The 72,089-nt window shown below is 44.8% G+C and overlaps 2 protein-coding genes across 2 annotated transcripts; both read left to right on the forward strand.

Moving 5' to 3' along the window:
* The first annotated feature begins 8,544 nt into the window (after positions 1-8,544).
* LOC144821859 (uncharacterized) lies at positions 8,545-13,920 on the forward strand. Its single transcript, XM_078679011.1, has 2 exons — positions 8,545-9,022; positions 12,585-13,920. Exons 1-2 carry the CDS (start codon positions 8,752-8,754, stop codon positions 13,232-13,234), a joined length of 921 nt encoding a protein of 306 aa, XP_078535137.1. The 5' UTR covers positions 8,545-8,751; the 3' UTR covers positions 13,235-13,920.
* A 578-nt stretch (positions 13,921-14,498) lies between these two features.
* SPON2 (spondin 2) lies at positions 14,499-56,406 on the forward strand. The gene is made up of 6 exons (XM_078678651.1): positions 14,499-14,593; positions 15,426-15,652; positions 16,698-16,921; positions 45,772-45,963; positions 50,453-50,627; positions 56,008-56,406. Exons 2-6 carry the CDS (start codon positions 15,430-15,432, stop codon positions 56,184-56,186), a joined length of 993 nt encoding a protein of 330 aa, XP_078534777.1. The 5' UTR covers positions 14,499-14,593; positions 15,426-15,429; the 3' UTR covers positions 56,187-56,406.
* The last annotated feature ends 15,683 nt before the right edge of the window (positions 56,407-72,089 follow it).

Genomic DNA, 72,089 nt, shown 5'->3' on the forward strand with positions numbered 1-72,089 from the left:
TTAATACGATGTCCCAGAACCCTGGTACTTTCCTGTGGACATACTTTACAGTCACACAGTCATTTGATTGCAGCACTATTACTCCGGCCATCCGCTACCCTGGGTGCCGGGTATGCTCATAGATCAGCAGTCAGTGCTGAGATTGGTCATTGAGTATGTCTGCCCCCCACATTGTGAGGCATGCGCCCCCCCCCCTTTTCTATATGTTTTATGTACAACAATTGTTTGTCTCTTGTATTGTGATCCCAACCACCTATTGTCCTGGAATCTTTTTCCACAGGTTTTTCTTCCAGACCGGGAAGAAGATAACTTTTTGAAAAGAAACATAAGTTTGTGTTTCCATCTATCATTGATCGAGGGCAGGGCGCACCTTAGCGTGTGCGCACCACCCAGGTCTTTTTTCACTGGTCCTGACGAAAACCCACAATCGTATGATGGTTGAAACATGTAGACCTATATTTTAAATTGTAATTAATATATTACACTACACGTCTTGAACACCGGAGTCTACCTAATTAGGCATAGGTGTCACATTTCTTTTACAGGGTGTCCAGTCACTCAGGAATAAAGTCTTGTAGTGAGTAGAATTGGCCCCTTTTTAAACCACTTACCACTTTTTTATCACTGCACATATAAAAGAAAAAATACCCGCTCCACTGTAATCAGGAGTCGCAGCACACCCTGTTGGCACTCGGCCTTCGGGGTGGGACCCCGATGATGAAGCATGTCACCAACCAGGTTGGTGAGTGAGGGGTCTTCTTAAAGGACATGCTTTGTCCTGCGCAAAGGTTGGGCACAAGCTCTTTACGAAGCCTTAAGCCTTAGGCACAGAGAAGTTCTCTGTCACGCCTGCAGGGGGTACTCCTCTCTTTGTTGTGTAAAAATCCTTAACAGGGGACCGGGAGTTCCCACCTAACATTTCTGTAAAACACCCTACTCTCTCTTATTGTTTGCAATATATAATGTGTATCTCTTGACATTGCTGGTCCAATGAGTCCAACGACGGGCTATTTGTTGAAATCTTGGAAGATATCCAGCTAATAATAGAAACTCAAGCTTATCTCCCTTTTATAATCATGTGTGACCTTAACGGAAAACTATCTAATACAGAAATACTGAAATGGGCAAGCTGGTATAAGGAGGAAGCTCTTGAAATTTCAGTGCCTTTGTTCCCGACCAAAAGCAAGGCTGACAAAAGGGGGAAAATATTATTACAATCACTACCTCTACTAAATGGAACTATCCTAAACGGAAATGTGGAAGGTGACATCCCCGCGTCTTATACGAGACATGGAATGAACTCCATATCAATTTTGGATTATATGATCTGCAGCTTGGATATGTACGGGTCTGTCTTTCAGCTTCAGATTTACTTTGTCCAAGGAAGCGACCATGCCATCCAGGCCCTACACACCCAATGGACAACGACCATATGCCCAACCAGCCACATCATGTTTAAATCCAGTACAGTTACGGTAAAGACAAACCAAAGGCAGATATACTGGAATTCTGCTACTCTCAATAAAGTCGCCATTCTACTAAATACAAAGCAGCTCCTTCAAGCAATCTATTCCCCCAACCTAATAACAAATTTTGAGACGATAATCGAGACATTAAAACAAATGCTCCAACACAAAGTGCAACAAGCTGCACCAGCTAGACTCAAAAATAAAATTAGTAGGCCATCAACAAGTGCAAAAAGGTTAAATAAATTAATAAGATCGCAGTTCCGCGATCCATATATATCTAGACAAGCAGAAATTAATAAATTAAAGAACCAACGTAAGAGGGAGAAACAACGGCAAAAAAATATAACACAAGATAAAAATTGGGTCGACCTGCGAAGAGCAGCAAAACAGTACAATCAACGTACTTACTGGTCACTAACCGCCAAAGAAACAGGCACAAAAAAAGCCTTGCAAGCCACCCCAGTCCCTCCTAAAGATTGGGAGATATATTTGACCAACTTGTATAAATTAAACATTAACCATGAAAGGCCTATAACTCCCACAAACAACTGCGAAGGAATTACCTTATCCATTGGAACTGTGTCCCCCTTTTCTGTAGAAATGCATATAAGGAAGGCAAGAACAACAGGAGCCACCGGCCCAGACCAAATACCTATTAAGGTCCTTCAGACTGACCCAAAGGGTTGGAGTAAGATGCTATCTCCCCTCTTCAATTTCATCCTAAACACAGGGAATTTGCCGAAATCCTGGAAGGGTAGTATCGTCATACCGATACATAAAAAGGGACCGAGACAACAGCCTGGCAACTACCGTCAGATAGCACTACTGGATGCTACGGGAAAGATCTTTGCTGCAGAGGTACTTGATCAACTAAAAAAATGGGCTTTTACGCAGGGACTGATCCCGCTCTACCAAGCAGGCTTTAGGCCAAAACACTCAGTCTTAGACAATATCGCGATGTTACAAACTATCCTTGATAAATATGTGGTAGTTAAATCCCAGCCTGTGTACGCAGCATTCATTGACTTTACCACAGCATTTGACCGAGTGGATAGAGAGACCCTATGGAAAAAACTAAAGAAATTAGGAATCCCTGAGCAGTTGTTACGAATCATAATGGCACTGCATACAGACACCTGGTGCCAAGTACAAATGGGGAGAGAAAAGGGCCTGACTAACCCGATCCCAACTCCTAATGGACTCAAGCAAGGGTGCCTCCTTGCCCCGTTGTTGTTTTCCTTATATCTCTGTGATTTGCCTCAGCATCTACAGCAAGAACTAAACTTTCCACCAAAGGTTGCTGCCCAAAAAGTTCACACCTTACTTTATGCGGACGATATTATAGTGATGGACCTAACCCCCTTTGGGCTACAAAACAATCTGGATGCCCTGTTTAAGTACACTAAGGAAAACTTTCTATTACCTAATTTAGCCAAAACAAAAATAGTTTCTTTCTCAGGCAAGAAAAAAAGTAGTAAATATTGTTGGAGACTCGGGGACGAAAAAATTGAAGAAGTTGAGGAGTATACCTATCTGGGAAGGATCTTCACTAAGTCACTAAAAAATAACCCCCAGTTCTTAAACTTGTCAAGAAAATCTGAGGTGCACGCAGGAGCTCTGCTAAGGTTATATGCTGCCTCGGGAAATAGACATTTTTCCTCCCTGCTTAAAGTCTACAGTGTGAAGATCCCTGCAGTTTTATCGTTTGCCCTGGAATACATACCTATAAAACAGTGGACATTTCTGGACCTAAAAGAAGGAAAAATATTGAGGAAAATGATAAAAGTAGCGCAGTGTATCCCGGTACAAGCACTGCGACTTGAACTATCGCTTACGAGCTCTTACTCTCGAGGTATCGCAAACATCATTAGGTGGGCATACAACCTGCTCCATGCAAAGGAAGGTACACTTCGCTCCCTGCTTAAAACAGAGACTTTTGAGAACGATTCTACGAAGCACGTATTTTACAAAAACATGTCTTTCGCCTTCAAACTGGCGAACATTAGTACTGATCTGATGCTGACTTGGACACCGCCTCAACTGAAACTCTTCTTAAAATGCTATACCCCAAGACTAAGTTTTGAACTTGACTCGACGCATTGCGCCAAATTAATTTCCTATAAAAACTCTGCTGAATCAATAGTATTTAAGAAAACCCAGAACTATATAGATTTTAATCTCAATCACGGCGCTAGGAGATTATTAATCCTACTTCGGTTGGGTATTCTACCCACCCAAACTTTAACATCAAAATGGCATCTAAGTGAGTCACCAATATGTAGCCTATGTAACGGCGGAGAGCAGGACTTAGAGCATCTACTGTTCATGTGCCCCAATCCAAAAGTAGTAGCGGCGAGAGCAAAACATCTGTCTCCTATATATCTCAGATGCCGTATTACCACTGTCAAGGAACTGATTATTGTTTGCAAAACTCCCCCTAATGAACTAGTTTGTTACAAATTTTATACATTTTTAAAACCTTTTTTATCTTTGTATTAACATGAGAACTTTTAAAAGCTGTAAGAATTGAATTTTATACACTTTTGTGGTCCTCAGTGGAGTACCAAACCAAATAAAATAAACTAGTAATGAGTTTGGGCCATAATCCTGTGTATGCCAAAGTTCATATTGATCATTTATCTCAGTGGCCTGTTGTTAGAATAGTTCCATATATGACCTCTAAAGTTGTTATTCGATTTTTAAATTATTTATTTGAAAGAGCAGGGTTTTTCTGAATCTCTTCAAACCAACAATGGGGTATAATTAACATCCACTGAGATGAAAGTTTCTCTGACAGTCATGGCATTGTTCATAAACGCTCATCTGTTTATTATCCCCAGAGCAATGGAATTGTGGAGAGATGGATCACGGTGTTCTAGGAAGGATTACAATTAGCTGTTTCTAAAGGAAAAAATTCCAATCAGGCTTCAAAGAGGTTCTTTGGAGTTACAGAAATACTCCCAGATGTAATGGGGATGTATCTCCTTTTGAAAAAAATGAGGGGAAGGAATAGTGTGTGTGTAACATGAGTCAAGTATGGAAGAGAGATTTATTGTGTAAGGAAAACAACAGGTGTGGATCCGATCAACATGGTAGAGATGTGATTTCTCCTGTAAAGATAAATGATTGGGTACATGTGAAGAAAGGTAGAGTTGTGAAGTCTGGTGAGTCCCGGTTTTCCCTTCCTTTGAAAGTGGTCAGAGTGGGTCACCAAGTTGTAGAACTTTCTGACAGAAACGTTTGGAATCTGTCCAAGGTGGTGAAAGATCCTCAGTGGTTGTGGCCTGCTGATAAGACTCCTGATTCCACAGTTTGGCAATCTCCTAAACTCTCGTGCAATGGAACAAATTGGCGCAAATTTGTTCCTCAACAATCAAATGTTCCAGATAGGTGTTGGGTGCAAAGACGTCAACATCCTCTATAGTGTAAAGATTATCATATGGATAAATGAAATTTCACTGTTCCTTATTATTGATGATATGTTATTCTTATATTTGCTACATGGATTTCACTGTTCCTTATTATTGATGATATGTTATTCTTGTGTTGGTTACACAGATTTCTTTCTACATAATCCTTAGTTTAGTTTTTATATTCTGCTGGTAACCTTTTTGTTCTTGCTCTGTTAACGAAGGGGGATTTGTTGTGTCTCGCTGATCTCCTGAAATCTGGAATACGTCCCGTGTTCCACATTCCAGGGCAGACAGTTTGGCCCAGGCTTATTTGATGAAGCTGACCTGTTTATCTCCTGAAAGAATAAAATCACTTATCTACATTCCTGTGAACTGTAATCCTTCTGATACAACAACTTTACACAAATCTTTCTATTATTATCAGTTTCAGTAAGTAATTTCGCATAGTTTAATGTATGACCTCAAATTCCAAAGGAATTTAAGGCCATATCAACAAGGCCTGGCGTTAAAATTATCGCCGCTTTAGGTCCGTTTTTGGGCGAAAAGCGGTGATAATTTTATCGCCCTATCAGCATGGATACGCTAACGCATGAATCCATGCCTTTGCGCCCATTTTCTTTGCCCCTCACATCGCTAATGAGATGCGAGGTAGGCATTCCCGACTGAAATTCAGCTGAAATAATTGCGAACACAGCTTCTCCCTATCAACAAGGAAATCGCTAACCCGTCTAGCGACATAAAAAGTAGGGCTAACCGGGTATATCGTCGCTTTCTTACGCCTGCTAATTTCCCAACTTACCCGTATGTATCATGGGAGGCAGATCATAATGCTAAGTCCACATCTCCCTATCTACAATGTTTTCCCTAACGATTGTTTTTATCTCTGGTAATCCTGCGATATTACTGCTTATCGCCGCTATGATTTCTATCGCCTCGGCGAAGCACGTTGTTAATAGTGCGCTGACCGGGTGATAGAATCCGGCGATAGACGGTGTTAGAATTGTGCACGCTAAACACGGCCAGCGATAATTATCACTGCCGCTTGATGATATGCCCCTTATTTAGAAGATAAATCTTCGTACATAGCTACCCTCAACAAGGTGCTCACCGGGTATTTGGGACAAAGAAGCAGGTCCAAAGAGATTGCTGGAAAAAAAAAGTATCAAACTTCTGAGTCCAACCTTTTTGCCATAAACTGCATCAACACAAGGAACATCTGTACCAAGCAGCAAAGCTGCATCTTTATGTAGGAGACTTATGCAGTCTACACCACTAAGTTCATCTGACTGAAGGCAAGCAATAGAGGCCACCGTGACTTTCCAACATATGTGTTGGTTCAGTGAGGCCACCTGCTTAAGTTCTGTAGCTGCACCAGCTGGGTAAAAATTGTGAACGCCAGTCTGCCTGCTAGAGGAGGCCAAGTCCTAATAAGGAAGTTTAAAACTCCCAAACACCCAAAATCTGGGAAGAAATAGAATAAAGGGATTCCAAAATATACAGAACCTCCTGGGTGTCCAACATTCTCTTGTTCCTTCGGGTGGTGAATTAGCCCTGTGAATGTTCCATAATGTCAACATGCGAATGGCCCAGTTAAAATTTCCAACATGTTGGGTGGCTCTCCACAATGCTAATTTGGTATGTCCCTGTGTTTAATGTGCATCCTCTGAAATAGCGCCCATTACAGAAGCGCTTCATTCTCTAAGCCCGTGGAGCACTAATGGCTGCAATGCACCAGCAATAAGCGCTGTTGTTTATTCGCATATACCTTCTTCAGTGTTGCACTTATTTCTGTTTTTGTGGACTAGATCAACTGTTAACGTTTTGCCTTCGCTTTGCGTTGCTTAAATATGTACATCCAATAGTAGCCATTGATGTTCATCTTTAAGGGATTTCAAAAGTTTAAAAGAATGGTCACTATAATTTTTGTAATTCCACTACTGATTAAAATTATGCTAATTTCATTGCATAGGTGCTTTTATTTTTGCATTTTATATTTTCCTATTCCCTCCTGTTTTCTGCATATAATTTCAACTATTTTATTGTTATATCTTATTATTAAATGTTTTCAGTACATTATTATAATATGATATTATATTGTGAACCTGGTGTTTTGTTATTTCCTTTTTTCCTTCTTACTAAACATCACTTTATTTATTATTTTTTTTAAAGAAGGGTCACAGCATTTTTGGAACATCTTTTGCCTTAGGGTAGTGCTTGTTTGTGATGTGATTTTTTTAGTGGAGCAAAGATGAAAAGCAGCACCAGTCTTCAGTGCCAGGAAACCAAAGGCATCCATGCATGGCACTCTTCGAAGCAAAATCCTTCTCACCCACGCTGTGACTTTGGCTGCAATAAACCTTTTCTTTCCTGAACATATGTACTTCGTGTGTATTTATTTGTGCGACTGTGTGCCTGTGCTGTGTGTGTGTTTATGTTAACAGGGGGGACCCAGGGAGAGCCAGGCGCGAGCCGGTCTCTCCCTGGGCAGGTTCGCGCGAGGAACATCAACAGGTGGGGGGCTGATTAGCAGAGGGTTGAAAAGGGGAAGTCAGGCGGGGATTAGCAACTGCGTGGCGGGAGGCGTGTAGGGAGGTTGTTTTGCGGCGTGTATTTGTCGTACCTGGGTTTTCTCTGACCACATGGAGGACGTGGAGGAGGTCAGGAGGGCCGTGCGGTTCCTCTGCGATGCCGGGCGCGAGGACCTGCTGCGGCCGGGTGTCCCAGCGGAGGCGTGGGTCGGACTGGCCCGCCCACCTCGCAAGGCTTCCGAGGGCGTTTCCAGGGCCGTGGACGCTTGTTTAACCCCGGGCCCGGAGGAGGAGGAAGACGGCGAGGCGGCCACGCCTGCGGACGGGCACATGCTCGTTTTGCCGGTCGCTGCAGTGGAGCCCCCGCCGGGTGACCCGGGCGCCCCCCAGCAGGTATGTGCATTCCAGTTACTTGGTGCTGGTTCCCGCGGGGCGCCCGGGGGGAGGCGGGGGCGTTCTGCGGGCCGTCAAGCTCCGCGTTCAGGCGGCTTGGTCTCGGGGAAGACGGGGAGGCTGCAGGCGGGCCCTAAACCAAAGCGGGGGCGGAGCCTGGACTCCCTTGGGCACGCGCCGACCCCTCCCCCTGCCGGTATGCCTGTAGTCCCTGCCGTTACGGTGCCCAATTCTCCGGGGGGGGTTTCCCCACTCCTGTGGCTTAATGGCCAGTGTTTTATGCTCTCTCCTGCCATGCTGGGGCCTGGCCCTGCCCCCCCCCGCGATGTTGGCTCCCCGCACACGGGTGACGCCGGTGCTGGGCCACTCACTGCTGCATTGCCGGCTCCAACCCCTCCTGTGGTCCCCACTCCTGCCCCTGCTGTGGTTCCAGTGGGCACTGTCTCTAGATTGCTGCCCCCCCCGGCCACTGCGGCTGTGGCAGCCGGTTTGCCTGGCCCTCGGGCTGCCATCCCCACGCCCCCGGCTCCTGGTATGAGGGGTTTGTTCAACGAGGGGGCGCCCCAGTACCCGGGGCAAGCCTTGTTCCTGGTCCCCAGGGGGCGGCCAAGTGGCCACTTGGGGGGTCAATCGACTGGGTCGGGAGGTGTCCATGGTCTGGCGTCGGTGGGCCGTCCCTTGGGGGAAAATTGCGGTTCAGCTTTCAGGGACCATGTTGTCGCGCACCCTTCATCGTCTGGCTTGAGCGGCAGCAGTTTTCAATCTGCGCCTTCGGCTGGGCGGCTGTTGGCAGTTTCTACGGGCCCGGGAACTGTCCCCACGGCTGTTTCCAGTGGTGGGCTTTCAGGGGGGCTATCTGGAGCGGATACCTCTTCTACAGTTTTCTGTCCACAAAGCTTTCAGACCATTGATTGGCAGTTTTATGATGGGGGTATTGGTGATGGGGCTATGCCCAGTGGAAGTAATCAAGTTGAATTTTCTGATGCAGCTTTCGGTGGGAGTTTTCATGATGATGAGTTGGAAGAGGGGGAATTGAGGGACAAAGATGTTGGGCTTTTGGCAGCACGGGCCCAGGGGGGTGGGTTGGGGCAACCCACTGTTTCTCGTGTTTTGCAGGAGTCTAGAGCGGACCCTGCAGGTGTACGAGGGGCAGTGTGGTCTGGACCTTCTCAGCGGGATCGTGGGGCCGTCGCCCAGCAGTCGGAGCAGTTACCAAGAGGTAAGGATGGGTGGTGGTCAGTGTGGCAACCTAGGGAGAGTCTCCCGGTTAAGTGTACAAGATCTGTTGGTATGGGTGATGGGGTTGTGGTTGAGCGAGTCGCTCTGGCACCGAGGCTTGAGCGGCCCGTAATTTCAAATGTGCAACCTAGGGAGAGTCTCCCGGTTAAGAGTACAAGATCCTGTGGTACGGGTGATGGGGTTGTGGTTGAGCGAGTCGCTCTGGCACCGAGGCTTGAGCGGCCCGTAATTTCAAATGTTTCTACTGTGCAAGTTGCAAAAGAAGTTTCTATATCGGGGGATGGCGGGGTGGATGCCACTCGGGTAACGGAGGATAGTATCCTACCGAAAAAGTTGCCTTATTCTGGGGTGGGGATGCCCTTGGGGTCCCATTTATCTGAAAAAACAAAGAATCTGATCTGGTCTGGGGCTTTTGTAGATGTTTTTCGTCTTCTCCACAGGGATGTCCAGGCAAAAGAAGGGTCGAAAGAGGAGGAATTAGAATTGGCTCGGAGGCCTCGCGTTCCGAAGTCCATAGAGAATTGGACTTCGGCCTTTCTCATTTATGCCAGCGTTTATTGTCAACGTCATCCTGAGAAAGCGATAGACATGTTTAAATATGCAGATGTCATCCGCAAGGCTCACAGTTATTTTGGAGGCTTTGCTTGGTTGTCCTACGATGACGAATTTAGGGCGCGCATGGCCGCTTTTCCTGAGCGTTCGTGGGGTGCGGTTGACTCTGAGTTATGGTTGCAATGGATGGCATCGGCAAACCCTCCTGCTACGACCCACACAGCTAGCGGGCAACCTGTGTTTTATCGGCCCTTTTCAGCTCGCCCCGCTCAGTCTGGGGCGGGGGTTTGGGGCAGAGGTCAATCAGCCGCTTCTGGCACTTGCTGGCATTTTAACAGAGGTTCCTGTAACAGACCCGCTTGCAGGTATAAACATGAGTGTTCACAGTGTGGAGGGAAGCACGCCCTCACCCAGTGTTTTCCCGGCCAGAGATGGGGTGATCAGGGACGGGGTTCTGGGGGCAGGGGGCAGCACCATCAGTCTGTTTACAAGGGCCCCTACTCCTATTAGGCAGGAGGTTCTCGACCTCTGGCTGGTGGATTATCCGGATTTTGAGGCAGCTAAGATTTTGTCTTGGGGCTTCAAAATTGGGTTTCGGATTGGGTATCAGGGACCCAGGGTGGGCAGGTGGTCGGATAATTTGAAGTCTGCGAAGGAGAGTCCACATGTGGTGCGGAAGAAACTGGATGCAGAGCTTGCGGCTGGTAGGATTGCTGGTCCTTTTGTGCATTGTCCCCTGCCTGACTTGATTGTATCACCCCTGGGCGTGGTGCCCAAGAAGGCGGAAGGGGAGTTTCGTCTTATTCATCACCTGTCCTGGCCCGAGGGTTCCTCAATCAATGACTTTATTGATCCAGCTGACTCAACTGTCACTTATGCTTCGGTGGACGATGCCTTACGGCTCGTGCGCACGGCTGGTGTTGGGGCTTTGCTGGCGAAGAGCGACATTCAGTCGGCTTTCCGGCTATTGCCCATTCATCCTTGGGATTTCAGTCTGTTAGGAATGCATTTTGATGGTAGTTTCTACGTGGATCGGGTGTTGCCCATGGGCTGTTCAGTGTCATGCTCCCTGTTTGAAACCTTCAGTACCTTCCTGCAGTGGCGATTCACTTTTGTCAGTGGCCACGCGTTGGTCTGTCATTACCTTGATGATTTTCTTTTCATTGGGGAGGGTTGCTCTGGGCAGTGTCAGTCGGCTTTGAACATCTTTCAGGCTCTAGCGGAGGAATTGGGTGTCCCCTTGGCGCCGGACAAGACAGAGGGTCCCTGTACGTCCCTGACTTTTTTGGGGATCGAAATTGATACTCTGTCTATGGTGGCGAGACTGCCTGTGGCTAAAGTGAAGGAAATGTCTGCTTTCATACATCTGGTGTTGGGGGAGCGGAAAGTGGTTTTGAAAACTGTTCAGAAGTTGTTGGGTTATCTCAATTTTGCTTGCCGGGTTGTTCGGGCGGGCAGGACGTTCTGCAGACGTCTGGGTCTGTCCATGTCCGGAGCAAGCCTTCCCCATCATAGGGTGCGCATTACCACCGCTGTGCGTGCCGATTTGACTGTCTGGCTTCGTTTTCTGCAAGACTTTAATGGCGTGTCCTTGTTTTTTGCGGATGAGGACATGGTGTGGCAAGTACAGTTGTTCACTGATGCGTCAGGGGCTCACGGATTCGGAATATTTTGGGAAGGTCGATGGTGCGCGGCCGGCTGGCCGGCGCACTGGAAGGATCAGGGTCGCAGCATTGCGTTTCTGGAGCTCTTCCCGCTGCTGGTTGCTTTGCACCTATGGGGGGATGAGTTTCAGAATCGTTCCGTCTTGTTTCACGTGGACAATTTGGCTGTAGTACACCTTGTCAATCACCAAAAGGCTCGCGATTTGCGGGTTTTGCGGCTCCTGCGCGCATTCATGCTGCGGTGTCTGCAACTGAATATTGTCTTTAAAGCGCGGCATGTTCCTGGTACTTCTAATTGCATCGCTGACTCTTTGTCTCGCTTTCAGTGGTCCGAGTTCCGCAAGTTAGCTCCTGGGGCGGACCTGGCACCAACACCGATCCCACAGTACGTATGGGACCTGGGGGATTGAGGGTTCACCACTTGGTGGAAAATTCTGTGGCTGAATCCACCAGGCGGGGTTATGTGAAAGCCTGGTCTGAGTTTCTGCAGTTTTGCAAGGTTTCGATGGGGCCGTTCAGGGCTGGTTGGTCTGATGAACAATGCATCTTGCAGTTTGTTTTACATCTGGCGGACAAAGGCCTGGCGCCCACTACCATTTCGGGTAAATTGGCTGGGGTTTCTTTTTATGGACAGCTTTGGTGGGGGAGGGATCCGGTTGGGGGGGTGTTGGTTCGTAAATTGTTGAAAGGTTTGGCCAGGCTCCGGGCTGGGGGTCAGCAGCTCCGGCAGCCCGTGACGTTTGAATTGCTCCAGTTGATGTTGCCGGAACTGGAGGTGTGTTGTCATGATGCTTTTGAGTGTGCCAAATTTCGTTTGTGTTTTGTGTGGTTGTTCTTTGGGGCATTTCGGGCATCAGAGTTGCTGGGGTTGCGGGGCAGGGTAGGCATGACCAGCGGTGAGGTGGTGTTGGAAAGTGACAGAGTGCGACTTTGGCTGCGGGCATCCAAAACCGACCAGATGGGGAGGGGTAAGTGGGTGTTCCTTGGTAGGAGTGGGGTCTCTGCATGTTGCCCGGTTGGGGAATGGGAAGGGTTTGTGTCCTCTCCGCATTTTCTACAGGGGTCCATATTTTGTCATGCGGATGGTAGTCCCATAGTGGCATCTCAATTGTTGGCTGTATTACGTAAGGTCTTGTTGCGTTTGGGGAAGGACCCTGTTCAGTTTGGTACCCATTCCTTCAGAATTGGTGCGGCGACGGAGGCCGCCCGCCTGGGGTGGGACTGGTCCCAGATCCGACGCATTGGTCGTTGGCGTTCCAAGTGTTGTGAAAAGTATGTGAGGAAATAGTGCATTTTTGGCTGGTCTAACATTTCTTTCTCTCCTAGGTCCCTGGCTATCAGTCGCCGGATGCAAAAGAAGGGTGTGGATACTGGGGCACTCTTTTATTAAACGAGCAGCTTTAGCCGCTGCCAGCCAGCTTTGTGGGAGATCACTTGGCCTGAACAGTATGACACATGAAGTCTCATGGCATGGAACAGGGGGAATGCGCTGGGGTGGGCTTTTTCCCGCCTTGGCTGCTTTGGTTTCGCAGTGTTTGGGGGGCCCTCCGGATCTCCTGGTGCTACATTTGGGAGAGAATGACTTGGTTTCTCTCTCTGGGCTGACCTTGTTAAAATTAATGAAGCAGGACCTGGAAATCATCCGAACCACATGGGAGAGCACCATGCTCATATGGACTGAGTTTGTGCCCCGTTTGCACTGGCGTGGGGCACGGACCCATTCTGCCCTGGAAAAGGCTAGACGGAAAGTGAACAGGACAATGCGCCTTTTTTGTCAACATTGGGGGATATACAGTTTGAACCATTATCATTTACAAGTATCTGAACATCATTTATTTTGTGAGGACGGTGTGCATCTCTCAGCTTTGGGCCTCTCTTTTTACCTCCTTGAACTCAGGGACTTGATTAGCAAGGTTCTTCAAGTACAGTTGTGGTGTGCTCCTTCCTTTCCTTTAGGTGGGGCAGGAAAACGCTAAAGGTTTTCCTGGGTGGCGGGTTTTTGTTAGTGGGGGTGGGCAGCCTGGAGCGGGTTGGCCATCCTGAAGGGTAGCGTTGGGTAGGCTAGGGTTAGTAGGCAGGAGTTTGTTCGGGGTTTTGGGATTTAGGTTTCGTAGGCTCACTGTAGAGTTGAATTATGTAAATAATAAATAAATAATGAATATGTTTATGATATTGATGATGCACCTGTCCTAAAATAAAAGTGGCCTTTCTTGCTCCTAAAAGAAGGTGTGGACAATGTTTTCTTGCGCGAGGGGGGACCCAGGGAGAGCCAGGCGCGAGCCGGTCTCTCCCTGGGCAGGTTCGCGCGAGGAACATCAACAGGTGGGGGGCTGATTAGCAGAGGGTTGAAAAGGGGAAGTCAGGCGGGGATTAGCAACTGCGTGGCGGGAGGCGTGTAGGGAGGTTGTTTTGCCCCACCCACCCTCCCTCTTTTTTCTTTTTCTTTCTTTATTTCTGGGTTTGTTCTTTTGCGGTGCTCTAGGCACTGTTTTAGTTTAGGTAGGTTTGCCACTGTTAGGATGGGTGCCTTTGTTCTTTTGTAGGCGGGTTTTTGTTAGTGGGGGTGGGCAGCCTGGAGCGGGTTGGCCATCCTGAAGGGTAGCGTTGGGTAGGCTAGGGTTAGTAGGCAGGAGTTTGTTCGGGGTTTTGGGATTTAGGTTTCGTAGGCTCACTGTAGAGTTGAATTATGTAAATAATAAATAAATAATGAATATGTTTATGATATTGATGATGCACCTGTCCTAAAATAAAAGTGGCCTTTCTTGCTCCTAAAAGAAGGTGTGGACAATGTTTTCTTGCGCGATGTATATTTGGCTTTGCACATTATGTATAAGGGTTATATAAAAAAAATATATCTCGAGACGAAAAAAAGCACAAGAAAGACTGACTATTCTGCACTGTTATCCACCCAAGCGCATACCTCTATCCTGCTGGAGGCGACTGTCTCCAGAGCAGCCAGAGTAAGTTTATACAAAACATTATGAAATCATTAAAAGCAGAGAGCTGCTACGTCACCAGCATCTCTAAACTGCTTAGTGAGTTTAAGTAGATAATAATAACCCGGGGCAGTTGAAAAAAAAGTGCAGTCTGCTGAGCAGCAAAGATTTACTTTTATAGGCGCGTGGATAAAGTGCCATGCAGTGCCTTTGATATTTGTTCCAGGCTATGCATTCCGGTAAAGTGCAAGGTGCTGGGTTAAGACCATTGCTGGACAAGGGGGGCTCTCCTCGGGCATAAATAGCAAAGGCGGCCGGTGCTCTCCCTTGCAGTCCAGCCCAGCTGCCAGCAACAGCAGGTGCTCCTCCCTCCAAGACGGGACTCCAGCCACCACACCAGTGAGTATCCCAAACTGGGACCCTTGCTCCGTATCAGGTTTAGATCTAATAACTTACCAGCTGCCCAGAGTCGAGGAGCATGTAGCATGTAATATGCACTTCAGGGTGATAAATGCATGCATGTTCGAAGGAGATTGCCTCCAGAAAATATTGCCTGTCTTGGGTTGTGGATTGTACATGTTTTCAAGCGGTGAAATCTCATCTTCCAAGAAACAATTCCAGTCGAACATATTGGTGATGTTTTTTTCTTAGAAAAATGTATTTCAAACGTAAACTAATTTCAGCATGTAGTGTGGAAGCGAACAATGTAACATTAATTTTCTTAGCAGGCATGTTGAAATATAATCATTTCAATATGTGGTTCTTGGAAGAGCAGAGGCTGGCTACAAGGCATGTTCACTCGTAAAATGGAAAATATTGCAAAACTCTGAGCATTGTACAAAATCTTAAATTTAAAACTGAAAGATTCCACTGACATCACGAGTCTGTATGGAACTTTTAAAGAGTGCTGTCAACTCCTTGTGTCTACGTTCATATTTAGAACGTTCATATTTAGAAACACAAAAAGTATGAATGGAAGTCTTACTTAAAAATAGACTGCAGGTGTGAAAGAAAATGTGTAGCATACAGAGATGTCTGCATTTTAGCAGCGTAACCTTAGGAAAGCACAGCGATGTAAACATCTGCCTGTGCTCCGCGGTACAATCCCGCGGTTCTGCTCTGCATGTCAGGCAGAAATGATGGAATATTTGCAGGCTGGAGTCCACATCTGTTACACCCATCCTGGCTCGTGTGGCTAGCCGGTCACTGTTGTTCTCCTTTCCATGGGCAGGGAGATGGAAACCCTCACGCCCTGCTGCAGGTCCTGTAAAGTCTTCTGGGCTGTCCTCTCAGCAGCTGTGGCCTGTGCCAGCTGCCTGCCCCTGGGCGAGGACTTCCTATGCACCGCCGAAGAGGTGGCCCGGTACAGCATCGTCTTTACAGGGAAATGGAGCCAGGTGGCTTTCCCCAAACAGTATCCCCTGTTCAGACCCCCAGCTCAATGGTCATCTCTGCTCGGTAAGTGAGATGCTTATAAAGTCAATAATAAAAATTTTAAAAATTCATAATATATATATAGACTATAGTATTCAGCGTAAACCAGGTCTTTCATCCTGGATTAAATGCCATATCAGTAGAATTAAACGGAAACATTAAAATTTTTCACATATTGTATTGTATTGCTATTGCATTTGTATAGCGCTTACTACACCTGACGAGGCGTCAAAGCGCTTTTTTCGGCGAGTAGCGCGTTATTCCGCGACCCATAGAGGATTAGTGTTGAATTAGTATAGTGAAACATGCAAGTAAATTTTAAGTGGTGGATAGGTTAGTCTGTTATTTGGATCCAGAAGGATAGAAGAGGGAAAAAGGTTTGTATTTATATAGCGCTTGTTACCCCTGATGGGGTTTTGAAGCGCTTTTTTGGCAAGTAGCACACTACTCTGGAACCCATAAGGATTAGTGTTGAATTAGTATGGTGAAACATGAAAGTAATTTAAGTGGTGGATATGTTAGTCAGTTATTTGGATTAAGAAGGTTTGGGGAGGGGTAACAAAGGGAAAAAAGATTTACATTTATATAGCGCTATTAACCCTGATGAGGTGTTGAAACGCTATTGGCAAGTAGCATGCTACTCTGGAACCCATAAAGGATTAGTGGTGAGTTAGTATAGTGGAATATGGAATTTGAGACGTGAACATGTTAGTCTGTTATTTTGATTGAAAAGGATAGTGGAGGGATAGAAGAGTGAAGGACTTTTTTTAAATTTCCTTTTTTAGGTCATAGCAGTAGGAGGAGACTTTTGGATGAGTAAAAAGGGTTTTAAACTCTTTAAAAACAATATTGGTAGTGTTAGTATCATTGTAAACTGGTATATGAATGATAGAAGTTTAAACACATTTTACAATTTGTAATGCCTTATAATATTAACATCTGCCTTTTGGCAAAAATTATAATGGGTATTTCTGGAAATAGAATTTACTGCCCAACAAGGAGATTCAAATGAAAATGTCTGCCGATCTAATTTATTTTTTGTTTAAATTAACCCTCACCAATCCCACAGGCGCTACCCACAGCTCTGACTATCACATGTGGCAGAAGGGTGGATACGCCAGCAACGGAGTGCGGGATTTTTCTGAAAAGGGTGAGGCGTGGTCACTCATGAAGGAAATTGAAGCTGCTGGAGAAAAAATCCAAAGTGTGCATGGGATCTTCTCCGCGGACCCCATCTCTAGCGGGACAGGGCAGACCTCAGCGGAGCTGGAAGTTCATTCCAGGCACTCGCTGGTAAGTACACTGAGTATCAGTATGCACAAATGGACCGCAGAGTGAAATGTTCTGGAAAAGCTGGAGCGCGCAAAGTGATCAAGCGGGAGAACCACACACTGGAATTAATTCAAATCATTCTATATATGATGCTTTGTTTAGATAACCCTTTAAATATGTGCTATTGCCTAGCTTTCCATCCCCTAAGTAAAAGTCCTAGCTAAATCGCAGACCCACTGGGAAATGCTACACTGCATGGGTCTTCATAAGTGTTCTTTGGAACTCCTGCCTAAAGAAAATGGGGCCCTCTTCTTCATTGGAGGATGTATTCCTTGATTCCTCTAGACAAGCTTTGTATGTCACTTCCTTCTTGTGACTATGGCTACCCCCTGCCCCCTTCCTTCCTGTATCTCTGGTGGGCCTGTCTTTTGAAACCGGCTTTGACTTTTCATCTGTTCTGTGGGTTATTGTTTTTGTGGTAAGTGGTGAACAATGCTGATAAACTTTGAGAATTTGGCAACGCTAAATACCTTCAAATGAGGAACCAAGACACATCATTAACTAATCCCGAGCTGGTAGAAATCAAGGCACTATTTAACACAGCAGTTTAGATGAAGAGCGCAGTAATTAGAGTCTCCAATGGTGTTTTGCCCTGTGCGCACAATGTTCTTAAACACAATTATTGATACATCTGCTGTTGAAGCTAAACTGCTACACTGCACACGTCATGCTGAATTCAAAATGAATTTGGAAGGTGTTATATGTGCTAAACATGATAGAAGAATATATTAAAGTCTTAAGTAACAGCAAAGACCTGTCTTATGCAAAACAGAAATAAAACAAACTGTGATATTTCTGTGCATGGACTCATTAGGACAGGTTCAAAAAGTAAAAAGTGCACAATTCTACAGGTGCAAAATGCACTTGTAAATAGCCAAAAGTACTCAGGTACACTGCATTTAGATATATATAAAGTGGGTCTGGTGGCTCATGGACTAATGCATCCACTGCAGGGGCTTGTGTTCGACCTCATGATCACAGGTTCAAATCCCAATGGGTCCACTCAGCCTTTCATTCATTGAGGTCAATAAAATTAGTACTGTTGGGGAACACTAAAACATCTGTTATTCAGCGCCAAGATTCCTATGGGTGAACGTGTGCTTTACAAATACTTATGTTATATCAAGCAAAGGTTAAAGTGCCATTATCGTTGGCTCTGCAGTAGCCCCTAAAACACAGTTAAAGTGCCGTTATGATCAGCCGCGGGCAGTGGAGGGAGTTACAGTGGGGCAGGGAGGCGGGGAGGGGGAGGGGTAGAGTGGAGGGACCTAAAAACTGGCATATGGATAATTGCAGGTAAGTACAAAATGTAACTAATAAAACGAAATTCGTAGCGCGCACAGCATCGCATTTTGTGATGCAGTGCACGCTACGAAATTCGTTTTATTAATTAAATTGTGTACTTACCTGCAATGTGTTTGATATGATATGATATCAATAATAATCAGCATCTGCTTGATCTCCAGTGGGATCTTGAGATCCTGTGAAGCTGTCAGAATATTTTGGGTTGGGCAGGTGTGGGTGCGTGACAACTGGTTTTAAATAAATGGTGTGAATACTGAGGTCCTGCTTCCCTGTTGTGCAGAGCTCCTAACAGGACAATCTACATAGCCTGGTGGGCTCAGTGCCATCTCTAGTGGCCTTAAATAGTGGGCTTGCTTTCAATCTATAGGTTAGAGCAGTAGTAACAACCTCCCTCTTACAGCTTCTCTAAAGTCTGCCCACTTTTAGAATTGGAATAAAGCCGATTACTACTACAGGCCATTGTTCTGTCTTGATTACAATACTGGAGGGCTAGGTATCTGAACCTTACTATGTTGGCCTACTGGTTCAAATTACAGACTATAGATAATAGGATCATTTTAACTCTATAAAAGTATTTCCATGGTACAACAATGGCAGCAATTAGAATGGTTGACTATTCCTGACAGAACAATTTGAGAGTGTTGTTTGAGGACATTTAACATGACTCTTGCATCTAATTATTTGATGGAATTGATAAAATCCCGAACTTCTACTTGAAGGTTTTAGCTACTAGATATATCAGAGAAAAAATGGGTGGCAGATTGTTTAGGTTGCCCTTACCAAGCTGCGGAATGCCCTGGCAAAACACTTTTGAGATATCCCGATCTTTCTAAAATCAAGTTGTTTTAACCCCTTCACTGTGGGGGTAATTCCCCCACGGCGCAGGGGGGGGGCTGCGAGCGCCACGGTGCTCGTGACGCGAGCCCAGCTCATTATGAGTCACAATAGAGCTGTGCTCATGACGAGCTGAGCTCGTCACGACTCCACCAACTGATTAATTCGCCCGCACAGACGGGGAATCAATCGCGCGTGGGCGGACCGAGGCAGTTATGACGAGCCCAGCTCGTCATGAGCACAGCTCTACTGTGACTCATGACGAGCCTGAGTATGGAAGAGGTTAATTCCCATAGAAATCCTTTTTCACCTAGGGGACTATCAATCATACCGTAGATACTTCAACATTTGTTCGCATTTGACCATGTAAGTCTGGTAAACCATATATAGTAGCTGAGTGTATTTACTTGGTGGGTTGGTGTTTTGAAATGAGTCTTTATCCCTGATAATTTACATATTTAGAGTACATGAGTGGGGAGTTTTTGAAAGTATTTATTTTTGATTGGATATTGTGCGCTTTATGGTTTGGGGCATTTTAGTTTTGGGGTTTATTATTATTCTGGTTCTTTATTTTGGATGAAGTATTATGTTCTTATGAAAGAATGAATTGAAAGAGAACAACAGAAAGAAAGTTCTATTTAGTTACTTGTGCATGCACTTTGAAGAGAATTGGATTTGGCCTGTTTGCATTTTATAAATAATAAATTAAACTCTGCTTAACTGCGGTAGATTGCAATTTGAAATGCAACACCCACACTTATGTTACAGGTGTAGAAGTGGCACTTGGGGTGCACTCAGTGTTGGTCTATTGGAATATGGTATATGGAAGCATGACATGCATCACTGCTCTGGTTTATAATCTTCCCAGACATAATCATTTTCTAGAAATGAAGCTGTGCCAGCTGTTTCCTCTCCTCACACACTGAGTATGCCTGGCACCGAAGAATAAGGCTTTGTAGAGATGAGCTCTAGCTAATAATCTTCCTCAGTAAACATCAAAAAGGCTGACTGCATTTAAATATCTTAGCATACACTTTGTTAGGAAAGTCTCTGATGGCATATTAGCTAACCTTAGTCCTAAACCTTTCTAAATATGACAAACTAAATAAAAGGTCTCAAGGAGATTACAAGCATATTCACATGTCTCTCAAGCTCCACTGTCCGTAGGAAGTACACTCCAGATTGTAAGTGTAGTCTCAAACAGTTATCATGGGATGGAACAGGCCTCTTCTGCAGAACACAAATACATAAAGCTGAGAGGCAACACACCAATCCTGGAGTCAATTAAACATAAACTGTGTATAACAGTAAAGGGAATGCACAGTGTGCCGCAGCAAATACAGAGTGGGACATTAGTAGAGCCACCCGCATATTTCCCGTGCAGTAGACTTTCCATCTGGTCTTCTGAATTATAGTAGCCCATTTCTGAGTTAGAGTTAAACCTCAGACATTTAGGCCTATATTTACTCAAATTTAGCACCAGGTTTGTCTCACAATTTTTTTTGTCCTGGAAAATAGTACTAAAGTACTGCTAGTGCTACATTGTGGTACTTGTTTCTAGAGGGTCTACAATGTGAGGCACATTGACGTTCCACCGCAATCACCTATGCATTTTGATACAAATTCCTATCAACATAAAAAAATTACATCTCCTCAATGTAGGCATCATTTTTGTTTTCGTAGGACTTTTCTAAGTTTCCATGTGTGCTGTAGTGTTTTCTATGTGTGCTGTAGTGTACAGCCCACATACAAAGATAGAAAACTTTTTAATTGTCTAAGCAAAGTCATTTGTATAGGACGCGTATCCTTCCCGTACAAAACCCATGCTTGACATCACACACACACCCACCCTTGTACTATGTTACAAGGGTGTGTTTGACGCAAAACAGCATAAAATGAGCCAGAGCTAGGAGACATAACTACTACACCAAACCTTAGTAGACATGGGGCTGTTCTGCACTCTCCCTTTCAGGCAACACAGAATCATTGGTTGCTCTCCTGTGTTGCAGGAAAAGTTAGTAAATTAACCCCTTCATTTTTTCACACACCTGCCTACACATACACAAATATTTTTTGTGTGGTTTGTTTAAATTATTACCTGCCCACCCTCTTTCTGTTATGCCCACTGACCATTATAGAGTTATTTCCTTGACTGCATCTGGAAGACTTTTGCCTCTTGGTGGATATGGAAACGGATCTACTAAGAAATTCTAAACAAAATTAGTCATGGGTTTCTCCGACCACCTACAGTTGACAATGCTTAAAATTTGGTGCCAGCAACAAAAAATCGTAGAACATTGTTACAGTGCACAGTGAGAGGTGGATCGGATGAGCACTGGGTGTTCAGCCTCGTAGACATAAAAAATGTGCTGTAACCGGAAGCGCAGCGGACGAGCGCAGCGGGCGCGACGAATGCGCCTCGAAGGTGCGCATAAGGCAAGCTCGTCTGCGCTCGTCCGCGCCGAGGACGGGCCAACGGCCACCCCCCTGGCAATTCCAGACTCATGGCCTCCTACACTCACGGTGAGATTAACCTATTCCGCCGACGATTTACGACAACTGAGACACATAGCGGATCAACCGCATATACTCCCTCATTTAATACACTCCAACTATATCGTAGGCCCACTGTTATGTCCAACTTGCATCAAATGTTCCGGTAAACCTTCAATAAATAACACACCTTCTATACAAGCACCACTGATAAACGCTAGATCTCTCCCTAAACACAAAACAGAAATAGCTGACCTGATCGATGCATACAAACTTGACCTACTGTTTATTACCGAAACTTGGGGCGATGAGGCCTCAGGACCCGATTTTGCAGAAGCCACTCCCATCAGCTACAATGTTTGCAGACTTGACAGACCAATAAAAAGAGGTGGCGGCATTGCCATCATTTATAAAAACCACTTCAAACTCTCGACTAAACCACATATATGTTCAGAATATGAGTCCCTTACATTCACTTTAAGCTTATCAGCAAAATCATCCTTCAAGGGAATGCTGATCTATCGCCCTCCAGGCTCAAGAGCAAAGTTTTTAGCTAACATAGGTAATATAATGGAAGCAGTCGTTGATGGCCCTCATTTTACGCTACTAGGTGACTTTAATTTTCACCTTGAGATTGCAAATAACCACGACACCACGCAACTCATCTCAGACCTTGAAGCTGCTGGCCTAACACAAATCATTAATTCTCCGACTCACCAGGCTGGTCACACATTAGACGGAATATTTACAAACAGTCCTCTTGTAAACATCACCCAGATAATCCCTCTGATCTGGACAGACCATTCAGCTGTTTGCTTCACAGTGCAAACAACTGCTACTAAATCGAACTCTGTTGCACCAGCTCGCTCAACATACAGAGACTGGAAAAATATTGATATATCACAATTAGCAGAGATGATACAGGATAAATTTATCCCCACTGAGCATGACCCCACCAAAGCTTCTTCAAACTACCTAACCAACCTGGACATGGCCTGTAACAAACTAGCCCCACCTAAATCATCACACCGAAACAGAACAACTCCTTCAGCCCCATGGTTTACGGAGGCCCTACGCATGCAGAAACAATACTGCAGGAACCTCGAAAGACAATGGCGTCGCAATTACAGCCCGGCAGACAAATCCAACTACAAAAATGCACTCGCTATCTACAAAAGAGCGATAACTACTGAGAAAAGTCACTACTTTATTACTCAGATTAATCAGGCAAAAAACTCGTCAGGAGAACTATTCAGGGTAGTTAACACCTTATCCAACCCCCCGACGCCGCCCTTAGAAGCCTCTCAATCACTGACCGATGCCTTAGCCAGCTTCTTCGAGGAAAAAGTTAGCTCCATCTTCCAGACTTTTTCGCGATCTACCCCCCCACAATCTGCGAGTCCTCCCCATACTAGCACTTCACCAACATTATTATCTTTCAACCCCGTAGATAAAGATCATATTCAACGTCTAGTAGCCAGTACCAAATCCGGCTCCCCCCTCGACCCTTGTCCCCCGTCTATTCTTAACCGCATACCGGAAGCAATCTCCCCCTCATTATCCACCATTTGCAATGCCATGTTCATAACGGGAATATACCCTTCAGTCTGGAAAGAAGCGATCATAAAGCCATTGCTGAAAAAACCCACGCTAGACCCTCTTCTTCCAGCAAGCTATAGACCTATCGCTTGTCTCCCATTTCCAGCAAAGATTTTTGAAAAATCCATGAACCTGCAGCTGTCAAAATACATCAATGACAACAACTTGCTAGACGACACACAGTTCGGTTTTAGGCAGGGACACGGGACAGAGACGGCACTACTGAAAGCCGCGGACGAAATCAGAACAACCATGGACAAGGGAGGATCAGCTGTCTTGATACTACTAGATCTCTCCGCTGCATTTGACACGGTCGATCATATCACCTTGATCGACCGTGTCGCAGCCCTGGGAATAGGAGGAACAGCTAAAGATCTGATTGCTTCGTTCCTTGCCAATCGGCCACAGACTGTCAAAATGGGTAATTTCACCTCCCAGACCTTCTCTCTCCCCTGTGGCGTTCCACAAGGCTCCTCGCTAAGTCCGACGCTTTTTAATATCTATGTATCGGACTTGGCGAGGGTGATAAAATTCTACGGCATTGCACTGACCACATACGCCGATGACACGCAATTAGTGCTATCGGTGTACAATAACGGAGCTAGCGTTGCAGCCAATTTCCAGGAGGGTATGAAGGCAATAAGCTCCTGGATGTCATCAAACTGCCTCAAGCTCAACTCTGATAAAACAGAGGTGATGACATTCGGGAGCTTGAAACCAGCATGGTCCCCACAATGGTGGCCACCGGAGCTGGGATCCCCCCCCCAACCGGTGACAAAGGTTCGCAACCTGGGAGTCACCTTCGATAACAAACTGACTTTCCACCACCACGCCAATGCCGTCGTATCAACTGCATTCTATACACTCAAAAAAATCAAGAAACTTCTGCCATATCTACCACAGTCAGCCGGCAAAACACTTATCAGTACTCTGGTGTTTTCAAAAACGGACTATTGTAACTCTCTGCTCCTTAATGCGCAAGAAGGAGTCCTCAACAAATTCCAGACCGTTCAAAACGCGGCTGCAAGAGTCTTACTCTCTATCCCCAAATTCACATCAGTATCTCATCGCATCAAGGAGCTCCACTGGCTCCCAATCAGGAACCGAATAAAATTCAAGGCTCTTTGTATAGCCTACAAGACCCTTAATTACCCAGGGCCTAAGTTCCTAAAAATAGCTCTTCATCCATTGGAGCATAGCAGAACTCTTCGATCCTCTACAACCTGTATGCTGTCTGTCCCTCGGACAAAAAAAGCAACTTGGGGAGACAGGTGCTTCACTACAGCCACTGCTAAATTATGGAACACCCTCCCATTGCATATCAAAACTGCCCCCACCCTCATTAAATTCCGAAAGAGCCTTAAGACATGGCTTTTCTCCTCTGTCTAACTACCGTCAATGAGTAAGGAGTTTTCTGATCACCAGCGCCGAGACACCTGTATGGGTATTTGCGCGCTTTAAAAATAGCAAAAAATAAAATAAATAAATAAATAAATAAAATAAAGTACAGCACAGCTTGTAGAGTGTCAGGGTCACGAGGCCTTCTGTACATTGCCCATTCTTCTTTTTTAATTGAATCTTCTTGTTTATGGTACAGGGCCTTTTAGTAAATGCCCCTCACCTCCCTTACATGTGTTCCCACTATCCACCAATAGCACAACACCTCCTTGCATACAAAAACATGTAAATATATGTTTCATACACTTAAACATTCGGGCTATTAAGTAGACCAGGAAGGCGATCAGAAAAAATTCTGTTGAGATTGCAAGAAACTAATAGTTTCATATTTGAAACTGCTTTTTTATCCCCCGTGCGGTTGCTCACACACACACAGACAAACACACGTGAGATTGCATGAAACTAATAGTTTCCTATTTTAACACCTTAGGAGCTTGTAAATATACCTCCCCAGTGCTGCGCTGTCCATTATCCAGTGCTGATTTGGACGTCCAACGGTCGCACGCAGCACTGGGGAGGTAGTGCCCGTGACGACCGTTGGCCGACGGCAGCACTTAAAGGGTTAAACTACTTTTTCAACCATCGTGCACTCGCCCGCCCACACACACACTGTTTTCATAGGCTTTAAAACTATCCCTTGTTCTCCCATGCTACTCAATAGTCACCTTTCACTTGAATCCCATTATACTACTTCTGAATTATGAACAGAAATAGAATACATTTCTGGTAAACAATCGAAAGGAAAATAGGCGACATGTTTCCTGGACCACTAATGGTACAGTGAACAGCAACTGAGAATTCCCAAACTTTGAGATCGCCATAAAGCAAAATGGGCAACTTTAGCCCAACAGAAGCTCCCCAGAAGTTAAATGTGTGCAGTATCACAGTATACTGCGGGGTGTACACAGTGGTCCATCTGCAGATATCAACTATATGATGACTGTGAAGCAAGCTTTTTATGAGGTCCTTTTGAACTCTAGTGCTTTTTTGGGTGGTTAGGAAATAGTTTATTTGAGATAGCAACATCATAGTCTCACTCCTTTAAAATCATTTACTTTCCATAGTTTTGTGTGTCAATGGTCCCTTGTCCGTGCCTTCTGTTCTGGCACCCAACCTCCTGCAGACGATAAACGGTGTCATTTTAAGTGAGACAGACCTACCGGCTTTGTGAAAGGATCAAAACACCAACATAGCGGAAGCATGGTGACTATTGGCTTAATCAAGGGGCCAGCACATCAACATCAATATATAATGCAGACCCAATGGCTATGTCAAAAAGTCACCAATAATTATAATCAAATGTATATTTTTATAAATATCTTCTTTTCATCAAAACGAGGGAGGTAGAAAGCTGATCCAATCAGTTTCCAAAGTATATTTAGTAATCAGACGGGAAAGGATCACTTGCCCTGCACAACCTTAGGTTTCTTGCAGGAGCGGGGGGGGGGGTGTCCCAAATTAAAAGACCCTCATGCACGTGATGGGTAGGGTGGAGTTGGAGCGGTGTATCTTGATTCTCCGCTTTTTTATTCACGTGTGTGCATAATCATCGGGTCGATCAGGTTATGCAACCTCCACCAGGAGGTGTTGACCCAAGGTTGAAGCAGTAGTGAGCCAGTGATGAGGGATTATTAAAAAAGGCCCGGATAACCAGAAAAGGAATTTTAATGAGTCTGGGTTCGGGTCTTGTGAACTCTGGTATAGTGTATCATGGGATACTTATTAGGAGTAGTTGATGCACTCAGAGTATAGTTAAAAACATTGCGTGAATGGAAAAGGGAATTAGGTCGACATGTTTCTGCCTTCTAAGCGTTGGTAGGACTTACAGGCTTTCATCAGGACCGTTATGTGAAATAACGTGAGGGTAATGGGGTGTGATCAAAGTGCTCAGAATGGAGTGATAAGAAAAAGGTATATTGACCTGTCTCTTGTTTCAAATGAGGTCGCAATGTACCTGTAGGGGAAAAAATATATACACATACGTTTTCAACACACAGGGGAGAGGGTACAAGGGGAGACACCAAACAGAAAACTGTATCTCAAGTCTATCAATTGACAGACTATAGCAACAACTAAAAAATGGCAATACTTCATTCATGGCCGCTATCAATGGCAATGTCAACTCTCTCTTCAATTCTCCATACTCTGACAGAGGGTCAAGGCATGCTCAGAGGTGAATGTAACATGCAAATAGTTTCAGCGTTAATGCCTGTGCAATATATCAAATTGTGAAACGAACTATAGGTTATCAGAACCGTGTTGTGCTCGCTGAAAAAGTCATTGTGAGATCTTCCACACACTAAGTTTAACGTACAGTTCTACAATTATCCGATGTATCAAAGAAACATGTGTAATACCATGCCTAAACACACGTGTTCTTTACAAGGCGTGCTCTTGGTATCTAACATGCTTAATTCGGCATATTGGTATATTTACCTCGCGCATGTAAATAACGCGCTCCAGTCAGGTAAAGAGGCTTGCAGGGGACTAAACAAAGGGGAAAGATGTTATTAAACGCGGTTAGCTGCAATACTTGCGGTTGTTGGGCTGACTGGTTTCCAGTCGCGCTACCTATTTCGTCCTGCCCTGGCATCTTCTGCGAGCGCTCTGCCTTCTTTGACCCGGAAACAGAATCTTCTGTTTCCTGTCCAGTAATGACTCTAGGCGTCAAATCTGATTGGTTATTCCGCGTGTCGCCATGACGACCTGTAGTGATGCTCACGCTGTGCTCTAGGTTGTTCGAATTAGTTACATTCCTTAACGAGTCTGCTTGTGTTATTAAAATATGACTGGCCGAGTAAGATCGTGTGATTGCAACGAGGGCTCCGTTATAATGTATAAACGGGTTTTTGAAACCTTTATGCACAATATAATAATCACTGTTTGTGTCCCGAAATTGGGCAGAAGCAGAGACTTCAATTGTAAAGCCAGTAAAGAGGGAACAGTATTTGTAAAACCATCAATGGTGGAACAAGGAAGGAGGAGTAACTAGACCCAGTTTTGGGTAATGTTCATGTTGGTACGTGGATACCTTTGCTTACATGGGTTATCGACTGGTCTCCAAGGTTAGTTCTTATTTGGTACAGTTCAATGACATCAGGCACATTCTTTATTTTCTATTAAGACTGAGCCAGGGGATATTGTCATTCAGCTCACGGTCAGTTCCCAATCTATGTACCCACCTTTGCTCTTTTTCAAAGAGAATTTTCTCAGCATTCCTGTCTTTGTTGGATAAAGTTTCTAGGATGACCCAGTTGAGATCTTGAGTTGTGTGGCCCTTCTCAAGGAAATGGTTGGCCATTTTAGTGGTGCTCTTCTTGCATTTCACGTTGCTTTTGTGTTCGCAAAGTCTCTGCTTGGCTTTTCTACATGTCATGCCTATGTATCTTAGGTTACATGGGCAAGTGATCATGTATATCACGTGGGTGGTATTGCAGTTGGTATGATGGCGTATGGTCCATTTGAAATCCGGTAGTAATTGGAGTTCTTTTGTGGGTCTTGTCAAACTGCAAACCGAGCATGAACCACATGGGTAATGTCCTGTTACTTGGGGATTACCCCATGGGTCAACTGGTCCTCTTGTGGGTTTTGGTGGAGGTCTAGTATGGACAAGGATGTCTCTCAAATTTCTGCTCCTTTTGTTTGCAAACCTCGGCTTTGGCCATGAAAGGTTCCCTGATGTTAAGATGCGCCAGTTCTTATTGATGATTTTCTTGACACTGTTTGTCACTGGACTGTATGTGGTTACACAGGTGACTTCCTCCGAGGGTGATTTTGGTATGGTCTCAAGGAGCGCTTCCCTATTTTGATTTCTGGCATGTTTTTTGCATTTATTAATCACTCTTTGTGGATAATCTCGGGCTTCTAGTTTCTTGCACAAGTCATCAGCTTGTGACTTGTATTCAGTGATATTACTGCAGTTGCGTTTAAGCCTCAGAAATTGGCTGTATGGCAAGTTCTCCTTCAGAGGGCGGGGGTGAAAGCTCTTGAAAGAGACTAGGCTGTTTTTTGCAGTTGTCTTGAAGAACGTCCGGGTCTGGAGAGTTCCTTCTGCCGCATAAATTGTTACATCCAGAAAGTCTATGCTTTCCCGGTTCGTGCAGTAAGTGAATTTTAGACAGTCGTCTCTCTGGTTAAGCCAGGTGTAGAACTCACTTAGGCTGGTTTCATCCCCTAGCCAGATGACAAAAATGTCGTCTATATACCGTTTCCAGAACAGTATATGACGATGATAAGGGTTGTTGTTCTCCTTCAGGATGTGTAGGTCCTCAAAGGTACTAACGTATAGACCTGCCACGCTTGGGGCAAAGGTGCTGCCCATTGATGTCCCGTGGCACTGTAGGTATAGATTGTCTTTATATTGGAAAAAGTTTTCCATGAGTGCCAGCCGGCAACATTCCAGTACAAAATGTCTGGGAGTTTTATAATTCCAGGTCGAATTGAACAGTATGCTCTCAAGAGTATCCATTGTTTTATTCTGTGGGAGGCTAGTATATAAGCTCTCGACATCGAATCCGACCAAGAGCATGGTGTCAGGAGAGTATTCGACGTCTTGTAACTTGGTTAATAAGTCTCTTGTGTCTCGTAAATACGTCGGTGTCTTTTGCACCAGAGGTCTAAGGTATTGGTCGGCAAACTGCGACAAGGGTTCTAAAAGAGAACCTATACCGGACACGATCGGACGTCCAGGTGGTGGTACTCGTCCTTTGTGTGTTTTTGGTAACGAGTAGAAGTAGGGAGTGCGAGGTGTGTTGGTCCTGAGATACTCCCCTTCTTTTTTTCAGATCCAATCGTTGGTCTCTGCCTCTTCTATCATCATCGCGATGGTTCTCTGTAATCTCGGTGTTGGGTCTGTGGTCAGAACTTTGTAGAATTTGTCATCCTTGAGGAGATCCAAACATTGTTGGTCATAGCCCTCAGCTGTAAGGAGAACCACTCCTCCGCCTTTATCGGCCGGTTTTATGACTATGTTGTGATCTTCTTTGAGGGCATTTAAAGCTGCCTGTTCCGTTCTGGTGAGATTTTGGAAGGGTTTTGGAGGTTCATCTGCTAGTCCATCTATGGCTTTGAAGATGGCCTGCTCGAAAGTCTGTATTTCAATTGGAATTTGAGAATTCAGAGGGCAGAAAGATGACTTATTCCTCAAGGTAGTATCTCCTTCCCTGTTGGAAATTTGGTCTCCTTTGAAAAATGCTTTTAACTTCAGTTTGCGGCATAACTCTGCAACTTCACATTTGGTTTTAAATAGATCTAGCTTAGGAGTCGGGACATACCCAAGGCCTTTGTTGAGTACGAGTTCTTCATCCTTGGATAAAACCTTCTCAGTGAGATTCACGATGAGGGATTCGTGGTGTACCGGTTTTGGCTTTGGTTACACTCCTCGTCTGTACTTGCCTGGATTGGTCGGACCAAGTTACTCCTCTTCTCCGGGTTCTTTGGGGAGCTGGACCATTCCCTAAAAAAGGCATATTCTGTTGGAAATTCTGACCTGTCTGTATTGGTATCTGATGGTTCATTATTTGAGGACCTTGGAAGTATGGGTTCATCCACCCCTGGAAGTGAGGGTTGAAAGGTTGGAAAGGCATCCCTTGTGAATTCGTTTGAAAGAATGGGGGCCGCCACGAGTTGCGTCCTCGACGGTTTCCTCTCCTATTTTGAAAATATGTTTTATTTGGATTGTTGTGTTGGTCCGATCCTTGATCAGAACCTGCGCTTGATGCACCGCTGTGTGATTTTTATAAATATGCACACTGCAGTGTCAAATATAAGTGATTAATACAACATGTTTTCAATAAATGAAAACATAAAAAATAACCTTGAGTCTTTCTTTAAAAAAATTCAGGCCATAAGGTACAGCCATAGAACCAACCACAAGGGGTCCCTGCACACCAGCTGAATAACATACAGCTAAGAGTACTTAAAAAATAGATTTTATTACCAATACCAGGTTATAATATCTATTTAACCTTTGTCTTTCTTTCATTCATTTCTAAGGATTTGTAAAAAAATTCAGCCAACGCCTCCACTGCACACAGCCTTCTGCAATTCACAACTGAGGGTTGGCAGAGGCATACCCATTCCCGGTGGGCAACCCACTGTAGCCTGCCCACTGTGAGCAGCTTGCTATCACTGCCTCCTCCTGCTGTCCTCTGTGGTCATCTTGCTGCCCTGCCCCTCTTCCCATTGCCCTCCGTTTGTGTGTATGCTCCTGCCCCTTCTCGCCTGCCCTCTATGGTCTATTGTATTGCCCCCTCCCATGTCGGCCTGCCTTCAGTGGTAAACTTCCTACCCCTGCCCACCACCCCCTGCCCTCTGTTCTTGAAATGCATGCCATTGTCACCCCTCCTGCCCTCCATGTTCCATTGTGCGGATCCTGAAGGTCTGTTCGCTTTGGTTCAATTGCTGCCCCTCCCCCCTACTGCCTGCCATCCATTTCCAATCGCCATGCCCTTATCCCATTCCATAAGTCCTGAGTGCACAGCTTGCTGTTCCTGCTCCTGCCCCACTCCTCCCTGACAGTTGTTCTCAGTGTCCAGACCCCTGCCTCCTCTCTCCTGTTCCCATGGTCAGTTGTACTGCTACTGTAGTTCTTTCCTACATGGTCAACTTGCTGCTCCTACCCATGGGCTGGCACTTCCCCTCCCGCTTGCCCTCCGTGCTTACCTTTCTGCCCGAGCTAGGTCCTCCGTGTGATGTGTTGTTAAAGTCCATGTCACAGCCCTCTCATTACTGCCCTTCACGGTCCGTATACTGCCCCTGCCTGCTCCCCTTCATTATCTCTATGCATGCTCCCTCCCTCCTGCCCAACATGATGCCATGTGTTCTTCGAGTCCATGTCACTGCGCTCTCACTCCTGTCCTGCCCTCTTGCCTTCAGTCATTAGATTGTTGTCCCTACCGTCTTCCCCTGTCATTGGATGTCTGAGTCCCTGCTCCTGCCCCCTCACCCAGTCACGAGCAGTCCATTGTACTGTATACAAAAAGGGGGGAAGGGGAGTCCTGTTGTACAGGAAAAGGCGAAATCATCACTCACAGAGGGGAGTGGTAGGTCCAGCCACAGTGTTCGCCCAAAGTGACAGTAACAAAAAATGGTACCAGGCTGTTCCTAATAAAGGGGAGTGTTAGGTCCGTACAGTTGCTTGGATGTCGTAGGAGCCAAAAGGAAACCTACGGATGGGCATCCAATATGTTGGATGTAGTGGCCTCACACACCCGTGCAGGTGTTATGCTTCATCATCGGCAATGCTCCTCGTTGGGTCGACTAGGCTAGTTTGTGTAAGACCCAGTCATACACCAACTAGCCTAGTCTTGCACAAGGGTACATAACTTCCCTTCGAGTCTAGTCTAGATCTCTTTTAATTGGAGCAAGGGACCCCTAGAATAAACCTGATCTTTGCACCCTTAGCCCCATTTTAACCCACAACAACAGCTACACCTCCTTGGCCCCATACTCGCACTTCACCCTTACGGCAGTTGGATAGAAGATCTCCGCCAAAAAGCCCCTCTTTGAGGTGTTGCTCGTTGGGTATTGCACCGCCGACCCAAATCTGCTTGCTTTTAACAATGATGGATTAAACCCAGATATGCGACTGGGGTGAGTGTCTTAAAAGTTTCAGCACTTCATCCATCATCTCCTTGTGTTTGCTTTGTACGCCCCAAGTTGGCAGGTTATGCTCAGACGTGGGTCCCTTGCTAACTTTGCCACAGGATTCAAGGTAGCCTCGCTGATGAGGGGTGTTACCCCGAAACCGGTCCCAGGATGCTTGTTTCATATCCAGGGAAGGCCTGGCTGGGCAGTTCGGGCTGGGCTGTCCCCATTAGGAACAGGGTCAAAGCTGATTTGCATAGGGCTGTGTCTGAACTGGGATGGCGAAGTGAGGGAAAGAACAATGATGGATTATTCCCAGATCTGTGACTGGGGGTGAGTGTCTGAAAAGTTTCAGCGCTCCCTCCACCATCTTGTGTGTTCTTTAAGTCTGGTGTCATGTATGCTGCTGCCACACATTTGTCATTTAGCACATTCTAAACGAAAAGGCCTCCATCTTCCGTTCACAACTGGATCGGGCCAAAAATAGACCCAGAGAATTATTCAGCATTGTTAAAAACCAAACAGCTTCTACCCCCCCAAAGTTGCTGGCCTCAATCGAGAAATGTGAAGAAATTGCTAACTTCTTCTCTATAAAAATCAACAAAATAGATCAATCCTTCATCTGAACCTCCTCCCCCACAGTACCTTACCCCCTTTGAAATTTTCCCCAAAGATTTCCCCTTTTCTACTATTCCCCCTGACGCCTCTCTCCTCCCCCGCGTCATTTCCCCATCTGAACTCTACCCCACCTACCCCCTGCTAAAAAATAGTGCCTCCTGGCATAACTTCCACCCAGTTACCGAACGTGATGTTCTTAACATCATTACCAGACTTAAACCTTCCTCTCACACCAAAGACCTGCTCCCTGCTAACCTTGTCCATGGTTTAAAACATACCATTGCTCCCTATTGGACCACTATCATCAACCCTTCATTGGCTACAGGTGGTGTCCCTGTCTCCCTCCAACTTGGACAAATCACCCACATCCTCAAAAAACCTCAAGCAGATCCAAATGACCTTAACAATCTCCGTCCTATATCTAACCTCCAGCTTCTCTCTAAAGCCCTTGAAAAATGTGCCCTGCTTCAATTGGCACGTTGACACTTTTAATCGGTAAGACTCACTACAATCAGGCTTTAGAAAGGGCTGCAGAACTGAAACAGCCATGCTTAACGTAATTGACGACATTCATCAATCCCTGGACAAGGGCGAGTCCTCCCTTCTCATTTTCCTCAACCTCTCTGCTGCGTTTGATACTGTCAACCACTCTGCCCTACTTAGCACTCTCAAAGATCGTTTCGGCCTTAATGGCTCAGTCCTCAAATGGTTCTCCTCCTTCTTCCAACACAGAACTCAACAAATTAAAATTATCGATTGCCTCTCTAAACCTAGGCCTGTCTCCCTTTGTGTCTCCCAGGGAACTATACTCATGCCCTCTCTTTTCAACCTCTTCATGGAGCCTCTAACCCTCATTGTTAAGCATGTGGGAATCAATTACCACCTCTAAGCCGATGACACCCAAATCTACTGAAAGATTAAATCACGTTCTGGTGATATCTTACACCTCCATGACACCTTGATTAAGATTCAAACCTGGTTCCATCTCAGCCACCTCAAACTCAACCCTAAAAAAAAACAATATCATCCTCTTCTCGCCAATAAACAACCCGCTTCCCATCCAGGCATGGATTTCGTACCTTAAAGCTTTCAACTGTTTTTTCACCATTTCCAGCTTAGTTAAATCCCTCGGGATTAACATTGACCAGAACCTTAGTCTTATTTCTCACATAAAAAATGCAGCAAAGGGTGCTCTCTTAACGCTACATCACCTCACGAAAATCAAACCCATCATTCCTGCAGATGACTTTAAATCAGTTGTCCAATCACTGGTCCTATCAAGAATCGACTATGGTAACGCCATCCTCGTTGGAACACTAAAATCCACTTAGCCCCAATCAAATCTGTTCTTAACCTTGCTGCTAGGCTTATCACAGATTGCAAATGGTTCGATAACATATTCCCTGCCCTCAAATCCCTCAAATGGCTCCCCATTGAAGGCAGATCCACCAACAAAACCTCTTGCATCACGCATAAAGCCCTTCATCAAACCACCCCGCGGTACCTATCGGACAAAATCCACAAAGCTGGCAGCTCCAGAGAGTTGAGGAGCACCGACACACTCGCTCTCAATCCCTCTCTGTTAAATAAGAAATCCACACAATCTCGCTACTTCTCTGGAAATGTGCCGACCATCTGGAATTCCCTCCCTATAGAATTATGCTGCAACCCCTCCTACTACAGCTTCAAAAAAGCCCTGAAACTGCACCTTCTCAACAACTACTAGGGTCCTTAATCCCTACACCATCCAGCTTCTCACTGTTTTGGCTTCCCCTCGTCGATCTCCTTATTTCCTCTCCCCCCCCTTCTCATAACTACCCTATTTTACTACTTTCCCCTCCTATATCACTAAGTCCCCTTATAGTCTCAGCCCGCGTCTCACTGTTCAGGGCTCCCTTACCGATCACTTGACTTCCTCTCCCCCCCCTTCCTATAACTACCCCATTCAACTACCTTTCCCCTCTTATATAACAATAATCCCCTTAAAGCCCCAGCCTACACTTACCCAGTTCTTCTTCACCCTTCCCCTTTTAATGTCTCCCGCCATTCCTTATCCCCCCCCACACTTTAGCCTTCCCAACCACACTTACTGTTTTACTCATGACTCGCTGTATTCTAATTTAAATCTGGTTGTCATTAGCCCTGGTAATTCTTTCGGTCAGTTGTTATTGATCTAAGTTGTCTGCATATGCTACCTCATTATACGAAATGTTATTTCGCCATTCTTGCATTATTATCCATGGCTCGCAGTATCCTAATGCAAATCTTGATGTAACCATGTAAAGCGCTCTGATACCCTAGGGTCCAGCCAACGCTACATTAAACCTTATAAATAAATAAATAAATAGTTGGTCATCAGAACACTGTAGTAAAGATACAGTTGATCACCAGGGAGTTATATATTATCAGGCTGGTGTTGAAAGTATATATTGCAGTCTCCATGTCTGAAATCGATTAGGACAATATTGGAACACTCAAAACGTATCCTAATGATCCCTTCTACAGCACGAACCATAATTTCTATGACAAAACAAGCCCCCTAATTTTGCTAATTTCTGAAGGAAATGATTTAAGTTTTACAGCTTTGCAAAGCAAAGAGTGCTTCAGGAGATCAACACTTTTGTCATAAATAGGAAGGTTAGTGCTCTAATTGTTCTTTAGAGCACTGAAGGAGGCAGAAGTAGAACACTGGGAAATCGAGTGACAGGCTGATGGTGCTGCTGTTGGAAGTACATATATATTTACTCAGTATGTCGAACTATATTCTCACTTTGGCTGAGGAGGATAGTGTAAATTGACAGAAAGAAATCCTCTACATTTTGCCTTTATGAGAAATCCCGAGAGAAAACTGTTTTGTCTCAGACATGGTTCATAAAATCCCAGCAGACGATCAGCATTTCACAGAGGGCAAAATCATTGTAGAACACACCACAATTCCTAAAATTAGTATGGTATCACTACAAATGATTTACAGTGCGCCAAAATCAGTTATCCTCCTTTAATATGTGCTCCTTTTTGTGACCCTCAAAACAGGCATTTTCTGCAATGCATTTCAATGGGGACCATGTCCAGTGGCAATAATACTGTCCAAGCCAACCCAACCTGAAATAAATAAAAGCAACCCATGACACTTGTTTCGATCTAGAGCAGCTATTTAACATGCCGCGATACCTTGCTAATCCAATGCTTAAACATTCTGCCAGACAAAAAGACATTTGAGGTTAGCAGATTCAGAGTGTTGGAGGTGTTGTAGGGTCCTCCAAATTAAGTAGCTGCTCTCCACCTAACCCTGGGAACTACCCAGAGTTCCCTGCTTCTTTTCTTGCATAAGGTATGCAGCATTCTAAGCCTGAAGGTGTATTGATGTGACTTATAATGGATGCTCCCTTGTATCCAGACAAAGCTGTACCTCTCTAATGAGCTCTAACTAGAGCGAAACACATATGCCAGGGGGTTTTGTTTATCTATTCTAGGTTAGTTTGGATGGTATTTTACCAACCCAAAGCTGTAATACTGTCCCTGGAGTGGTAAAAGTCTTTTGTCACTCTGTAGCTCAGCATGGATGGCACTTAAAACCACTGCTAGAAAAATAAACATTTGCAGTGAACAGTTTCAGAGTGACAGTGGTGTTGCTGAGTGCTCCATATTAAGGAGCTGCTCTCCACCTAAACCTGGGAACTACCCAGAGTTCCCTGCTTCCTTTTTTGTACAACTCCGGTAATGGGCCTCTGTGTGGTGTGTAATGGAAGTTAATGGATGGGCTGCTCCGTGCCCATTGATGAAAAGAGGCCACCCTGTAGGATTTGGGGCTCCTGTGCTCGGAGGCTGTTGATTCTGGAGCCTAATCCACTCCTCGCTGCCAACCTATTAAGGACATACTACTGAGTGAAAATGCAGCAGTTTGAGGAAGGGATTCGGGGAGGGGGAGATTGCCTCTCTCTGATCTTGCCAGAATTCCAATTTTATTCGAAGGCGAACTGGAAAACCCTTTTGATCACTAAGCAAACAAAAAGCAATCATTTGACGGATTGGCTCAAGAAACCCACTAATATTGGATGCTTGCCCTAAACATGACTCTATGGATGTATAAACACCAGTGCAATGCATTATGAGTACTGTATTTTTCAATAGACTGTCACATGTTTTTTCAAGTTTTAAAAGCACCCACTAATGCACTGAGCACTTTTTGTCTCCACTTGTGATCAAGGCAGAGTGATGCCGAAATGCGTAAGGGAAAGGAGATTACAAAAGCGCTGCTTTGCCTGAGAACTAAAAGTTTCCAACTCCGGTACTGGGACCTCTGTGTGGTGTGTAATGGAAGTTAATGGCTAGGCTGCTCTGTGCCCATTGATGAAGAGGCCACCCTGTAGGATTTGGGCTCCTGGGCTCGGAGGCTGTTGTCTTAAATATATATATATATATATATATCAGAACAATACCATTTCAGGCATAGAGTGATGCATAAATTATGCAACAAAAAAAAGCAGAGAAGTCTGGGTAGTTCTCAAGTTTAGGTGGAAAGCAGCTCCTGTATAGAGCAACCTCAACACCAGCGACACTCTAAATTTTCTCACCTCAAATACTCGCATTTCTATCAAAGTCTTTAAGCATTGGATTATCCAGTGACATCCACGACGAGGTAGAAAGGACAGTCTTTTGTCATTTCTACATTAAGGTTTTAAGCATAGGACTAGCACAGTGCCATTAATGCCGAGCTGTAAAATGACAAAAGCCTTTTACCACTCCAGGCACAGCATTACAGCTTTGAATTGGTAAAATACCAATCAACCAATTCAACCTGAAATGAATAAAAGCATCCCCTGACCCTGACATTTTACAACTCTGCATGGACGGCACTGTGCCATTCCCTCGGAGCAACAACGTAGCAGGAACATGAAGGTTGGCCCACGCTGAGACCAGCGTTGTCCCAGGTGCTTGGATGCAGGGCCCAGACTGGCAGGCTGCACGGAGGCCGCATCGGGGCCTCAGAGGTGAGCGGGCCTGCTTTGAGAAGAGGCCGGTGGTGGACGGGAGTCTTCGATGCCCTGAGGTGGCAGAATCTGGATGGGGGGTCTCCCTAGGGGCCTGACCCAAATCAAAGTAGTGCGGCTGGCCCAAGAGCAGGGGAGAGGCTCTGGAGAAATACTGGGCATTCCAGGGATTCCAGAGTGTCGTGGGGTGGAGTTCTTTCCTGTGGCTGTCTGAGTTCCTGAGCCATCTGTGGGGCCTTGCCTGGGAGAATAATGGACCACAACAGAAGAGGAGAGATCTGCTCAGATATGGAAGGCCTGGGCAGCAGTGGTGAGCTCTGGGAAGCCATCCAGTGGACTTATTTTAGATGTGGACAACGTTTTTTGCCATGGTCAAATGAAAGTAACGCTTTGTTGGGGGCCACAATTTGTACGCCCGGAACATCTCCAGTGTGCTGTGTGTGGAAGAGGGGATCGAGGTTGAAGCCTGAGGAGTGAGGACCAGATGCTTCCCCCGGTCCTGGTGAGCCAGCGATACCAGTTGCCCGTGAATCGTGCACAGGGAGCCTTCAGGACTGGTGCCAGTGAAGGCCCCTGACTTTCTCTGATCCCCCCACGATGGCCTCAGGTCAGGTCAGATCCATAAAGGAAATTTGGGGTGAAAGCCCACACCAAAAAAGTGGCATGCACACTGACTCTTCCCCTAGAGCTGCTAGTTTTTGGAGCAGCTGTTTGGAACTGTGGGATGATTTTGCGGCCCTGCGCCAGGAAGTAGCTGCAGACATCAGAACCCTTAAAACAGATCTGACTGAACTAGGAGATATGGTGGATGCCTTTGAAAGAACATGGGATGGCAGAGAAGAAGGATTTCAAGATCACATTGTAGAATGCCGCTGAGAGACCAAGGATAATCAAAGCTGCTGTTTCACTGTCAGTGGCTGTGATTAGGGCTGTCATGGTGGTGTGGTTTACGCATGAGCCGGATTGGGAGGCATTGAGCAGGTTGTTGTCTTCTAGGTGTTGGGTGAGCTGGTGGTTGATGGCCTTCTCGTGGACTTTGGCGGGGTACGGAAGCAACCAAATGAGGCGTTAATTCTTGAATTCACTGTGGTCAGTTGAGGGTTTCTTCAGGAGCAGTCTGACCTCTGTGTGTTCCATCTGTCAGGGAAGATCACTGTGGTGATGGAAGCATTGAAGATGTTGGTGAGTTTTGCACTGATTTCTTGACTTCCGATGTTGAAACTCCTGTGGGGGTAGGGGTGTGTGGGTGCTCTGAAGTGGGTTGAGGACATGAGGGCTGTAGTGGTCTGCATGGTGATTGGATTCCACAAGGTGATTGAGTGGCAGAAACCACAAGGTTGTTTCTGTGAGCGGGCCAAGGTTGTTGAAGTCGACGTTGGTAGGTTTGGTGGTCAAAGTTGTTATAGAAGGTGGCTATCTCGCTGTGGAAGTATTCAGACTGGGTGACGCGGAGTTTTGGGACAGGTGGATTGTGTTCTCGGTGGCTGATGGGCAGAAGAACTCCCTGACTAAGTTGAAGAATCCTTTGTGCTACTGATGCTTGTTTTAATGTGGTCTGTGAGGGCGTCTCTTTTGGTATCCTTGATGCATTGGTGGTACCCGTTGAGGGCTGATTAGAAGGATGTTCAGTTTGTGGTATCTTAGGTGGTGTGCCATTGTTTCTCTAGTGTTTGCAGTGCGCTTGCTAATTATGAGTTCTGGTGTGTGCCAGCTGGCTCTTCTTGAGGCTTTGCAGGTTTTGGCTGGTTTCATGGGGGTGACGCTGTCGGTAAATTTTGTAATTCCAGCTATGGTGACAGGAGCTGGGTGGTTGGGTGGCAGTTTCCTGTGAGCCTGTGATGGTGAAATGGATGATGTGTTGTCAGTACAGGTGAGTTCGAAGATGTGGCTGTACTTGATTCTGCTGCTGGATGTAAAGATCAGATCCAGTGTGTGTCCTGCACTGTGTGTGGGGTCTGTGACCAGTGGGGTGAGGCTGATGTTGCTCAAGTTTTCCAGGAGATTGGTGTAGATGGTGTTGTTGTGGTCGTCAAGGTGGAACTTAAGGAAGAAGTTGAAGCTACGAACTAGTTGGCTCCTATTATCGTTGCACGAAAAGAGAATGGAGACATTCACCTCTGGGTGGACTTGAGAGCGCTGAACAAAGAGGTTGTGGTTGGCAGATTTCCGCTCCCCAACATAGAGAAAATTATCACTACCTTTTCTGATGCTAAAGTTTTCAGCACTCTAGATCGGATGTTAGCCTATCATCAGGTTGAATTGCATGAGAGTTCACAGGATCTAACAGCCTTCACGATTCCTTTTGGCATCTTTTGATTCAAGAGAATGCTGTTTGGTTTATTTTCTGCAGCTGCAGTTTTTCAGAGAGCAATGTCTATTATTTTGAAAGATCAACCTGGTGTGAAATGTTGTCAGGACAACATTATTATCTATGCATCAAACAACATAGAGCATGATCTTTGTGTTCGTCTGGTGCTACAAAGACTTCAGGATGCTGGCTTAACACTCAAAGCAGAAAAGTGCAAATTCAGAGTCAACAAAGTAAGTGACTTAGGCTACAATGTCACTGCTACAGGGATGAAACCAAAGAAAGAACTGGCTGATACCAAAAATGTTTTGAAAGAACCCATGAAAAAAGAGAAACTCTCATCTTTTTTAGGGAATGGTGGAATATTACAGTCGCTTCATAAAAGACTTTGCTAGTAAGACATCACATGAGGAAACTATTAAAGAAAAACACTAATTGTGTGTGGGGGCAGAGTGTAATCAAGAGTTTGTCGTTGTAAAACAAGATTTAAGCAATGCTCCCTCTCTTCAATCTTTTGAGGGCTCATCTGACACTAAGATTGTGTGTGATGCTAATGGTACAGGCCTAGGTGCCTTACTCATTCAGACTAGGAAAGGAAAATCTTATTGCTTGCATATCAAGAACGCTCAGGGATGCAGAACGTAATTATTCTGTAATTGAACGTGAGTCATTGGCTGTGTTTTGATCCATAATGAGGTTCAAACAACTTGTCTGGGGCATCAAATTTGGTGTACAAACCGACCATAAACCCTTAGTGGAGATATTTGCAAAGAAGGGCCTTGATTCCATTTTGTCAGACATTCGTAGATGGGTAGTAGGGTTGCAAGACTTTTCCTTCACTGTCCAGTATGTCCCAGGTGCAAGCAATTTTTCAGCTGATTACTTATTCAGGCTCGTTGACTTGGATTTAGATCAGTCTGATAATTGTGATGAACTTGATCAAGAAGAGGAACTGAGTGTGTGCGAAGTGACCGAAGGATCCATTAGTGAAGAAGAGTGGTTGGATGACCTAAGGACGGATGCTACTTTGTGCAAAATTAGAGACATAGTTGCTTCAGGTACGAGGGGTAAATCTAAGCTCAAGGAGTTTACAGGATGTTGGGAGAGGGTGTTAGATGAGCTTGCTGTTGACAGAGGGTTCCTGTTGAGAGGGACAAGATTAATTCCTACAGAAAATTTGAGAGGTAACATTTTACGTCTAGCACATGAAGGGCACATGGGCAAAGTGAAGACTAAAGGGAGACTTAGGAGAAATCTTTGGTGGCCCACGCTCGATCATGATGTTGAAAGCTTGATTAGATATTGTGTGGAGTGTACGGTTTCAGACAAAGGGCTCAAGACTAATCAACTACCTATGGTTTGCATAACTCTACCCAAATATCCTTGGGAAGAAGTTGCAATGGACATTCTTGGTCCAATAAGAGGTGAACATGCCACACCTTATGTCATTGTTCTAACAGAACTGTATTCTAGATGGGTTGAAGTGTCGTGTGTGCAGGACATTTCTTCTTCGGCTATTATCAGGTTTCTGGACGGTGTATTTAAGAGAGAGAGTTTTCCCAGGTTTCTGCTTACAGATAATGGCGTGCAATTCTGTTCTCATGAGACAGAATCTTTCTTGGAGAGATGTGGTATTGTTCACAAAATATCAGCGCTTTATCATCCTGAGACTAATGGCGTTATTGAGAGAGTTATCAAAACTTTAAAGGAAGGCATCCAATTAGCTGGAGCAATGGCTTAGATTGGAAAAAAGAGTTGTCCAATAGACTTCTGGGCTATAGATTCTCACCTCATGGCTCTACCAGGAAGTTCCCCTTCGAATTATTCAAAGGTAGATCGGCGTCTACCCTTGTGTGTCCTGGGTGGATGGAGTGGAGCAAAGGATGTGTGGACAATTCTCATGGTTTGTGGAGAGAGAAAGAGATAGCTTCTCAGCATAAAATAAAAGATTTTGATTCTCATATGTGTGTGAGAGATGTGGAGGTCAATGTGGGTGATTTTGTCAAAATCAAAGCTCCCAAAAGGTGTGCAGAGTGGTCCAAGTTCACCAAGTAACTTGAAGTAATCAAATGTTTCCAAAATGCTGTTAAGACACATGATGGTCGCATATGGAACAAGAGCAGAGTTACTATCACACACAGAATATCTACTCCCCTTGACCGCTCAATGTTGAGACCACTACCAGATGTAAGTGGATCTTCTAATTCAGGTTTGCATGGTTCTTCCAGAAGTGTTCCACCAATACACAGGCGGAGTGTCAGAGTAATCAGGAAACATGCTTACCTCAAAGATGTGGTAGCATGATTTGTTGTTCTTCTTGAATTTTCTTGCTTGCTGTTTTTTCCTTTTTTCCTCATACATTTGCTATTTAAGTTCTGTTATGTACTTTCTTATATGGAGGGGAGAAGTGTGGCGTGGCACCTCATTTGCTAATGAGGCCACTGTTGGAACCTTCAGCAAACTCTCATGTGAGAGAGTTGTGAGGTCTGGCAGCTGCTGCGCCATCACCGTTGGGTGGGGTGTATCTTTGTTAAACACCACTTACCTTCATATGTCTAGTCTCTCCTTGATCCGACACTACACACCACGCAACTCCAGCAATGGTCAGGAATGCCTATTCCCATCATGCTGTGTCACTCCTTACGCCTGCATCGAGCAGGCGCAAGGTTTTGACACAGTGGTGTCGTAAAAGTGACTCAGTGAAATCGTGCAGATTTCACTGCGCCACTTTTACGAGGCTTCCTTGCGACGGAACGCCCTCCCTGCATACATTATGCCTGACGCAGGTATAATGTAGAGTAGGGCTTTACAACGTGATGCATCTCGCTAGATGCGTCACTTTGAAAATATGTCGCCTCATGGCGCATTATTTATGACGCCGCTGCGTCACAGAAGAGACACATCGGTGGCGTAAACTAAGCGCAAGGGGATTGTACATCTGCCCCAATGACTTGTGAGTGTACTTCCGACTGATTATATTTGAGTTTGACTTTTTAGTAAATCCATACTACAACAACAGAAAACATTTCCCAGTGTGAGAATGAAAGTGAATTTCTTGTTCTGGGATTTTTTGTGTTTCACTAAATTTCTGGGTGGATGGAGCCCTAGCACCAATTTATTTTGTGCAAGTCGATGCAGGGTAACAAAAATTAGTAAAATAAGAAAGTTTTTAAGGCTTTCCTAAAAGGTAGATGTGAGTGAACAGAGCAGGAAAATGCTCCACCGTTGAGGGTCCAAGTGACTGAAGGGACGACCTAGAGTTAGAGAACTCTTAAATCGAGGTGCAATCAACCAGGTGTTGGAGTTGGGGCCATTGTTCTTCCTGAAATATAGCTGTAGAAGGAATTTTTGAGTGCCATAATGAATCTCCCATGCATAAGGCTGGTGGTTGTAAAGGAAATCCCCTTCCTGACCCGGAGCCAATGGGGTTAGGTTTTGGCTTGAGAGACATAATCATATCTTCTGAAACTCGAAATAGATTTACACAATGTTTATCAACTGTCTGTGTGGCCTAAATTAATCTTAATGAAAGTTGTCACCATGTGAGGGAACAATGTTTAAGTATATTAAGGATAGGTAATATTATAATTCTGTCCCTTGTGTGTGATGTGGGATCACTGTCCATAGATACAGTAGGCCAAACAACACGTTTCTGCTCGCCCTATATGCATTTGAAAGTTGTTCACTCTTGTTACTAAACATTGTATACTTTCAAATGCACTTCCACAAGACCAACATGTGTGGAATATAATAACGTTGTCTACATACATGACGTTCCCCATCATAGAAGAATGTGTATGGTACAATTAGTAGCATGGAGTCAACCATTAAGACATACAGCACTGTAGCCATGACTACATTTGCGAGAATAGCACTGCCCCAGTTGAGAACACATTGGTAACACCTCCACCTAGGAGGATCTACTGTCAAAACAAATACTCATATCCAGTAATCAACAACTGGAGGGAAGGCAGGAACCTGTTAACGATTTCGTAGACTTTGCTGGAGGGAAAGGTTTTTGCGTTTAGTAACTGGTCGTCATCATAGTTTTGTATTTCCTAATATCAGGAGTCATTAGACCATTACGGAAAAGAAAGTTGTTCACAGTCGCGGCTGCTGCCCAGTCTATGTGGTGAGGCAGTGAGGGAAAAAATAAATAAATATACACTTACCGTTCTGCTCCTGCGCCTCAATTCTCCTAGCACTGCAGTTTCCATGAGCACAGGCTCTAAGCTCACCACGCAATCCCAGCGCTTCTCTCATGCTATTACTCAAGCATGAGAGGAGCGCTGGAATTGAGTGGAGCGGTCCAGTTTCATGTTCCAACAGGGACTGGGAGCTTGTTCTCCTGAGTCCTGCAGATATTTCTAAGAAATAGCCTGGATACATCCAAGTGTGCATGTCAGTTTGTCCAGCAGTGAACAGCTGGCCAAGCGACATGCGCATTTTCAATGGCCACTACTCCTCCTCCCCCTGCTGGTGACTCTGCCCTGCCCCAGACTCAGGGGACCAAACTTGGTCGAGTCGATGAAAAATAATATGATAATATAAAAGTTTTATTATCATTTTATTTGTCTTTTTCTGCCTTTAAGCAGTTGGGCGATGCCCCTCCGCCATAGCAGAGGAGCCGCCGCTGTTTGTTCAGTGTATATGTTTCATTTGACAATGAAGCCATGCACTGATCTTGTGGCATTATTCCACAGTGGGACTCGTATATTCCCATCGATGAGCATGTGTTTACAGATAGGTCTCAATTCGGTACAATAGGAACTCACTCATTCAAGCACTGGCTGCTGAGATTTCTGCTGAACGTGAAGGTTATGTGCAGGCACAGAAAAACATAATAGAAACCACACAGTATTGTGGCATCGGCTGCAATCACTGGAAAAGAAGGCCGACAATCATTTCACATAGGAATTTAAATAAATAAACACAATTAAGATCAAATATTTTAAGTTCAACGAGCAATCTGCTAAATATCATATAGATTTACTTCGAAATAGATACTTTTATTGTAAAAATACAGCACCTTTAATTATAGTACACTGTCTTTTTCAATACTTTGAACCTCGTAATGTTTTAAATGTATCAGTCATTGTGAGCATTTGCTGTTTGACAATATTATTGACTAGAGCAATAAATTAAGGACCAAAATTATGAAACTGTTTGTTGTTTAAATTATTGTGCCATTAGGTAGAAGATTTTCATTTTACAACTCTTTTGAAGACATCAAAATCATTTCTACATATGTACATTACACATATGAAATTAGGGGGCATATTATCAAGTACCGCGTTAAAATTATCGCCGGTTTAGCGGCAGAAAACTGCTTCTAAAATGGCGATAATGGGCTTGATACTATGCCGTAGAGAATTCAAATAGAAGCCCATGTTAACACCAGAACATGGGCTTCTATTGGAATTCACAAGGCCATATTATCAAGCCCATTATCGCCGCTTTAGCAGCAGTTTTCTGCCGCTAAAGCGGCGATAATATTAACGCCGTTCTTCGATAATATGCCCCTAGGTTTGAAATTGTTGAGAGGGAGACGAAGAAAAAAAGTAATTTTTTGAAGGACTGGTACTGTGTTTAACTGGAATGTCTCTCTTTTTGTCTAGGTTTCTTTCATAGTCCGCATTGTTCCCAGTCCCGACTGGTTTGTTGGCGTTGATAGCTTAAATCTATGCAACGGCAACCACTGGAAAGAACAGATGTCACTGGAGTTGTACCCGTACGATGCCGGGACAGACAGTGGGTTTACATTCTCATCGCCAAATTACGCCACCATCCCTCAGAGCGCTGTGACACAGGTAAGCCACCAGACCAACGAATTGTTGAGTATGAAGATGTTGAGGATAGATGAGGAGCCCATGTACCATTCAGCTTCAAGCTTCTTCAGAAACAATGCAAGCTTCACATTGTATCCCCTTTCTGCATTCTTTTAAAATTCATGGTACACAGGTCCTACAGCTTGCAATGATGTAATTGTTTTCACAGAAAATGGGGAACATGATGCTTATAATGTTGGTGCAACATCACCAATAAAGCAAATATCAGCAGCAACTCATGGACCACGCACATTATCTTCTTTTTGCCGCTCTGATTTACAGATCACCAACTACCACTCTGCTTACTGGAGTTCAATTTGATCACATATCAGTATATCTGTATTCTAGGGGGCGTGCATTACATATGGAATACGTTGAAAAAGTTTTTTAGGGATCAATTTCATAAGCAGTAGAGAAGCCAGAGAGGCCACACATACATGCCAGTAGCTGACCGCTGTCAGCCATGAAACAACTGATCTATGACAGCTACACTGGCTGCCTGTAAGAAATAAAGCAAAATCTAAAGCATTATGTATCGCCTTTAACCGCTACCGCGCTACCGCGTTTTCCCGCTGTGTGCTGATTTTTAAAAATCGCACTGTTTATGACAAAGCCAGCTCGTCATCCGCGTAGCGCAGGTAACGCCCATGACGAGCTGGCTTTGTCATTAGCATTGAAGGGGTTAAAGCAATGCATGCCTCTGGACCAGCATTCTTAAAACAATCACTATGTCCCTATACCCCTGCAAAAACCTTTCGCTCATCTACAGCAAGCCTCCTGAAGATAACGCGAAAAAAAAAGTCTCATAGGGTGACAGGTCTTTCTCAGTTTCCACTATCAAACTTTGGAATAGCCTTCTGCCCCAAATCAAGGCAATTACATCTTTGCTTACATTCAGGAAGCATATAAAAACATGGCTCTTTAATCAATAGCCATTCTTTTCCCTGCTAGCATGATCCACAGTGCCAAGACACCCATGGGTATTCGAGCGCTCAATAAGTCTAAAAAATAAATAAAATAAATGTACGGCTGTGTCCTGAATTTCCAAGGTAGAGAAAATGAAGCCAACCAAGAGGCTGATCTCCTGTGGCCACCGCAAGAGGGTACCTCAAATCTCTTGACTGATCACATTACTGGGTGGGTGAGGTTTGGACTCCTTCCTCCAATAGACCACAAGAGGAAGTTCACATTTTGAGTCTCGCCATGGAACAACATGGACACACAAGGCCAATAAGCCACTTAGCTCTCTATGGAACCACAATACTGTGGTGGAAGGTGGAGGGTGGAAATGAGCCTGGATCTAATAAAAGGTCTCCACCCTTTTGGGAGGAGGAAATACCATGCCTAACCACTTCATAAGTGAGGATCCGCTCAGATGGAACAAAGGAAGACCTTCCCTATTGACTAATAGACCACATTTGTAGTGCAGTGAAAAGAGTTTGAGAAGGGCGTGAATAGCCTAGGGTGCTCCTTCTAGGAGCATTCGATATATGGATAGATTATTGCTTTTCGTTGAGAGTAGTGAAAGCATATCAACCGCACCTGGAACCAGCTGTAGCGAAGCATCTAGAAAGCTTCTCACAGCGGGCGAAAGGTACACATTGTGATACCTTCCCCTCAGAGCTTGAATCAATCAGGGAGGCGAACACTAGAAGATTTACCTAACTACTGGAGATTCTCAGTGATTGAAGAGAGAGAGGAACTCCAAGTGTAGAAGTCGCTAGGAGAATCACTCTTTTTCACTGCTTTCCTCCACAAAAATTGAAACAGGAGATACAGAGATGATGCTGAATGTAGCTTGGAGGATATTTAAGGCTAGCTGTGGCAAGGGAAGAAGTGGGTAGCGTATGTTGGACCTGAGACAATGAAAAAGAGAAGAACTGCTTCATTGAATTGAGGTAAATACTTCCTGTCAGGCCCTGAACTTTGAGAGGTACATCAGTGTGTGTCAATAACTGAAGTGTCCTAGGGCATAACAAGAGGTACAAAGGTCACAGAAGGGTGGACCACAGATAGGTCTGCGTAATGTGAGGTGACCATTGCTCCATATATGGCCCCTATGAAGATAAAAGGAGACATTGCGACTGACCCTTGTAGGCACAGGAGGTACTGTAATATTCTAAATGCATGGTAAGAACAGAGAAATAAGAGAGAGAGCCGAATTGACAGTAGTTCTGGGATATGCAGCCCTGCATATTGCAATTACTGAAGGGCAATAGAGGGCCGTTGCTGGAAAAAGCAGATTGAGAGCATGCTTACTGTAAACCCTTGAATGACCAATCGTGTGATTGACGTGTGGCGCAAAGCTCTGTTATCGTTCCTTTCTTGAGTTTTGCCTCAACCCCTCAGAAGCTGCTAACTCCTGAGTGAGCCTTTGTTGTTTGCTGTAGAAGTGAAAAACCAAATACTTAGGGGACTCCAAATGAGACAGTTTGACACATCCAGGGAGCAAATTCCCTCTTTTCGCCTATTATTGACTTTGCCACACCACGTTTGTTTAGTTCCGCCTTCCTCCTTTATTAGGAGTCATGGTCCCCAGGGTCCCTTCCAGCTGTCTTGTACAAATGCCTCAGTACTTTTTTTAGTTGTCACCCTGTTGTTTTCCCCAGTACATCTTTGGACTCCTCCCACTTAGCTTTTTCGTTGGAAGCTCTCTAAAAAGTTTGGCTCCCTTGATAAAGGAGGGGGCATAAAGGACACTAGGGGCCTTATTTAGAGTTTGGTGAGAAGGATATTCTGTCACACACGTAGCAAACGTCCTGTCTGCCGTATTATGAGTGCATTATATGCTGTGGAACTTGTAACACGGCCAACGGTATATCCGCCCATCCTCCAAACTTTAAAAAAGGTTCTAGGAATCTCTGGAGGACCCCATTGTGGACCTTACATGTTTTGAGCACGTGAATACCGATGTGTTAGGCAACTCTTTCCTGGAAAAAGGTACACGACAATATCTTTGGTGGTCTTGTGAATTTTTGTTATCTGAAGAACTGAAGTATTGAAGACTGAAGAAATTTTTTTGTTACGAGTTACATCATTTGAAAATCAATAAAAATTAAACAGATAGTTTTATTAAAAGTATAGGGTAGAGGCAAGGGGGTCAGAGAAAGAAGCAGGATGTGGGGGCCCGCGCGGGAAGCTCGGCTAATAGCATCTGCCATCTTTGACGCCACCCCTCACCCCCAAGGCGGACGCTATTAGCCGAGCTTCCAGCACGCGCCCCCTCATCCTGCTTCTTTCTCTGACGCCCTTCTCTCTACCCTGTATAATCCCTCTCCATCAGGGTGCAGAGGTGTGTCCTGGTGGCTTGTGGCTTGCTCTGCCTTCTTCAGATGGTCCCTAGGTGATCCACCGGCTACTTGGGGGTAGCCTTGTTGGTTAAGCAGGGGACTTATCTGAAGGGAGTTACTTTTTTCAAAGTTTACCAATGGAGGGGTTTTTACCACAGAGGTAGCCTATATCAGGTAAATAGGCAGAGAGTTTTGGGTTTGCGACCTTAATTTAGCAATTCAGGGAAGAATGTTCTGGTAAAAGTCTGTCATTTGTCTTGTATAGAGCGATGCTCATTTATGAGATAAAACTTGTTTTCAAATTTACATTATTATACAATGCAATTTCTAGATGTTTCTGGCAAGACAGACGGAATCATTTATCTTCATATAGGTGTGTGGAATTAATCAGTGATGGGAGGAACAAGTATACCTATATAGTAAAAATATTATTGTATAAAGAAAAAATAGTACAGGTTATGGTAAATAATGATATGTATGTAATGCTGAAAATTCGTGTGCTCATCTGCTTCTGCAGAAATAAAAATTGCTACATTGACTCCAAAGGTAGTCGAACATAATAACATGAGTTACATATTTATACTACAATTTAAAACTTTGCTGGTCAGCTATTGCTTTGTATGGAAACTGTATTTCGCCTATAACTTAATTGACCTATCATCTTTGTTTTTCTAGGTCAAACAGACATTTTAAAGTCATAAATATATAACTTCAAAAACAATAGGATATTTGCCTGGGAGTGGTGGGTAGCGCGGTTGATGATATTCATTGTGATGAAAGAGGATAAGTAGCTGTGGAGTTGCTGTTGAATTTGGTACTGTCACCACTATTAATCATGCAATCTTTGGCACTGCACTTTCTGGCTTTGATGGTGGGCCAACATTTACGCTTGTTGTACAGCCAATAAACATGGACCTATCAAAATGGTTTGGGTTTGACTTCTGTCTGAAGAGGTTGCACCAAATTATTTGTTTACAACGTGGTCTATTTTATGTGCTGTTGACAGCATCATCTTGAGTTGCAAAGCCAAAATTTAAATATTGACCGATGAATGGAATAAAGCACATACATAAACATTATTGTGTCATAATTGCAGGACTAGACGATATCAATATATTGATGAATCCCCTTTTTCTTAGACATGTTACGATAACATTGTGTAAACTTATTTCTATCCACAGATAACATCATCTTCCCCAAACCATCCAGCAAACTCCTTCTTCTATCCCAGGCTAAAGCACCTGCCCCCTCTTGCAAAAGTGACCCTAACTAAGCTTAAAGGCAAACAAGTTGTTCTTCCAGTTACCGATGCTGACCTGACCACCGCAGGGAATGAGATAGATGACTCTGTCTTAGGTAAGTCTGAAAAAAGAATACTTTTTCAATGTATTTATTGTCTTTGATATGCTGAAAATGGAGGAACTTATGATCATTAAAGAAATGAAAAAGCACAATGGGGGCTGAATGAAGAGAACAAATAAAAAAATAAAACAATATCTTAGAATAGGCACCTCACATATTAGTTCACATTTCTGTTAAATGTGCAGACATTATTGTGCATAACCATTATATATATATATATATATATATATCAACGCTCCAAAGTTTGCCCTCGCAAAAAGCAGCACCCAAAACCAGTGTTCCTTTGTAAGGCTTTAATCAGGTACAAACGTCTACTGCCTCGCGATACAGATTTCAGTTGCTCCACTCTTCATCGCCTGACGCGTTTCGAAGGAGTTTCCTTCTTCCTCAGAGGCTGGAGGGAACAATTACGTGCACGCCTCCCACTTCCTGTTAAATGCATATTTCCACACACCCCTGGATGGGAGGTCACATGGCACAGTGGAGCATTATGGGAGACGTAGTTGATTCATACTGTCCTTTGAGAATTCATAAGCCCACAGATGAGCCTCGTTTGGCAGTGTCCGTTTTAAATCCTTCACTGGTTACCCCGATGTGGTTCATTTGTATTCAAAACCCACGGCCTCCGTTATGGGGTGGTGCAAGCTTTGGCGATGGGACCACCGCCTAATATCAACGCTCCAAAGTTTGCCCTCGCAAAAACTGCCATCACGCCTCCTTCACAGAAGTCATGGGGATTGAGTAGTTCTGGTGTCCCTGTTCTGCTACTCGTTGTACTCACTGGAGTTGCCCTCATCCTCTTCAACAGGGTTCGTTGGGATTAGTTTATTATTTATTTATTTATTTGTTTATGCGTTTTTATATAGCGCGGACTTTACCTGAAGGTGTCAGAACGCTTCACAATAGGAACAGAACTGATACATGAGAACATTACAAGTGAACAAATTACAAAAGCAAACGCTAAGTTACATGAGGCAAAAGTGGCAATCGTTAGCAAACAAATACAAGAGGTAGCAAACGGTGCATTACAGGAGGAAAAAGTGACGTGTGCAGGTTACAAAAGCGTACAAAGTACAAGTAGAGGTATAGTACTGCAATACATGGCAGACACTCAAACACAAGAACAAACGTTACGTAGGCAATGGTGGCAATTGTGCAAGTATCGAAAGCAAACAAAATGTAAGAGGTAGCAAACAGTGTGTTACAAGAGAAAAGTGACATGTGCATCTTACAAAAGAGTACCAAACACAGGTAGAAGGATAATACTGCAATAAATGGCAGACACTCAAACCGCAAGAACACACTGGGAAGGCACTTCCATAGTCATGGAGAATAGAATTTTCTATAATGAAAGGTCTTCCTTTAGATAATAGAGAGGGCATGAATTAAAGTTGGAAGCGTCTTTGAAGGAGGAGAACTTTGAGACCAGTTTTGAAGGCCTGGGAGGAGGAGGTGGTCCGGAGCTGAGGCTTGAGGAAGAAGGCGCAGTTGGTATTGAGCAGACTATGCAATTGAATTAATGTGGGAGAGTAGATTGAGTTTTGTGTCGAGTATCACACCAAGGGATTTTGCGCTGTCGACAATGATGGGTTTATTGTTCAGTAGATTCATCTGTCCATAGTGATGGAGGGCGGCCCTGTCCCTACCAGAGTCCTATTTGCTCTTATCTTCGAGCTGGCTTTCTTTCTGCTTGGTTGATAGGTAGTTTGGTTGTAGAGTTCATTGATTTTTTAATCCTTTGGCAATTCCCTTATGGCTTTGCTGGCAGTGGCCCGCTGTGGGGTGATGTCCCTGGTGTGGGTTTGGTACCTTGTCCATATTCTCTGACTGACTTCTGTTTGGCCTTCCCTCTTCTTGGCAGCTTTTCCTATGGTCTCATTGAGGTGTCTTCTTGGCTTTGATACAGTTCTGGGATTGATACCTCTAGGCTGCCTTGGCCACACCTTGTCGCTGTGCGTCCATGTGCAATCTCATTTTTCACACCTGCGTTGCCTCCAGTGATACTGTGGGGCATATTATCAACAAAGTGGCGAAGAGAGGCGTTAGCCATCTTGGCTTAACGCCTCTCTTCGCCACTTCGGACACGCTAGGCTGCACCATATTACCAAGGATATGGTGCAGTCTAGCGTTTCCCTCTGGGTTGGCTATAGGTTTTACAACTTATTGCCAGCGCAGGCACCCTTGCACCAGAGTGCAAGGGTGTCTGTGAGCAGGGAGGTTTGTTTATGTTCAGAAAGGAGTTCCTTCCTGCACATAAACAAACCTTAAATGCCAATTTGTAACTTACATGTGTGCTTCTTTATGCAGCACACATGTAAGTTACAAATTGGCATTTTTAAAAAAAGGTTTGTTTATGTACAGGAAGGGACACCTTCCTGTACATAAAGAAACCTTGGCATTTTGCATTTTCCATGTGTGCTGCACAAGGCAGCACACATGAAAAAAGCAAAAACGAGGAGAAATTAAGCATTTCTCCTCGTTTCGCCACCTTAACACCAGGATTTTCTGGTGTTAAATTCAGCGCTGCCACCTATTATCACCAAGCTTGATAATAGGTGGCAGCGTCGAAGTGAATGGGTGTTGCGGTGGAACGCCCACCGCAACAAACACTACACGCCCTTTTTCACGATGAGTTTATCGTGAAAGTGGCCCTATTACCAAGGCAGCGTTAAGTCAATTTACGTGGCTTAAAGCCACGTTAATTGTCTTAACGCTGCCTTGATAATAGGGCGATGCAAATATCGCCGCATTATCGGCAGAAAAGAGCCGATAACGCGGCGATAAGGGGCTTGATAATATGCACCTGTGTTTCTTCTTCTGGGACACCATGTGCTGCTTTGGAGTGCCTTGTACTTACTCGAGATGGAGTCATGAGCCTGCTTCTCTGCTGTATCCTCATTCAGTAGGGACTGTGATGAGCAATGGTTGAGGAGGTGTTGTACTGATTACTTGCATTATTTTTCCTTACTCATCCTCACTAAAGTACTTATGCCCCACCCTCCCTTTCCTTGGTCATAAGCTCATTTCCTGGTGCTTGGTGATTTTAGTGCCACCCCTTTCACTGGGTGAGGGACACAAGGTGGTGGGTAGAAGGAGTGGAAGGAGATCTGTTGTGTTTTTGGCTGGGACACATTACAGTTAGGTTCACTGGGTGCACACAAAGAAAGTGCACCCTATTTACTAATACTGCAGCAGCAGCAAACGTTTGAAAGCCGGAGCCACTGTTTAAAGCAGCCTGTGCATCTTTCACAGTGCAGGAGACAACTCACCTGCATTTTAAAACGGGACAGGGGACCCCCTTGCAGGCGGGTGCAGTGAGTGATGTGACCCCCCTGCAGGAGGAATTAATAGGCCCCCTTTCCCGCTCTCAGGGAAGGGAGGGCACACCGTGTGTCACCTTTTTGCGGAGCACAACACTGCATCCATAATTTGACGCAGAGGCAAAGTGTTTCCCTCATTTGCAAGGCATACTCCCCCATGCAAATGAGGAAAGACCCCTTTATAGTAGCACCTGTGCTACATGTGCACCTGCCCTATCTGCACTACAGAAGGGGCCATGCAGGTGTATGCGCTCCTTCTGTACTATCAAAGGGCCCCATTGGTGCAGAAAGAGCGCACACGCCCATTGCATCCCTGGAGCACTTTATGTAATACGTCCCCTGGTGCCAGGGCACAAGTCATAAAAAAATAAGTGGGGGGACGCTGACGTCATGACAGGAAGTGACGTCATGAAAGGTGGCTTGCACCATCAGACTCATTTATTTATTTTATTTTTATTTTGAAAGTTTTATATAGCGCGAACAAGATCTTTGCAGATATCAGAGCGCTTTACATACGAAAGGAACAGCGTGAGAGTAAATAACAATAGGGGTGGGGAAGGTACATGTGGGAGCATAGTCAGCCAGATACATCAATAATGAAACAAGTACAAATAGTTGATAGCGTAAACACTCAGGCAGGTCAATAAACACGAGTCATACAAAAATACAGAAAAGATCAGTAGAACTGAATGGTACAGCGTCTGTAAAATCATCCCCAGTAATAATTCAAGTGTATTTAGCCATGAGGATAGCTTTTACTTCTTTCTTAAAAAGTATGGTAGAGGAGATGAGCCTGATTTCAGGGGGGAGTGAGTTCCAAATCCTGGGTGCCATTCCTGAGAAGGAGCATTTATATGTTTTTTCCTTGCGGAATCTTTGGGGCTTTAGCAGGAGATTGTTTGTGCCTCTAGTGTTTCTAGAGCCTCCGGAAATCGTCAGCTTCTGGGCGAGATATCCGTGTGAGCTCAGGTGGACAGCCTTGTGCGTGATGCAGGCGATTTTCAGATGTATTCTGGCTTCAAAAGGCAGCCAGTTCAGGGCTCTCAGGTCAGGAGAAATGTGAGAGTGTTTTTTTGATCCGGTGATGAGTCTCGCTGCGGCGTTTAGAGAAGCTCTTATGGGTGCCGTGGTAGTTAGGGGGAGACCACAGAGGGCGATGCTGCCGTAATCTATTCGAGGGATGACTAGAGCTTGTACCGCAGTTTGGAAATCTTTGGCTGGAAGGAAGGGTTTGATTTTCCTTAAGGTATTAATCTGGTAGTTCGCCCCCTTGGTTGCTTTGTTGATGTGTTCCTGCATGTTGAGGTTGGTGTCAAGTGTTATCCCTAGAGATTTTGCTGAGTCCACGATGGTGGGATGCACATTGAGTGCGGTTAGGTGTTTAAGCCAGATCTGGGTGGTAGTGATCTTCGCAGGAGGTGAGATCAAGAGGAACTCTGTTTTAAGAGCATTGAGTTTGAGATGATTAGAGGCCAGCCATGATTGGGTGCTTCTGATCGTTGAATTCAAGAGCATAATGTCTTTGGGTGATTGTAATTTGAGATAAAGTTGGGTGTCATCGGCGTACATGTGGAATTGAACATTGGATGCTTGTAGCAAGGTGGTGAGAGGCCTCCCCTCACTCACCCCTTAGCAAATGGAGCCACACATTCACTCTTTGGCCTCTCTAGGGCGAGAGGTCGCCCCAGAGAGGCCAAAGAGTGAATGTGTGGCACCATTTGCTATAGTTATCGAGCTCCAGGTAAAATAAGTGGGGGGACGCCGTCCACCCGCGTGGTACCCCTACTAGAGCCCTGCCTGGTGCCTTGTTGAGATGGAGAAAAAGTAATTTACCGACGACTGGGAAAGGTAGGGTAATTGGAAAAATTAAGATTACCAAGTGATCAGTGAATTACCAACTACCAGAATCATTTGAGGTGGTGGTCTAGGTTAAACAAGGTTGACCGAAATATACTTCAAATTAACAGGCCTCTTTATGCAGGTGGGAATTTAATTAGAATGTTTTTTTGTGTTTCCCATACTTTAAACTAACATGTGGGCTCTTTTTATTGCAGAAACTCCACTTGATTGCGAGGTGTCTTTATGGTCTTCGTGGGGTCTTTGCAGGGGCAGCTGTGGCACTGGGGCAACCAAAATCAGAACTCGGTACATCCATTTCAAACCATCCACCAGTGGAACGCCTTGTCCCAGCCTTGAAGAAGAAACAGAATGCGTCCAGGATAACTGCGTCTAAACACCAACAAACAGATCAGAAACTGTTGATTAAGACACGTTTTTTCCACTCTTCATACTTCAGCCAATCAACCCTAATCATTTTGCAATATGCAACAAAAAAGACTAATTATTTGTATAAATGAATGATCTGTTGTTTACATCAGGACTGTTCCCTCATGTTCATGTTTTTGTACACCAGAGTGCCTCCAAATAATAAACTGTTCAATTGTCATAAAAAACTAGGTCACGTGGCGCCCTCTTGTGACAGATAGCGGGATGTTTTGTACACGCATTTAATCTTACATTCGGAGCGAGATCAGTCATAAAACAAGAAGGTCTGAAAACACATATGTTTAAGTTATGAGCAGTAGAGTTGGGCGAGCCAGCAATCTAACGGAGAGAGGAGAGCCCAGAGCTCTCAATCAGTAGCCAAGCGCTGAAAATATGTGGCATGTAAATCAAGCAACAAACATCATGTTAAACTATAACATGGCTTCAAAATTCAAGAAAGAGTATGTCTTTAGCACGCTGAAGAGTTTCTTCTTAGTACATCAGGATATTCGAAAAGTATTTTTTAAAAGTGAGAATTTTTAAACATTAGCTGAGAAACATTCTTGCCCCCACCTGGATGACAATACCACTAGTGAACTAATAGGTAACTCAGCTGTCACGTCTACCTCAAATCTTGTCTAGGTTCTTATTGTAGATGAAGCAACATAGTAGTCTATTAAAACAAACACAAGAGAGGTTTATTGTACAGCCCACATCCCAAACTCATGTATTTGAAGGTGCTCTCATAAGTGATAATGAACAAAAAACGAGGCTTGGTGAAATAAAGAATTTAGCAAGGATCACACAGTTTGGTCAAGCAGGGAAGCCAGGATTCATCTCATATTTTTCCAGTCTCACACTGTGCAGTGCAGGCACTAGAGGGGTATCCATTCTGAACTCAAATCTTAATGGTCTGTCCTTAATTCTTGGAGGATTGTATTTGAACGTGGGCGACAGGCAGAATTCATATTTTATTTTCAGTAAACTTTCATAGCACAAACCTTGCTTAAGGAGAGTTTCACAACCGACATGGACTACGTTAGACAATTTATTTATTTTTGGCACATAGAAGTTGTGTGAGAAACTGAGTTATTGGTTGAGGGGGTGAAGCTCTACGCAAGCAACAACCACAATTGTTTTTAGGGTGAAACACAAAAGTCACTAAATAAACCTGTGCTTAACCCTCTGGTTGCTTGGCACAAAAGATGTCAGGCTTAATTAGAGGTAATGTGTAAAGTATTTATGCAGCGCACAAACAGTATCCAAGTGAAAATACAACACAAAAAATCCCACACCAATTTAAAAAAACAGAGTAAAACTTTATTACATTATTTGACACCAAAATAACAAAAATCCTATCAGTCCAACTGGAGATAGGAGATAGGTTATTTTAAAGATTTAAGGCAAGTATGGTGCCTAAAAGCACAAACCACCACTCACTGCCTTCTGGTCGTGTCAGACTAGGTGAAAGTTAGGCCAACCACAATAGAGCGGGGCCGATATAGGGACCAGGTTGGCTCTGCTGAAAATGTTTCCTTCTCAAAGGCCGGTGCAGAGTACAGTTCATGGTAGAAAAGGCCCTGAGGCAAAAGGAGAGCGTCGCCGAGCAGGCCAGGCATTGTGAATGTTCATCACTGCAGCGCAAAGATCCAAGCAGGCATTGCAGACAGTCTTAGTTGGAGCTTCATGTTAGCGGTTACCACAGGCTGTCGTTGTTGTAGTACGAAGTGCTGATCTCACATTGCCCGTCGTCCCTGGTGAATGCTATAGCCTGAAGAGTCGGTTTCACTGGAGTTTCGCATTTACAGTCAGCGCAGGCAGCAAGATCTTGGCACGACCGGGTCAGCCTGCACTTGCGAGGAGGCCAAAACTTCAAAATTACTCCTTTTGAGTTCAGAGGAGTGCGCTCTGATGCCAACCAAGGCCCAGGGCCTGAGGAGGTGCCTCTTAGGGATCAGACACTCTCTTTAGCAGAGGCCAGCAGGACTCAGGCAGGTGCAGTTGCAGGCACTGTCAAGCGGGTTAGCTGGGCAGTTGCAGGAAGGACTGTGGAGCTTTTTGTGTCTCTGAGCTCAGAAAAAGAGGTCATCTAACTGATCTTTTGATCACTCAGGTAGCCTGGAATGAAGGGAGTAGGTCCAGTCCCTCTTCTCAGAGAGTAGGGTAGACCTCTGGTAGCAAGCCAGTCCTTCTCTGTAGTGTCCATAGAGCCTGGAGTGTACTTAAGAGTTGGTCTGAGAGTCCAATATTTATACCTGATGCCATCTTTGAAGTGGAAGAATCTTCCCCATATATGGCTCAGAAATTTCCTTCCTTCCCCTGCCCTGGTTCCAGGATGTCTGGAGCCACGAAAGGCTAGTGAGAATTTTTTTGTGTTTTATGTGCATGTGTTTGTGTGGGTGTGGTAAGGAAGCTCTTTGAAGTGAAAGTTTAGGAGGTGACATCTCCAACGCTCCCATCTGGACAGGATGGCCAGTCCTGCCAACTCCCAGTTCCCCTTTGTGATACTGTCTGGGAGGAATACATAAAAGCCAGCAGCCACCTACACCTAGTCATGCAACCCAGGATACAGGTTTCTGAAAGTGGCATTTTCAGAATTGTGACTAAAAATCCCACTTTACTATTAAATAGGATTTTAAATTACAATTCTTTATAGACCGAATGTGATATTTATACTGTTACGTAGTTCCTATAAACCTATATAGGATCTGCGTGTTTAGACAACATAGACTGTGGGATTGGTGCCCAGACTGATTCCAGACACCCCAACCGGGTATGTTTACCTGTATACCAGCTAGCTCACAGTGCCACTGTAAACTCCTCTTACTAAGGAGAGAATAGTTCTTGGAAACTATCAAACATGACAATTCTGTCCCCTCAGGGATCGTGGAAACAGTACAGTACTTTTCGCTCAGTCATTCATGCTCACTTATTCTCACAGAGGTACATGAGGCTTGTTTTCAGAGAAAACCCCAAGTCATTTAAGCAGTACCATAACTAGCTAGAAGGTCAATACCAAGAACCATTATGTTGTGTATTGGCAAGAGAAATATAGGTGAAAGGTTCGATTACTAGCTGCCTATATCGGGGTACCTGTATGAAACATAACAATACCTGCTCCCAAGCAAAAGTTATCATGTTATTAAACATACTAGGTAACCCAATATTATCCTATGGGAGAGGTAGGCCTTCCAGTAGTGGAAAATTAATTTAGTTTTTCACTACCAGGACATGCAATATTAAAAGTACATGTCTGACTTTTTATATAAAATACACCCTGCCCTATGGGATGTTTAGGGCTTATCTTTGTGGGTGATTTATATGTACTAAAGAGAAAACTTTAATTTAAACTGGACAAAGGTCACAAATGGCAGGCTTGAGACAAGTTTGAAAGGGCTACTGAAGCAGATAACAAAAAAGTGCTGCACGTCCACAAGTATCATTTAATTTTTCAGGCCCTGGGTACATGCAGTACCACTTTACCATGCCTCCTTGAGCCTCCATTTAACTTTTGGGGAACATCTTTGCTGAGCTCTCCTGCCATAGCAGTTTATTTGGCTGCTGAATAAGGACTCACATGCAATTTTCCCAGGGCTTGGCCAGCGCATAGCTAGTGCGGGAGACCGGTGGGCAGGTTCAAGTTCACATTGGTGCTGGGCGGTGACGAGATCTGCCTTGGTTGATAGTAGTCCACGCCGAGGTGGAGAGTGAAGCGGCCAGTTCGGGTATACGTCTTCTGCCATGTTGCAGATGCTGTGAACTATCGGTCATCAGCCCTCAGCCACAGTCAGGGACTCCAGTATATCCAATTATTGCACGGTTATTGAACTATCGTGGCTGCAACACTTTTTGCGACTTAGCAAGGAGCGTCAACCTCAATATTACAGAGGCACCAAAAGTTCTATGTTTCCTGATTTCACGATTGCAGTGCAGGCTGCGCGCAGACTTCCTAATGACAAAACGCACGCTACAGTGAACAAGTGCCTTATACTTGCTTTTGCATCCCACTAAACTGCAGATAGAACATGCTGGCAAAAGTCTTCTTTTCACGGACCCTAAGAAGGCAGCCTGGTACACCAAAACTCTTCCATTGAAAGCACCTCGATCACCCTTGAGAGATGATGCACAAAATGTATAACAGCTTAGTGAAAGGGATTAATGTGCAGTTTGTATTACATACTGGTTTCCTATGAGAGGGCTGGCTATTATCCTTTATAAAGTGATCATGCTCTTTGCTGATCGATTTCTCTCTGTTGCTTAACTGACATTTTGTGATATAATTGTACACAAAATTCATGGAAGTAAGTTGCCTCTCCATGGGCCTTATTTATAAAGGCCTTGCGCCGCCGGTGCGTCACTTTTAACATGGGAAAAAGTGATGCACCGGTGGCGCAAGGCCTTCATAAATAAGGCCCCATGTACCTTGTTGGAAACTACTGGATTTATGTCCGATTGTTATCTAGTAAGTTTGCTCTTAACATACTGATGTATGATGCCTCCACCTATATTTTCTCCGGCCACCCAGTGCACTGTAGCTCGGGAGTGTGCCAGACTCTCTGTTCACCCCCACAGGATGGTTCCCAGACTTGTTCATTTAAGATGCTATTTGAGCTTGTATGTTTGGATTGGGATGGTGAATTTGGCTCAAACGGGGGTCTGAAGTGGGCGGTGGGTTGGATTTTTAAAGTTAGAGACTCTTGCCTGGTGCATTAAGGGATCAAGGGCCACATGTATCAAGCGTTTTTGCATTTGCAAACGGAGCGAATTGCAAAATTCGGCCGTTTGCGAATGCAAAAACCTGATTTGGGATGCATCATTTTTTTTCCATTTTTCGCCATTTAAGAAATCGCAATTTTTTGCGATTTCTGGAATTGCGATAGCATTTAAGAAATCGCAAATTTTGCGATTTCTTAAATGCTATGTATGATTTTTTTTAAATTGAGAATTCGCAATTATGAAGGGAAAAATTACCATGAAGTAAACCTTCATGGTAATTTGCGAAAAGTTTAAAAAATGCACAAAAGTGCATTTTTGAAACTTATATTTTACACACACACATGCCCTTGGGACATGTGTGTGAGTAAAATGTACTTACGTGACATTTCAGGGGTGCAGGGGGGGATCCTTTGGACCCCCCTGCACCTTTGAAATTGCATTCTCATTTTGCGAATCCTTAATTGCGAATTCGCAAAATAAGAATGCCTTCCCATTGATTCCTATGGGCCTCTAGGCCCATAGGAATCAATGTAAAGCGATTCCTTAATTGCGATCCGCAATTAAGGAATCGCAAATAAGGAAAATTAAGAAATCGCAAAAACTTTTGCGATTTCTTGATGCATAGGAATTTGCAATTCCTAAATTGCGATTCCTTAATTTTCGCAATTTAGGAATCGCAAATTCCTACAATGATGCATGTGGGCCCAAGTGTTCAGAGAGGATATTAGAACTGCAATTCTGGAATATTTTAAACACAATGAGAGAGTTGAAATATTGAGTGCTACCCTATTGGAGGCCCTCAAGGTTGTCATTAGAGGGGAATGCATTGCCAAACAGGCAGGAGTTCTCAACACCTTGCGTGGAGATGTGGTGCATATGGTGCAAGAAATTTGAAAACTTGAAATGCAGTACTTTGACGATCGTGATGTCTCCAGACATGCACTTATTCGAAGTAAGCTCTCTGACTATGATGAGGCTCCATGGCGGGAAATGCACTATCCTGGGAGGGAGACGCAAGCTAAGCACCTTGGAGGAAGGGATAGGCTTGGCAAATCTCTTGCTCAGTTCCTTCACAAGCACTGGGTAAGCAATTACAGTATTGAGATACAGGCGGACAACTCAAGGGTAACCCTGGGTGGTGAACTCTGCTCCACCAGTGGAGTATGCAGAGTTTTCTGCTATCCACGTTACGTGGAGCTCACGGAGATCGGAAAAACTCTGCTCCTCTTTGCAGAGTTTTTTTCCTTGCTCGCATTTGTCAACGTCAAGTTGGTGAGCGCAAGTGTAGAAAATCAACCTCCTGGCAAGATTTCCCAACGATGGTGGTCAGATTTCTCATTGCGAATTGTCGCATATGCTTGCCACTGTTCACATTGAGAAACTGTCCGTTTTTGTTGAGAAAACTGCAGCTCGAGTAAAAATCTACTTGAGCGGCAGAACGGAAGCAGCACCCGCTTGTGATGTGCATGGTGCCGTTCGCGATGATTGCACAGTGTGGACAAGCATTTGGCACTGAAAATCACAGCGAACTGCATTTATCCAACGCACTCCGCTGCTTGCGGAGCTCCGTGTACCGCAGCAGAGTTTTTTTAGTACTTTGCGGAGTTCCGTGCAGAACACAGTGAACTCCGCCCAGGCTTACCCAAAGGTACAGATGAGCACAGCAACGGTACCAAACAACATGGTGCTGTTTTTTTCTTCCCTGTATGGAATACGTCAGACCTCTACCCGCATCTGATGGCCTACCTAGATTCAATTCCACTTCTTTGGCTTGAAGAAGGCCACAGCCAATACCTGGGTGAACCATTCATAATCAAATAGATTACAGGTGTTATTAACGCTATGCCTGATGACAAGGCATACCACTGCGTTCTACAAAGAATATGCTCTGTTTCTCCCCCGCATTTAATAGCTATGTATGTGGAATCTCTTTCATCTGGTGTACTCTCTACCTTCTTATGCCAAGCTCTTATTGTTATAATGATCGAACATGGGAGAGGCCCCTGCCACTGCGATTCCTACCGTCCACTCTTTGATAACTACGGACAACAAGATCCTTGCCAAACTTGCGGCTGCATGCCTCCTCCCTTTACTGCCAACAATTTTGAGGCCTGACCAGGCAGGATCTGTTCCCGGGAAGGCTACCTCACACAATCTTTGAACTTTCTTTGCACACCTTCACACCATTGACTCGACCTAACGTGCAGCCGTAATTTTTGGGTGACTCCATTAAGGAGCTTGACTCTCTCGAATGGCCATATCTGTTTGCCTTGCTGGCGCACTTTGGTCTGAGTCCCGCCTCATTAAGCTCATGGGTCTGCTTTATTCCCAAGCTGTGACCCACTTGCGCGTGGGAAGGCGGGATTTTTGCTTCTGGAGTCTGCTTAACATTCTCCAGAATCCCGTCACAGGTCAACTGGAACTTTTTATCTGTCATAGAATGAATTAGACAATCTATCCACCAATAACAAATCAATTTCAATGATTTCCACTGTTTCCCCCAAAGAACCACCAACTAAGGACTAAGTTTAAAGATTTATTACAAAGCCAAAAACAACTGCAGGTATATACACCTCAGCAAGAGGTTCAGAAGATAAACAGGCACTAGTACAAACATAATCCTACGGAAAAGTCTCAGGCGGTTTAGGAATATTACAAGAATCAATTCAAGAATCATCAGGCTAACAAGAATTGCTATAACCTGAGTTTTAGTAGGCATTTAAAAGATAAAATTTCAGGTTAATCTGTCCCTACACTATACTAAGTGACATCCCTACTCAACAATATCCCAACCTAATAAAGGTGTCAGCAGTGGTGACTTCCAAAGAAGTTCACTCACTTTCTCTCTACTTAGTCTAGAGTCTTCTCAGTCATAGCTAAGCTCTCTGCCTACCAACCGCTCCCTCTCGTCTCTCAGCTCATCTGCTCTGCCTCCACCCTCGGGGTGCTGTCCCTAATACAAACCCCCACAATGCGGATGACACGCCTTCAGGTACGCCCCTCTCGAAGGTGTTGGTTTTCAGAATTTTCCATTATGGCACCTCTCCATCCTTGTCCGTTAAGACGTCCTTGGGTCCCAGACTCTTCTTCTTTGCTTCAAGTTACTTTCTTGAATTCCTCGGCTACTCCTCCATGTCTGGGCCTAGCATCCTAACATTCATACACAATGGGCCCTTCTACTCTACTATCTACTTGGTATTGCACCTGCAAAGGAATACATGCGAATCGACTCACATTTTCTTAATGTTACAATTTACTTTAGCTAAAAGCAGCTTTTACAAAAACATTTCTACGATTTAATGCTAAGCAAGACATTTTCAATCAGGCCTACACAATTTCATGAACTAGGCCTCTGCACGTTTATAGGCCCAACATCCTAACATGACCAATCTCTTTCGTTCTTTAGGCCTCCATCTTTAAATCGAAATACATTCTCCTACCGCAAGCAAATATATCATGTATAAAAGGTACAACTATGAATTTTAATAAAGCAGATCTAAATACACAATAGCAATCTATTAAACACATCTCTTATTAGTGAACGCCTTCACATCAAATGACATTTCTATGTTAAAGCGGCATTCATGATTTTCAAACTCTTAACATTGGCTCTACATGCATTTCTAATACCAATTACATTAATCTTCAACCCTACATTACATTTGAACACAATTAGTAAATCCTCTAAATATGCGGGTGTTAACTACTTGTACATATGATACACCCCTACAATTTTCACTTCTGTTGGGCGCTCTCTCAGTTCCCCCCTTTGATGACCTGTGTCATCACCACCATCATACCATCCCCGAGGTAAGAACCGAGTTAAACAGAGCTTGTCGCCCCTTTCCCTCGCTTGAGCATCTCCAACGCTCTCAAGCTCGGATATTGACTGTCCTGCAGTCTCTCCATTCTTTGATCTTGCAACCTCATCGATCTTTCCAATCTAGTTGACCTATTCCACTTGTACACTCTTACCAAACCCCACAATCCAATCACACATGCCACCACTATGATGAAGGGTTTCAGTACAAACCCAAGGAAACTCCTTCCCAGATTTGCAAACCAGTTTCCAACATTTCCAAATCCCTTGCCAACCTTCTCCCACACGTTCTCTTGCGTCAAATCTTCAATTTCATAATGGATTGCTGTAATGTTACTTATATATTTCTCCAGATCCTTAGAATTGTCTGGAATATATGTGCAACATTCCTGGACCTTCAAAAGTTTACAGACTCCTCCCTCTTTTGCTAGAAGGACGTCTAAAGCAAGACGGTTCTGCAAAACCATTGTCCTTATCGACAACATCTCACCCTCAACCAACACTAATGACTTAGCTGTACTCATTGACAGTTCATCCACTACAGTTGCCAACCGCCGTATCTTCACGTCATTCAAAATGACTCCCAGCATGGGTATCACTGCTCCAAACACATCTCCAACTATTGCACCAGCACTTCCCCTCGCTTTACCCTCTTGTGATGTCCTCCCTCTAAGAGAGCAAAATCCTCAGTATGGTAAATCTTGGGAAAAATAATCGCTAGATAACACGTTCCATACCACTTCTCCGGCAATCTCACATACGCATTCCTTCCGCAGACAAAATAAACAGTAGGAATCACCTGCACCACGCTGTGCAAGAAATCTTTCGTATAATACTCCATTGTGAAAGTGTGTTCACATGTAGTATGACCCACATACACATTTTCATAATACGTCTGTGGCCTGTGAATGCACAACTTCCCTTTCTGCACCTCATCTAGAGCTATAGGACCATGACTCCCTCTTGACTTGTGCTGCTTCTCCTCATCCGTCCAATCTACTTTACCTTGCCCTGAATCTCGCAACTGTTTTTGCTTCTTGTACTTGTCCTCTACTTGCTCTATGAATCTTTTCTCTGTCTCTGATAGCAAACATGTCAAATTGTGTCCGTGTGCATATGAGGTGTCTAACTCTTGTGTTGGAATGAAAAAATATCCAAGTCTGTCCTCTGACTTATAATAATCGAACTTGTTCAAGTGTTTATAAGCAGGGACTTCTGGAAGCACAGCATCATAATTCGAAAAGAAATACTCAAAAGGGTTTCGCCCATAAAATATGCTAAGCAGCAAACTACATGAAATTCCATATGTCAATGGAAGGTGATGGTATCTAATACCCTCATCTACTGAAGCCGGCAGTTGCATACACACATAGCAGTCTTTCGCATCCATCGCATCAATGTATTCATACAACAACTTTGCATATGCATTCTGCCCAAAATTGCCTTTAGACAGATCTGCATGTAACCTACGACTTTCTTCTGCTAGCAAAGCTTTCTCTGCTCCTACTTTGACCTCTTTCTTGCTAGGAGTGGTAGGTGTCGGTGTTCCCTCAACCTTCACTGCCTGCTCTTGTGGTACTAAATAGGAAACTATAACTACTAAAAAAATAAGGAGTATCATTCCTCCTAAAAGGGTGCCTACAATACACTTAGCTCTACGAGTCGGGTTTCCAGCCTCCATGGTCTCGGGACAATGTAGTTCGTCCCCAGCACCAACCCAAAGTCTCTTTCTTGGTTATTTGAGTCTCTCGAACCACACCTCTGAAAGCAGAAATCCCCGTTTTAGTTCTTCATTTGCATCAACATCAGACAACCCTAACCCTTTTCCGTCCTCTGTGAAAAGTCCCTAAATTTCTTCTTCTTCCACTCGGCTCTAGGTTAGTTCAACAGCTATTTACAAAAAGTATTTTAATAATCAATGATCACACTTGCTCCAACTGCACTTAGCACGTATTCCAAAAGTTCCATGCGAAGCACAACCGCTTCGTAAGATGGTATTTCTGAACCAAATGTAGGAAAAATCAGTCTATCCAGGATTAAATCACGTATCTTGCTTAAGTAAGGGGGATTAGGAATGGTAAGTGTCAGTACGCCTTCGATCTCAAGTCCAGGTACCAACAGCATCACTTCCAACTTAACATTTGGGATCGTACTGGTCACTGTCACTGACCTCACCCTCCCTGGTTTCAGTACACCGGGCATTTGTCAAAGGGTAGGTCCACTCAGGAGTGGCGTATCTTTGACAAGGTACTCTCACCCTCCTTGACCTCCTCGGACCTCTTTGCTCCGTCTCTCGTTCTCCCTCTTTCTGGTCTGATACTTCAGATACAGGGGCAAGATTTCTTTCGGAAGTCAGTCTCACGTTCAATCGGCTCCGCCTCTCAGGCCAATGAGCTTCTGCGCTTCTCACTCTTCTGCTTCTCTGTTGCACACCCTGCTCATCACTGCTTTCAGCTTGCTCTGCGCTCAAATCACCTTCGCAGCAACGTCCCCATTCGGAGGCAGACTCAATGTCACTGTTGTCGTGATTTTCTTCAGCTAGATCAGATGAGTTACCGGTTTCTTCAGACACCCCCACAGCTTGACTTGTCCCCTCTTGTGGGTCTTCTTCCACGTCCGGATTTTCATCTACGAGAGGAGCTGTTTCTTCCAGGGGCGCTGGAACTCGTCGGGTGTGAGAAGCATGGACCCAGTTTGGCAATCCTCCACACTTTACAGCAGTGTTCGTCACCAAAATAACTTGAAACGGTCCTCTCCAGCGCACATCCAGGCAGCTTTTCTGTACGTGTTTCCGCACCAGGACCCAGTCACCCGGACACAGGTCGTGACAAAGGTCTCTAGAAGCCGGAATTTCAGCAGCCTGCACCTGAAGGGACACAGAACGGATGACATCAGACAGTCCCTTGCAATAATCAAGAATCAGATCATCTGTGATATTTATCAAGGCTGTTGAAGGAATAGACGGTAGCCTCATAGCCCTCCCCATCAAAACTTCATGAGGTGAGAGACCTGTCCTCCTGTCTGGCGTACTACGCATGCTCATTAGCACCAATGGCAATGCGTCTGGCCACTTCAGGGACGTAGACGAGCACACTTTCGCCATTCGGGCCTTGAGGGTTCCATTTATTTGCTCCACTATGCCAGAAGCCTCTGGTCGGTAACTACAATGCAGTCTCTGGTCAATGTTCAGTGCAGAGCAGAGCATTTTCACAATTTCGCTATTAAAATGTGTTCCTCTGTCCGATTACAAAGAGGTCGGAACCCCGAAACGTGGCACCAGTTCCCTCAACAATAACTTTGCTACTGTGAGTGTATCGCACCTACGAGTTGGGTATGCCTCAACCCACCTGGAAAACACACACACGACCACCAAGACATACCTGAGGCGATTACACCTCGGCATCTCAATGAAATCCAGTTGCATCCTATAGAAAGGTCCGCCGGACCTCCCAATGTGACTCAATGTGACTGGTGTTCTTTTCCCAACATTCATTTGTTGACATGTAACACACCTCTGACATACTGCTTCCGCAGCCGTTCTGAATTTTGGATTGTACCAAGTTTGCCTGAACACACGCATCATCGCATCTCTTCCCAGATGTACAGGACCATGTATCAGTCGTGCCATCGGACTCACCAATTCATTCGGCAACACCGCTCTCCCATCAGCCGAAACCCACAAATCCAACTCTCCTTTGACACAACCAGCTGTCTCCCACACCCTTTTCTCATAATCTGACGCCTGCTCCTGCATCTTCTTCAACTCTTCCCAGGTATCCGCCACCTCAAGCATCATGTTTAACTCAGTTCTTTCCTGTGCCCCTTCAACAGTTTGTTCAGTAAACGAATATCCCTGCTCGGCACAGTAACGTGCAACTTCATCAGCATAACGATTACCTAGGGACACAAAGTCAGTACCTTTGCTATGTGCAGTACATTTCACAACGGCTATCTCTGCCGGACCCTGCAAAGCCTCCAACAGTAATCTGATAAATTCTCCATTCCTGATAGGGGAACCCGATGATGTCATGTAACCCCTTTGAGACCACAACTGACCGAAGTCATGAACCACACCAAACCCATATTGGCTGTCAGTATATATGGTGATCCGAGTCTTGTTGGCTGCCAAACAGGCACGCGTCAACGCAACTATCTCAGCCACCTGAGCAGAGTGTACTCCTTCCAGACAGGCCGCTTCGACTATTCCAGAAATAGTACAAACAGCAAAAGCTGCTCTTAATTGACCAGTATTGTCCCTTACACATGAGCCATCAACAAAGAAAATTTCATCTGGGTCTACCAGTGGCTCGTCAACAATATCCGGTCTGGGTTTGGTGCACAGTTCAGTCACATAAGGCAATCATGGTCTTCCCAATCATCGTCTAAGGCATTTGGTAATGGCATCAACGTAGCAGGATTCAGGACCGAGCACCTCCTGAGGGTCACATTCTCCGCAGCAAGTATAACCTGCTCGTAGCGTGTGAGCCTGCTGTTGGTCAAGTGCTGCGTCTTGGTCCTGGTCATCAACAATTCCACTGAATGGGGAACATGTACCGTCAGTGGATGACCCATCACAATGCTTTCACACCTTTCAATGCTGACACCTGTTGCGGCAACGGATTTGAGACATCCGGGCAACGCTGCGGCTACTGGGTCTAAGGTAGCCGAGAAATAAGCAACTGGTCTACGGACTCCTCCATGATCTTGTGCTAAGACTGCTAAAGCACATCCTTCCCTCTCACAACAGAACAGAGAAAATGGTTTGGTGTAATCGGGCATTCCCAGAGCCGGAGCGCTACACAAGTCCTCTCGCAACTCAAGGAAAGCCATCATACAATCCTTGTCCCATGGTACCGGATCACTTACATCCTTGTGCGTCAGTTTCTGCAATGGTTTCGCTTTCAGAGAAAAATTGGCAATCCACTGGCGACAGTAGCCAACCATACCCAGGAACATCCTAACCTCTCTCTGGGTTGAAGGCACCATCATTTTCTTGATTGCCTCAATCCTGTCAGGCGACACTTTCCTCCTTCCCTTCTCTATCCTGTGACCCAGATACTGCACTTCAGACAAACAGTACTGTAGCTTGTTGGGGGATACCTTGTGTCCATTCTCTGCCAAATGGTTCAACAAAGCAATGGTGTCAATCCTACAAGCATCTTCGTTCTCTGACGCAACAAGCAGATCGTCTATGTACTGTACGAGAAATGAGTTCTGCGGCAGTACCAGACCCTCAAGATTCCTTTTCAGCAGCTGATTAAAGATCGATGGGCTCTCTGTATACCCTTGGGGGATACGACACCATGTTAGAACGCGATTCTCCAGCTTGAAAGCAAAAAGAAATTGGCTCTCCTCATGTAATGGAATTGAAAAGAAAGCCTGACACAGATCAATCACAGAAAACCATTCAGCTTGGAACGGTATCTAAAACAGTATCACTGATGGATTCGGTACCACTGGACAGCATGGAACAACTATGTTGTTCACCTTTCGCTAATCCTGCACAATCCTAAACTTCCCGCTAGGCTTCTGCAAACCCATGATCGGGGAGTTGCATGGACTGCCCATGACTTCCTTCAGAATTCCCTGTCTAATCATGGATTCGATCACAGGTTTTATTCCTGCAATAGTTTCCGGAGTCAACTTGTATTGGGGTGTTCTCTGGAACTCAGCATTCGGTCTTACTTGAATCTTAACTGGCTCTACTCCTTTCATCAAACCGATCTCTTCTCCTGTAAAGTCCCACACTTCCTGTCTGACGGTATCCCTCAAATCCCAAGGGAGTTCCTCCACAGTTAACGCAGGGTACAGTTCTATGCACACATGCGTATTTGCGACCCTAAAGGCAGCATCATCATCATTGGTCTGCAACTCCACTTCCCGGGGGGTACAATAGATGGTACAATTGAGTTTACACAGGAGATCTCTCCCTAACAGACACACAGGACTGGAATCACACACTACAAATTGGTGTTTGTCCCTGAAACTTCCGATCTTCACTGGGACTGGCTCAGTCAGTGGGTTTGTCATTCTTCTGTTTGCAACGCCTACCACTTGTATAGTCTGTCCTGAAAGGGGTAAGTTGGGGACTACTGCAGACCGTACAGTAGAACGGGTAGCACCAGTATCAACCAAAAAGGTGGTGGGATGTCCATCTACATCAGCATCTACGAATGGTCCCCTCTGGTCTACCTCCAGAACTGCCCCGAGGGTACAGTCCTCCTCCCCACTCAGGCACCGTCCCGTCACTGGGTCAAAGTAATAGTACTCGTCCCCCTCAACTATGAAAGGCATCTGCTTGTAAACCTTGTTCCCTGTTGAAATCTTCGGTGGCTGGGGAACCGGAGCCCTAGGGGCTGAAGTCCCCCCTTTAGCCGTCTTGACCTTTGTTACTGTTACCTTCTGTACCGGAGGGGCTTGAACCTCCTCCTCCTCTTCTTCCTGTACTTGATTTTCTGGGTTATGGGGACACTCGCGTCTCCAATGCCCGACCTCATGACACTGATGACACTTGGTCGTCTTTTTCAGTCGCCAAATCTATCCTTGGTCTTGGACCTTCCTCATTGTCCCTTTTCTGTCCCCCTTGTTTTCTCCCTAATGTTCCATTTCCTGTCTGACCCTGTCCTCCCTATTGCATCTGGACTAACATCAGTTTATCCTTAAGCTTCTTTGTCTTAGAGTCTATCTCGTCACTGCAATACCTCGCGTACCTCAAGATCTCATCCAGAGGCTTGTTCTGCCAACAAATTAAATGTTGTTGTATCGTGAGACAGATATCAGGTCTCAGTCCCAGAACAAACTTAGACACAAACTGTCCCATGTCTTTTGGATCCATCACATCCAATCCACTGTACTGCTTAAAAATCTGCAATAGTCGCTCATAATACTCGTGTACTGTCTCCTTCGGTTCCTGCCTAGTCCGATCTATCTTCACCCAGTCAATGTCCTGTGGTGGTACCTTAGTCTTCAACCACGTGATCGCCTGCTCATACTTTATCATTACCCTGGGTGAGGGTCCATTTGTGGCAGCATCTCGGTCCGGCTCCTCTGTGGGCCATTCAACACTGACCTTACATGCTATCCACAAGTCTCCTGGAACCACAATGTCAAACAGTGTGTTTAGATCAATCCACAGTACCTTTGAGATCTTAACAAACCTCTCTACCTGTTTGCACCATTCCACTGGACTCTCACGCAACTTTGGAAACGAGTTCGTAAAGGCAGCCAAATCTCCCCTACTCCAGGGTACATGTACATATCCCCCGTGAGCCACCTCCCGCAAGGGGTATGCCTCTGCATGCATCAACCCTCCTCCCGGAGATGTCTCAATAGCGC

Source organism: Lissotriton helveticus, chromosome 2_2 (genome assembly GCF_964261635.1).
Source record: "Lissotriton helveticus chromosome 2_2, aLisHel1.1, whole genome shotgun sequence".
In the NCBI taxonomy this organism is placed as follows: Eukaryota; Metazoa; Chordata; class Amphibia; order Caudata; family Salamandridae; genus Lissotriton; species Lissotriton helveticus.

Bases quoted from the DNA above. Each gene is read 5' to 3' on its own strand.
- LOC144821859 (XM_078679011.1), top strand. From the start codon at position 8,752: ATGCCCAGTGGAAGTAATCAAGTTGAATTTTCTGATGCAGCTTTCGGT. The intron at 9,023-12,584 runs GTAAGGATGGGT...TTTCTCTCCTAG, and splicing joins GTCGGAGCAGTTACCAAGAG to GTCCCTGGCTATCAGTCGCC.
- SPON2 (XM_078678651.1), top strand. From the start codon at position 15,430: ATGGAAACCCTCACGCCCTGCTGCAGGTCCTGTAAAGTCTTCTGGGCT. The intron at 15,653-16,697 runs GTAAGTGAGATG...CCAATCCCACAG, and splicing joins TCAATGGTCATCTCTGCTCG to GCGCTACCCACAGCTCTGAC. The intron at 45,964-50,452 runs GTAAGCCACCAG...TTCTATCCACAG, and splicing joins CTCAGAGCGCTGTGACACAG to ATAACATCATCTTCCCCAAA.